At 44.5% G+C, this 72,089-nt stretch overlaps 2 protein-coding genes across 2 annotated transcripts in view; both read left to right on the plus strand.

Annotated features, from left to right (window-relative positions):
* The window catches only part of ak7a (adenylate kinase 7a), a 9,068-nt gene extending 3,937 nt beyond the window's left edge, over positions 1-5,131 (plus strand). Inside the window, exons 5-18 of the mRNA XM_029630896.2 lie at positions 135-245; positions 330-413; positions 510-598; positions 728-818; positions 945-1,022; positions 1,488-1,637; positions 1,920-2,048; positions 2,294-2,399; positions 2,550-2,678; positions 2,809-2,865; positions 2,948-3,145; positions 3,332-3,552; positions 4,220-4,378; positions 4,761-5,131. Of these exons, the coding sequence (XP_029486756.1) occupies positions 135-245; positions 330-413; positions 510-598; positions 728-818; positions 945-1,022; positions 1,488-1,637; positions 1,920-2,048; positions 2,294-2,399; positions 2,550-2,678; positions 2,809-2,865; positions 2,948-3,145; positions 3,332-3,552; positions 4,220-4,378; positions 4,761-4,796 (1,638 nt within the window). The 3' untranslated portion in view covers positions 4,797-5,131. The remainder of the gene's footprint in view (positions 1-134; positions 246-329; positions 414-509; positions 599-727; positions 819-944; positions 1,023-1,487; positions 1,638-1,919; positions 2,049-2,293; positions 2,400-2,549; positions 2,679-2,808; positions 2,866-2,947; positions 3,146-3,331; positions 3,553-4,219; positions 4,379-4,760) is intronic.
* Positions 5,132-9,062: 3,931 nt separating this feature from the next.
* Positions 9,063-35,180, plus strand: LOC115107519 (poly(A) polymerase type 3-like). The gene is made up of 20 exons (XM_029630898.2): positions 9,063-9,270; positions 10,575-10,745; positions 11,903-11,969; positions 14,186-14,267; positions 14,623-14,732; positions 20,765-20,818; positions 20,950-21,061; positions 21,423-21,512; positions 23,947-24,085; positions 25,464-25,536; positions 26,074-26,194; positions 26,558-26,642; positions 29,709-29,762; positions 29,951-30,070; positions 30,148-30,257; positions 30,413-30,534; positions 30,698-30,952; positions 32,305-32,511; positions 32,716-32,787; positions 32,982-35,180. The coding sequence occupies exons 1-20, from the start codon at positions 9,263-9,265 to the stop codon at positions 33,075-33,077; spliced, it is 2,148 nt and encodes a 715-aa protein (XP_029486758.1). The 5' UTR covers positions 9,063-9,262; the 3' UTR covers positions 33,078-35,180.
* Positions 35,181-72,089: the final 36,909 nt, after the last annotated feature.

A 72,089-nucleotide genomic window follows, 5' to 3' on the forward strand; every position in this document is an offset into this window, starting at 1 on the left:
ATGTCATAAGGTGAAAGCACCAATTTGTAAGTCGCTCTGGATAAGAGCGTCTGCTAAATGACTTAAATGTAAATGTAAAATATATGTGTCAATACACTTTTCTGAATATTACTCGTATATTTTCTGTCCTTTAGAACGACCCAGAGATTCCTCTGACAGAGGACGACTACAGGAGGAAAAGACATCATCCTAACTTCAAGGAGCACGCCAATGCAGAGAAAACGGTGCTCAAACTGGGCAAAACCGTAAGTATAATGGGTAGGGTTCGGCAATTGTCAACAACAATGTCAACAACAACAAAAACAACAAGTCTTTTGTTTACCATACAGAAAAAGTCCAAGCTGTCCAGTTATGTTGTGGCGGCAGGTGTTCAGTATGGAATGGGAGAAAACCTCCTCCACTACTTCTTCAAGGTACATCTGAACTATATAACGTGAGACATTATTGTTCTATCAAGACATCGATGGATGTTCTCTGTCTCACTCTTTCCTCTGGCTTGACTCCTCAAGACGTCTTGGCTGGGGGAGTTTGCAAAAGTTCCTGTTTTTGGGCCTGGCACAAATGTTATCCCTACCATTCATGTCAACGACCTTGCAGGGTTTGTATTTTTCAATGAGTCCATTCCATTGTATTGATGTTCAATTATTGCTTATTTAAGGGCATCTGCTAGAGTTTGGATGAAAAAAAAAAGACTAATTTTATGATATTGTCTACTTTGGTCTACAAGGGTAATTCAGAATGTAATCGACCACAAGCCAAAGATACATTATTTCCTCGCTGTGGATGATTCCAATAATACGTTTGAGGATATTGTGAAGGTAAATAGCCAGACAGACATCTTGTTGATCATTTCAAGTTGGTAAAATTGTTGCATTTCTTTCTTTTTTAAATAGATTTGTAGATCTACAAAATGGTTGGTGTATTTTTCTGTATCCCCCTGCTAGATAATAAGCTTTGTGCTCGGTCCAGGGAAGATCAAGAAAGTCCCTAAGGAGGAGGCCTACCTCACCAAAGTTCTGACGGTCTGTCTGTTTTCATCCCTCATCTCAGGTTTAGGAAAGCTAATTCAGAAATGTCTGTTGTCAGTTGGAGCATATCTTAACTAGCCTGGTCCCAGATCTGTTTGTGTGGTCTTGTTTGACCATGGGAATCTTAACTAGCCTGGTCCCAGATCTGTTTGTGTGGTCTTGTTTGACCATGGGAATCTTAACTAGCCTGGTCCCAGATCTGTTTGTGTGGTCTTGTTTGACCATGGGAATCTTAACTAGCCTGGTCCCAGATCTGTTTGTGTGGTCTTGTTTGACCATGGGAATCTTAACTAGCCTGGTCCCAGATCTGTTTGTGTGGTCTTGTTTGACCATGGGAATCTTAACTAGCCTGGTCCCAGATCTGTTTGTGTGGTCTTGTTTGACCATGGGAAATTGACAGAACAGCAGTAGATCCGGGTCTGGTCGATGTTGGAGCATCAATTTCACCTTGTTTTCCAGAACGCTGATGTGGATTACCTGAGTGTCAACCTGCGGATAGAGCCAGTCTTTCTGAAGGAAACCTTCAACCTTCACTGGGTGTCGGAGGCTGGCATCATTGATAACATCAACCGGGTGGTGGAGGAATACAAACTGTTGAGATTACTACTGGTGAGGGACCAAACCAACTACTGTATGTTTACCTCTTCTGTTCTTAGCTAGGGACTGAATATATTTTCCCAGCACCAATTTAGAATGTGAACATGTGTATTGTCTCTTATTGGAAGGAAAGCTTCGTTACACAGCAATACATAGAATGAGCACCGTGTTTAGGCTTATAGATAGATATATATTATAGATAGTGTCATTATATTATTTTATATGATATTATATACTCATTTTCAAGCCAGAAATTGTTAAAATATGTATCATGCTCTTTGGTTTCCCCATCAGCCCATCAGAATCTGTCTCCTGGGTCCTCCAGCAGTAGGAAAGAGCAGCGTGGCAGAGAAACTGTGTCAACATTACAAACTGCACCACATCAACCTCAAAGAGGTCATTGATGAGAAGATGCAACATCTGGTCAGTAAAAGCAAAGCGATGACACTTGTAAAGCGCTTCATATTTATTCTCTCTTGTAAAATAGGAAATGCGTCCCCTTGTGGTAGATCAAAAGAAATGCACCCCTTGTTATTTTCTGACATTACAGGTCTCTGTACTATACATGTACACTCTACAGTATCAATAGGTGTGTGAACCATTTTGTAAAACAACATCTTACAATATATGAATCCAGGTATTCATTTGAGTTGTCCATTATATGTCAGGAGGAGGCTGTGAATGGCACTGAGCAGGAGGGAGAGAGTGAGGAGGCGCTCAGTAACGCTCAGGACCAACTGGACTCTCTGAAGGACAGCATGGAGCAAAATGGAGGTACAATAATATTCCACAACACAGCCATGAGTTGTTCCTGAAAGCATGTTTGTCAATTTAATTTAGACTCCGCCCCTCATCTCTATAAATTGTTTGATTTTATATTATGAAGATGCAGTGGTTTCATGAACGTCATCATAATTCTTGCAGGTCGCCTGAGCGACGGGCTTGTGTACCGTATCATGCGTGATAAGCTGAACTCAACGCCTTGCAGGAACCATGGCTTCGTCCTGGACGGCTTCCCCAAGTCCTACGATCAGGCCAAGGAGATCTTCTATGGTAAACATAAATCAAATGAACGTTATTTACAATTAAAGCGTTGATGATATCGTAAAATACTTTTCAAATAAATGATGGAAAAGATAACCTTGTCATCCTGCTTGTTCTCTTAAACACGGATGTTTTCCAGATGAACTGGATGATCCCAGGTCCAAAATGCCTGCCTTCAACAAGAAGATCATTCCTGGTAAGTGATTGTTAATATAACTGAATTGCACAGTATTGCATGTCTATCACTGATCCCCCCCCCTCGTCTGTCTCTTCTGCAGAGTTCATTTTCTCCCTGGAGGCATCGGATGACTTTTTAAAGGAGCGGGTGCAGAACCTGCCTGAGAGTGTGGCAGAGAAAATGCACTACTCTAAAGACGAGTACCTTACCCGGCTGAAGAAGTTTAGAAAGGCCAACGTGGAAGATGCAACGGTTCTGAACTACTTTGACGAGCTGGAGATTCACCCAGAGCACATTGGCAAGGACGAAATACTGTAGATATTGATTTACCAAAAGAGAATCATGTGATAGATAGAATCATTTTGAAACCCTAATATTCAACTGTAACTATCAGAACCAGTAATTGTAGTAAATAGTGATTTGATTTGAACTCAACACATTGAGAGGAAGTCTGTCAGTCTTTCATAGTCTGTCTGTCTGTCAGAGGTGAACAATGCCGTCGATCCTGAATACGGTGCTGTGATGGACAAAATCACCAGGCTGGTGGGGCGTCCCAGGAACTACGGCCCCACCCCTGAGGAGAGAGAGGAGATGGAGAGGAAGTCCGTAGAGGAGACAGCACAGCGCCTGGTACTGGAGACAGCAGAGTGGAATAGGAGGGAGGCTGAGACCGCTGTCAAGATGGCCACACAGCTCGAGGAGTGGGTAAGAGATGGGCTGCATCAGAAGTAGGATACTAGAATGGGAATAGGGTGGCATGTCAGGAAACATCTCTCTCACATTACTCATTGAGATTTGATTCCATTTTGGAATCCTTATAAACTCATCTCCACATTGCTTACCCCTATCCAGTCCTCTCAGATCTATAAACTCATCTCCACATTGCTTACCCCTATCCAGTCCTCTCAGATCTATAAACTCATCTCCACATTGCTTACCCCTATCCAGTCCTCTCAGATCTATAAACTCATCTCCACATTGCTTACCCCTATTTAGTCCTCTCAGATCTATAAACTCATCTCCACATTGCTTACCCCTATCCAGTCCTCTCAGATCTATAAACTCATCTCCACATTGCTTACCCCTATCCAGTCCTCTCAGATCTATAAACTCATCTCCACATTGCTTACCCCTATCCAGTCCTCTCAGATCTATAAACTCATCTCCACATTGCTTACCCCTATCCAGTCCTCTCAGATCTATAAACTCATCTCCACATTGCTTACCCCTATCTAGTCCTCTCAGATCTATAAACTCTTAAAATCCCTCTTTGTCTACCATGGAAGAGTGGGCCACCAGCAACGACGTAAACCCTGGAGCTGTAGTTTCTGTTTAGCTGAGCTGTACATACGTTGTGTGTGGGTATCTCTAGAACCGTCACGTGACTGAGGTGAAGAGGCAGGAGCACGAGCTGCTGGAGGCTCGCTCCGCCCCCCTGAGGAACTACCTGATGAATTACGTAATGCCTTCTCTCACTGAGGGCATGATGGAGTGCTGCAAGGCCAAGCCAGACGACCCGGTAGACTTCCTGGTAATGTTTTTATTTGATTTAAAAAATAAAATAAACTTTATTAATCCCACAAAGAGAAAGATTTGTCACCGGCAAGAGATATACAGAAAAAATATACTGTTCACACGCATACATCAGAGACCAGTAGACGGAGGACTGATGGCTGGTGAAATAAGCTAAACAAATGTCTTCCATAGAAGCAAATATATTCAATAGAGTAGTAGCCTACTTCTCCTCTTCAATTATATAGGTTGCACTTCAACAATAAACGGATGTGAATTGTTGTCAGGTACCGAAGTAGCTCGGCCTACAGTAAAGAAATGTTACGTTTCCAACCCAATTGTCCTTTTTTTACTTTTCTTTTTTCTTCTAAATACTACATTTCTGTGTTTATCTATTTCAGGCTGAATATCTCCTCCGGAATAATTCACAAGATTAGTGTGATGTGGATAAGACATTCCAAACGTCTATGAGACCTTGTCGACTGGTATTATAAATGTTTTGTCATGACAGTGTTCTGTGTTGATCAAGTCTACCTTGTTTATTTTTCCCCACAAGAAATACAAAAACATATAATGCTCTGTTTGGAGGAATTATTGTAAAGATCATTTTATGAATATAATGATCTTTAACAAAAAAAAAGTGAAATGTATATTCTGATTAAATTGTGTGTTAATGCCTCTTCTACACCCACCCTAGCATGAATTGTAATCCAATTACAAACCCACAGCTGATTGGCACAGCGGCTGAATATTAAAAACAAGCGTGAAAACAGAGCTAGTGATTTTCTGAACAAGAAGTTCAACTGATTAAAACTAAAAAGCTGACATTTTAAGGCCAGGCATCACAGGCTGACATTTTTGCGTCTTAGTAATTTTGAGATTTGTTTGTATTTTGGTCTATTAATATTAGTATTTTTACGCAAAAACGTTCAAAAACGTGATGAAAATATATATTTTCTTTAGCTGATCATATTCTACCTTAATTTGAATGAATTTTAACCACTTTAAAATGGAATTATATCAATAATTTCAAAGCTCACTACATTGATTTCCCCATCATTTAAAATCCCATTTCATAGAGAATGTTACAAACTGGACTATATTTAGTAACTTACTTTGAAGAGGTGGTGATTGGGTCTAACTAAGTAGGCATTTAGGAGTCTAATTTCAGTGTACTTGTCAGACATTTACCACCACATTTTTTCTCAGCATCAGAAGCATCTGTATTCACCGATGTGTGTGTGGTTATGATAAGATATATTCTCCAGACTTGCCCTGAGGGAATTGTTGATATGTTGTAAATGTTTTATTCTAGATAACATTTTCTTTGGAAAAGGAAAAAAAAATGAATGTCATTAGTATTTTAATCTGCTCTACTAATGTCTGGTGCTGGAGTGAAACCATCCAGCACCCAGAAAAAGGGATATGTGCGATATGCAAATATGCACATATAATGAGACATCACCTAATTTGCATATTTGTACAAAATATTGATTGAAAAATATATAAAAAAAAATGTGTGTCTACGTTCAACTGGTAAAAGTTGATTGTGACATAATTAATAATAAGGCTGTAACGTAACAAAATGTGGAAAAAGTCGAGGGATCTAAATACACAATGCTCTAGTCGATTTCCAGTCGACTGCAGTTGAAAGTTCATGACCTTTGATCACATGGTTGTTGTAAAGGTCATGCAGTCCACATGTAGTTGCAAGTCAGACAATTATTGTACCAATATTCAGCGGTGAAAGTCAAATTAATCTCTTCCTGGTACGGGACTTCCTATATACAGTACCAGTCCAAGGTTTGGACACACCTTCTCATTCAAGGGTTTTTCTTTATTTTTACTATTTTCTACATTGTACAATAATAGTGATGGCATCAAAACTATGAAATAACACATATGGAATCATGTAGTAACCAAAAAAGTGTTAAACAAATCTAAATATATTTGAGATTCTTCAAAGTAGCCACCCTTTGCCTTGATGACATCTTTGCACACTCTTCCAAACAACTTAACCTGGAATACTTTTTCATCAGTCTTGAAGGAGTTCCCACATATGCTGAGCACTTGATAGCCAGGGACACACTCCAACACTTAGACATTAATTTACAAACAAAGTGTGTGTTTAGGGAGTCCACCAGATCAGAGGCAGTAGGGATGACCAGGGATGTTCTCTTGATAAGTGCGTGAATTGGACCATGTTCCTGTCCTGCTAAGCATTCAAAATGTAACTAATACTTTTGGGTGTCAGGTAAAATGTATGGAGCCAAAAGTATGTTATTTCCTTGGGGAATGTAGTGAAGTAAAAGCTGTCAAAATTATAAATAGTAAAGTAATTTACAGATACCTATCACGTTTCAGGTAAGACCCAAATGCAGACTGTGTTGAAGTAACAATGTTTATTACAGCAACAGGGGCAAGCAAACGACAGGCAGGGATCGATAATCCAGAGTAGTGGCAAGGGCACAGGACGGCATGCAGGGTCAGGTCAGGCAGAGGTCAGGAATCCAGAGTAGGGGCAAAGGCACAGGACGGCAGGCAGGCTCAGGGGCAGACAGAGGGGCTCAGTCAGGACAGGCAAAGGTCAAAACCAGGAGAGCGAGAAAAAGAGAGACTGTGGAAAAGCAGGAGCGGAGGCAAAACGCTGGATGGCTTGACAAAAAATACAAACTGGCAACAGACAAACAGAGAAGATAGGTATTAATACCCAGGGAATAATGGGGAAGATGGGCGACCCATTGAGGGGGGTGGAGACAAGCACAAGGAGAGGTGAAACAGATCAGGACGTGACAGATACCCCCCAAAACTACTTAAGTAGTACTTTAAAGTATTTTTACTTAAGTACTTTACACCACTGTGAGAAAGTTGATGCACAAATATCATACCCCCAAAACATGATAACATTCCTTCATTACAATAACGGGAGATTAGCATTTTTTGGGGCATATGATATTTATTGCCTCTAACTTTCACTCATAATTATTCACGATTCGTTCAGGATTCTCCGTAATCTTGGTCGCATCCACATTAATGTAGAAGTGTTTAGAAACATATTCTATTCTTATTTACAATAAAAGTGACTCCGAAATGACACAATACATTATTTAATACATTAAATCATCTGAAACAAACAGCAAAATGCATCCAACAAATTTGTAGAGTCACAAGCTTGATGTTGTCATTGAGTGCAATGAATATGGGACCAAATACTTAACTTTTTACTCCTTTTGGTCCCCTAAAATGGGGAGACTATGTTCAAAAAGTGCTGTAATTTCTAAACAGTTCACCTGATATGGATGAAAATACCCTCAAATTAAATCTGACAGTCTGCACTTTAATCTCATAGTCATTATATGATTTCAAATCCAAAGTGCTGGAGTAGTAGTACAGAGCCAAAACAAAACTGTAATTGTCCCAAAACTTTTGGAGCTCACAGCCTCCTAACAGTGGTGAATGGAAAGAGAGACCTGTTACACAAGACATTTGAAAACACCAAAAAGTGTAAAGACATTTGAAAACACCAAAAAGTGTAAAGACAGTTGCTGACTGTCATTAGGCAAGAATTTATGCGTCCACTTTCGGCCGTGCGTATCTCGGTGTCGGCCACTCAAATTTCAGTGTTCCCTTCGAACCACATCGCTGGGATGCCGTTCCCGACCTTGCCACCTTACTTTTGCACATAATGCATCACACTTTGAAAGGCAGTGACCAACATTGGTCAACATCTTGACTAAAGTGATGCGCCAGAAAGTGCCCACACACTCCTCAACCAGTTTCCTGGTCATGAAGAAGACAGAATGGAGGAGAGAGGACGGTGGCCCAATGGAACGGTTGTCGGTGGAAGAAGGTGAGGACCAAAGTGCAGCGTTGTGAGCGTTCATATCTTTTAATTAAGTAATAGAACACTGAACAAAACAATAAACAACCAATGAACAGTCCCGTAAGGTGACTGACAAAAAACACTAAACAGGAAAATAACTACCCACAAGTCAAGTGGGGAAAACAGGCTACCTAAGTGTGATTCTCAATCAGAGACAACGATTGACAGCTGCCTCTGATTGAGAACCATACCAGGCCAAACACATAGAAAACCAAAACTACAACAACACATAGAATGCCCACCCCAACTCACGCCCTGACCAACCTAAACAAGAAACATAACAAAGGAACTAAGGTCAAGACGTGACACCCAATCCCAAATCGACCCTGAATTCACTTGTAGAAATCTGAGGTGATTGGACAGGTCTATGTAATAGGGTGAAACTTCCACCCAGCCTATCAGAGGGCAAGTAGGTAATATGTAGGTAAACTATTACCATATTACAATATTAACTATTACCAAGTAGGTAAACTATTACCATATTGATTGCACCTGTCACATCCACAAGTGTGTAGGGTCTAGGGCACAGACTATCAACTACACTGAACAAAAATATAAATGGAACATTAAACCATTTCAAAGATTTTACTGAGTTACAGTTCTTATAAGGAAATCAGTGAATTATAAATAAATTGAATTACAGGCGGTAGAAGTAAATAATCATATTCGAATATTTAAAAAATAAAATGTAATTAAAATAAATAAATAAATAAAGAATGGGTCGGACATTTAAAGGACTACAGTTCCCATGTGCTAAAAGTAAAATTGTGCTTTACGTCATGACGGTCACGCAACACGCCCACCCTGTCAAGGTTGCGGTTTTTTGCGGTGACAGCAAAGCGGCACACGCCATGTTCAGTGGAAACAAAAGGGCCAAGTTTCCACTGATTGGTTGCCGGGTAAAGAAATAACATCGCTGGTTAGTTAGCTAAATTTGATGAAAAATGATAAAACGAGTATGAGAAGGGTTTCTTTTTTGGGGGCGGGGGGCTGATTGGAAAATTGCTGGAAGTTGTTACAATGCCCTTGTAAGTATCTCCCTTGGACACTGTACTGAGTGTGTTTGGAAAGGGGATTGATTGGGCCTACCGATGCGAGGTTGCCAGTCCATGTTTGCAACAAAAATAAAGAAAAAGAGAAAGAAGGAAGAGCTAGCAGGTTGTGTAGTGGGAAATGGCTTTGAAACAAGATGGAGCACATTTGTTTTTAGACTATTGGCTAAGCTAATGTTACTTAGGTCTGACATTATAAGCTAGACATTTTAAAGGGTCTTGAAAAGTTTCAAACGGTATCAAGCTAGTTAGCTACATAGCTACATGCAGTTTATTAATGTTAACGTTTAGTCAGTTAGCTACATGTTGTAGTTTAGTCATGTTAACGTTTAGCTAGTTAGCATAGCAACGCTAGCTACAGTTAGTTATTTTTAACTAACACGCCGCAATTCGGCACAGCAGTACATTTGCTATTTTGTGGTCACATGTACCACCTAACTAGTTACCAAATCACAATTGACTGCTAACTACCTGTTTTTACTAGTGTCCATGTTGTTGAAGTGTAAATGAATATCCGCAGAAGTAGTTAACTTAGTTAAATAGTCATCCGTGTACGTGACAGAACATTTGCAATATTGCATGTTGTCTGTAAGATGTAACGTTACTAGTTTTATAATCATTTTCTCAAACTAAACATGATCATATTTTTCTGGTAGACTACTTAAGTCACATCGTTTTTTTGTTGTTGCCGTCTCTGACACAAAGCTATAGCAGAGGACAAATCACGTTTTGGGAGTCTTGAGTACCTACTTTTTTGTTGTTCATTGTAATGGGACACAATAAGACATGCAAAACATCATCTTTCGCCTTTACAATGTCATGTTAACATGAAACTGTACGATAGGTTACCAAGTTGATGACATTTTCCTTATTGGTGCTTTACACCCAAACACTATCAAAAGACGTTTGAATATAAACGTATGCGGAATGAGAAGAATACACGTACATGTTTTTACCCAGAGGCCAACATTTTAGACGTATACCTTCTACCACATCCAAATAAACCACAGCAAGCAACGTAGTTATGTAAATCAGCATAGAAATAAGCTAAAAGCACACAGTACGAGCAGCAGTTGTAGCTCACTATGTGCTTTTTGATAACCTGTACAAAAAGGGTTCCATGGTATCAGGTGTATATTTTAAAAAATTGATATTCAAATCCTTTATTTTTCTTAAATGTGTTTCTTTGCACAACACCAAGAGAAATTCCTAGTAACATTTTGTTGCATGGCTATAAAGTCTTCTTATTCTGATCACAACCACATCTGTCCTGTTTTCAGTCCGTCTACAAACCAGGTGTTGTTGGGTCGGGAAACACCCAAGCACTATGGGATCACTTCTCCTATCAGCCTGGCCCAAGCCAAGGAGGCTGACCTGGTCCTCACACACAGGCTGACTGAGGCCCTGAAACCATACGGGGTGTTTGAAGAGGAGCTGGAACTACAGCGCAGGTAAGCTGGTTGTCACTAGTAGGCTAAATTGTCATGTTAGAATGGGCACAAGTTTCATCAAGGCCTATTAGGGGTGGTGGTAGGATGAGGCGTATTAGGAGAAGTAGTGGTGGTGGTAGGATGAGGCGTATTAGGAGAAGTAGGGGTGGTGGTAGGATGAGGCCTATTAGGAGAAGTAGGGGTGGTGGTAGGATGAGGCCTATTAGGAGAAGTTGTGGTGGTAGGATGAGGCCTATTAGAAGTAGTGGTTGTGGTGGTAGGTTGAGGCCTATAAGGGGTGGTGGTAGGTTGAGGCCTATAAGGGGTGGTGGTAGGTTGAGGCCTATAAGGGGTGGTGGTAGGTTGAGGCCTATAAGGGGTGGTGGTAGGTTGAGGCCTATAAGGGGTGGTGGTAGGTTGAGGCCTATAAGGGCTGGTGGTAGGTTGAGGCCTATAAGGGCTGGTGGTAGGTTGAGGCCTATAAGGGCTGGTGGTAGGTTGAGGCCTATAAGGGCTGGTGGTAGGTTGAGGCCTATAAGGGCTGGTGGTAGGTTGAGGCCTATAAGGGCTGGTGGTAGGTTGAGGCCTATAAGGGCTGGTGGTAGGTTGAGGCCTATAAGGGCTGGTGGTAGGTTGAGGCCTATAAGGGCTGGTGGTAGGTTGAGGCCTATAAGGGCTGGTGGTAGGTTGAGGCCTATAAGGGCTGGTGGTAGGTTGAGGCCTATAAGGGCTGGTGGTAGGTTGAGGCCTATTAGGAGTAGTGGTGGTAATAGGATGAGGCCTATTAGGGGGGGTGGTGGTGGTAGGATGAGGCCTATTAGGGGGGGTGGTGGTGGTAGGATGAGGCCTATTAGGAGAAGTAGTGGTAGGATGAGGATAATAACTGGATCCGATATCTTGACAGTACATCAGCCAATTATTCTTGGCTGGTGGGGCGGCAGGTAGCCTAGTGGTTGGTGTTGGACTAGTAAGCGAAAGGTTGCAAGATCGAATCCCCGAGTTGACAAGGTTAAATAAATAAAAATAAGGAACTTCTTAGGTTGGTGTTTTGGTCAGTACTAGGTAGACTGTATTTGTGGTTATAAAGTGCCATACTAGTTTAGTTATGATTTAAAAAAATATATATATATTGTCAAAATACCACAGACTTCCTCTAAATCATGCCTTGTTTTCCATAGAATACATGTGTTGGGAAAACTGAACACACTGGTGAAGGAATGGATCCGTGACGTCAGTGAGACAAAGGTATGATTTTACTTCCTCCTCCTGACGGTTCTCTCTGCTCACCAGCAGGGGTCTGGTGATCAATGGATGTGTCCCAAATGTTCACTTTCTAGTGTACTACTTTTGACCAGGGTTTTGCACTATGAATGGAAATGGGTGCCATTTGGGACATGGATGATATTACAACAACAAGGCAGTGTTGCCTACCATAATGCAGTGTTGCCTACCATAATGCAGTGTTGCCTACCATAATGCAGTGTTGCCATACCATAATGCAGTGTTGCCCACCATAATGCAGTGTTGCCTACCATAATGCAGTGTTGCCTACCATAATGCAGTGTTGCCATACCATAATGCAGTGTTGCCATACCATAATGCAGTGTTGCCTACCATAATGCAGTGTTGCCCACCATAATGCAGTGTTGCCCACCATAATGCAGTGTTGCCATACCATAATGCAGTGTTGCCATACCATAATGCAGTGTTGCCATACCATAATGCAGTGTTGCCTACCATAATGCAGTGTTGCCCTTGCCCACCATAATGCAGTGTTGCCATACCATAATGCAGTGTTGCCCACCATAATGCAGTGTTGCCATACCATAATGCAGTGTTGCCATACCATAATGCAGTGTTGCCCACCATAATGCAGTGTTGCCATACCATAATGCAGTGTTGCCTACCATAATGCAGTGTTGCCATACCATAATGCAGTGTTGCCATACCATAATGCAGTGTTGCCATACCATAATGCAGTGTTGCCATACCATAATGCAGTGTTGCCATACCATAATGCAGTGTTGCCATACCATAATGCAGTGTTGCCATACCATAATGCAGTGTTGCCATACCATAATGCAGTGTTGCCTACCATAATGCAGTGTTGCCATACCATAATGCAGTGTTGCCTACCATAATGCAGTGTTGCCATACCATAATGCAGTGTTGCCTACCATAATGCAGTGTTGCCATACCATAATGCAGTGTTGCCATACCATAATGCAGTGTTGCCTACCATAATGCAGTGTTGCCTACCATAATGCAGTGTTGCATACCATAATGCAGTGTTGCCATACCATAATGCAGTGTTGCCTACCATAATGCAGTGTTGCCTACCATAATGCAGTGTTGCCATACCATAATGCAGTGTTGCCATACCATAATGCAGTGTTGCCATACCATAATGCAGTGTTGCCTACCATAATGCAGTGTTGCCATACCATAATGCAGTGTTGCCATACCATAATGCAGTGTTGCCATACCATAATGCAGTGTTGCCATACCATAATGCAGTGTTGCCTACCATAATGCAGTGTTGCCATACCATAATGCAGTGTTGCCTACCATAATGCAGTGTTGCCATACCATAATGCAGTGTTGCCTACCATAATGCAGTGTTGCCATACCATAATGCAGTGTTGCCATACCATAATGCAGTGTTGCCTACCATAATGCAGTGTTGCCTACCATAATGCAGTGTTGCATACCATAATGCAGTGTTGCCATACCATAATGCAGTGTTGCCTACCATAATGCAGTGTTGCCATACCATAATGCAGTGTTGCCATACCATAATGCAGTGTTGCCATACCATAATGCAGTGTTGCCTACCATAATGCAGTGTTGCCATACCATAATGCAGTGTTGCCATACCATAATGCAGTGTTGCCATACAATAATGCAGTGTTGCCATACCATAATGCAGTGTTGCCTACCATAATGCAGTGTTGCCATACCATAATGCAGTGTTGCCAGCATAATGCAGTGTTGCCATACCATAATGCAGTGTTGCCTACCATAATGCAGTGTTGCCATACCATAATGCAGTGTTGCCTACCATAATGCAGTGTTGCCTACCATAATGCAGTGTTGCCATACCATAATGCAGTGTTGCCATACCATAATGCAGTGTTGCCTACCATAATGCAGTGTTGCCATACCATAATGCAGTGTTGCCTACCATAATGCAGTGTTGCCATACCATAATGCAGTGTTGCCTACCATAATGCAGTGTTGCCTACCATAATGCAGTGTTGCCATACCATAATGCAGTGTTGCCATACCATAATGCAGTGTTGCCATACCATAATGCAGTGTTGCCATACCATAATGCAGTGTTGCCATACCATAATGCAGTGTTGCCATACCATAATGCAGTGTTGCCATACCATAATGCAGTGTTGCCTACCATAATGCAGCACGTTATAATGATATATATATATTTTTGATCCTCCTAGAATCTGCCTGCCTCAGTGATTGAAACGGTTGGAGGGAAGATCTTCACATTTGGGTCCTACAGGTTAGGAGTCCACACTAAAGGTAATTATGTCATCTTTAGGAGGGATCCAGGTTGTTGAGTTGTGGTTAACACATTTGGGAACCTACTGGTCAGGAGTTCACACTGAAGGTAGGCGGCACTAATGTACGGTCAACCTTTCCATTTTGATGTTGTCCTCTAATCTTAGGAGGACTTGTACAATAGCAACATTTTCGCCGGTTTGGTTTTTAAAGTTCCTTTGACATTCTCTTTGAAAAGCACTGTATAATATACTATAGAATATGCTATATAATATACTTATTAAACACAGCCTGAGCGCACTGCATAGGTAAAACATTTTCACACAACTCTTTATCACAGTGAACTTTAAATTGTTGTGTCCCTGTCCTTGTGTAGGTGCTGACATTGATGCCCTGTGTGTGGCTCCTCGGCATGTGGAGAGAACAGACTTCTTCTCCTCGTTCCTGGACAAGCTGAAGGAGCAGGAGGAGGTCAAAGATTTGAGGGTGGGTATCTGGACTATCTCAATTACATTGCCTTCATTCCTTGCGTCTTCTTTCCTCTTCTCAAACCCCATTTTGTACATCGACTAACCTGTACCCCCGCACATTGACTCTGTACCGGTACCCCCTGTATAAAGCCTCCACATTGACTCTGTACCAGTATCCCCCTGCATAAAGCCTCCACATTGACTCTGTACCAGTACCCCCTGTATATAGCCTCCACATTGACTCTGTACCAGTATCCCCCTGTATATAGCCTCCACATTGACTCTGTACCGGTACCCCCTGTATATAGCCTCCACATTGACTCTGTACCAGTATCCCCCTGTATAAAGCCTCCACATTGACTCTGTACCAGTATCCCCCTGTATATAGCCTCCACATTGACTCTGTACCGGTACCCCCTGTATATACCCCCGCACATTGACTCTGTACCAGTGCCCCCTGTATATACCCCTGCACATTGACTCGGTACCTGTACCCCCTGTAATATAGCCTCCACACTGACTCAGTACCGGTACCCCCTGTATATAGCCTCCACATTGACTTTGTACCAGTACCCCCTGTATATAGCCTCCACATTGACTCTGTACCAGTACCCCCTGTATATAGCCTCCACATTGACTCTGTACCAGTATCCCACTGTATAAAGCCTCCACATTGACTCTGTACCGGTACCCCCTGTATATAGCCTCCACATTGACACTCTACCAGTACCCCCTGTATATAGCCTCCACATTGACTCTGTACCAGTACCCCCTGTATATAGCCTCCACATTGACTCTGTACCGGTACCCCCTGTATATAGCCTCCACATTGACTCTGTACCGGTACCCCCTGTATATAGCCTCCACATTGACTCTGTACTGGTACCCCCTGTATATAGCCTCCACATTGACTCTGTACTGGTACCCCCTGTATATAGCCTCCACATTGACTCTGTACCGGTACCCCCTGTATATAGCCTCCACATTGACTCTGTACCAGTACCCCTGTATATAGCCTCCACATTGACTCTGTACCGGTACCCCATGTATATAGCCTCCACATTGACTCTGTACCGGTACCCCTGTATATAGCCTCCACATTGACTCTGTACCGGTACCCCCTGTATATAGCCTCCACATTGACTCTGTACCGGTACCCCCTGTATATAGCCTCCACATTGACTCTGTACCGGTACCCCCTGTATATAGCCTCCACATTGACTCTGTACCGGTACCCCCTGTATATAGCCTCCACATTGACTCTGTACCGGTACCCCCTGTATATAGCCTCCACATTGACTCTGTACTGGTACCCCTGTATATAGCCTCCACATTGACTCTGTACCGGTACCCCCTGTATATAGCCTCCACATTGACTCTGTACCGGTACCCCCTGTATATAGCCTCCACATTGACTCTGTACCGGTACCCCCTGTATATAGCCTCCACATTGACTCTGTACCAGTATCCCCCTGTATATAGCCTCCACATTGACTCTGTACCGGTACCCCCTGTATATAGCCTCCACATTGACTCTGTACCAGTATCCCCCTGCATAAAGCCTCCACATTGACTCTGTACCAGTACCCCCTGTATATAGCCTCCACATTGACTCTGTACCAGTATCCCCCTGTATATAGCCTCCACATTGACTCTGTACCGGTACCCCCTGTATATAGCCTCCACATTGACTCTGTACCAGTATCCCCCTGTATAAAGCCTCCACATTGACTCTGTACCAGTATCCCCCTGTATATAGCCTCCACATTGACTCTGTACCGGTACCCCCTGTATATACCCCCGCACATTGACTCTGTACCGGTGCCCCCTGTATATACCCCTGCACATTGACTCTGTACCTGTACCCCCTGTATATAGCCTCCACACTGACTCAGTACCGGTACCCCCTGTATATAGCCTCCACATTGACTTTGTACCAGTACCCCCTGTATATAGCCTCCACATTGACTCTGTACCAGTACCCCCTGTATATAGCCTCCACATTGACTCTGTACCAGTATCCCACTGTATAAAGCCTCCACATTGACTCTGTACCGGTACCCCCTGTATATAGCCTCCACATTGACACTCTACCAGTACCCCCTGTATATAGCCTCCACATTGACTCTGTACCGGTACCCCCTGTATATAGCCTCCACATTGACTCTGTACCGGTACCCCCTGTATATAGCCTCCACATTGACTCTGTACCGGTACCCCCTGTATATAGCCTCCACATTGACTCTGTACTGGTACCCCTGTATATAGCCTCCACATTGACTCTGTACTGGTACCCCCTGTATATAGCCTCCACATTGACTCTGTACCGGTACCCCCTGTATATAGCCTCCACATTGACTCTGTACCGGTACCCCCTGTATATAGCCTCCACATTGACTCTGTACCGGTACCCCATGTATATAGCCTCCACATTGACTCTGTGCCGGTACCCCCTGTATATAGCCTCCACATTGACTCTGTACCGGTACCCCCTGTATATAGCCTCCACATTGACTCTGTACCGGTACCCCCTGTATATAGCCTCCACATTGACTCTGTACCGGTACCCCCTGTATATAGCCTCCACATTGACTCTGTACCGGTACCCCCTGTATATAGCCTCCACATTGACTCTGTACCGGTACCCCTGTATATAGCCTCCACATTGACTCTGTACCGGTACCCCTGTATATAGCCTCCACATTGACTCTGTACCGGTACCCCTGTATATAGCCTCCACATTGACTCTGTACCGGTACCCCCTGTATATAGCCTCCACATTGACTCTGTACCGGTACCCCCTGTATATAGCCTCCACATTGACTCTGTACTGGTACCCCCTGTATATAGCCTCCACATTGACTCTGTACTGGTACCCCTGTATATAGCCTCCACATTGACTCTGTACTGGTACCCCCTGTATATAGCCTCCACATTGACTCTGTACCGGTACCCCCTGTATATAGCCTCCACATTGACTCTGTACCGGTACCCCCTGTATATAGCCTCCACATTGACTCTGTACCGGTACCCCCTGTATATAGCCTCCACATTGACTCTGTACCGGTACCCCCTGTATATAGCCTCCACATTGACTCTGTACCGGTACCCCCTGTATATAGCCTCCACATTGACTCTGTACTGGTACCCCCCTGTATATAGCCTCCACATTGACTCTGTACCGGTACCCCCTGTATATAGCCTCCACATTGACTCTGTACCGGTACCCCCTGTATATAGCCACCACATTGACTCTGTACCGGTACCCCCTGTATATAGCCTCCACATTGACTCTGTACCGGTACCCCCTGTATATAGCCTCCACATTGACTCTGTACTGGTACCCCCTGTATATAGCCTCCACATTGACTCTGTACCGGTACCCCCTGTATATAGCCTCCACATTGACTCTGTACCGGTACCCCCTGTATATAGCCTCCACATTGACTCTGTACCGGTACCCCCTGTATATAGCCTCCACATTGACTCTGTACCGGTACCCCTGTATATAGCCTCCACATTGACTCTGTACCGGTACCCCCTGTATATAGCCTCCACATTGACTCTGTACCGGTACCCCCTGTATATAGCCTCCACATTGACTCTGTACCGGTACCCCCTGTATATACCCTCCACATTGACTCTGTACTGGTACCCCCTGTATATAGCCTCCACATTGACTCTGTACCGGTACCCCCTGTATATAGCCTCCACATTGACTCTGTACCGGTACCCCCTGTATATAGCCTCCACATTGACTCTGTACCGGTACCCCTGTATATAGCCTCCACATTGACTCTGTACCGTAATACCCTGTATATAGCCTCCACATTGACTCTGTACCGGTACCCCTGTATATAGCCTCCACATTGACTCTGTACCGGTACCCCCTGTATATAGCCTCCACATTGACTCTGTACTGGTACCCCCTGTATATAGCCTCCACATTGACTCTGTACCGGTACCCCCTGTATATAGCCTCCACATTGACTCTGTACCGTAATACCCTGTATATAGCCTCCACATTGACTCTGTACCGTAATACCCTGTATATAGCCTCCACATTGACTCTGTACCGGTACCCCCTGTATATAGCCTCCACATTGACTCTGTACTGGTACCCCTGTATATAGCCTCCACATTGACTCTGTACTGGTACCCCCTGTATATAGCCTCCACATTGACTCTGTACCGGTACCCCCTGTATATAGCCTCCACATTGACTCTGTACCGGTACCCCCTGTATATAGCCACCACATTGACTCTGTACCGGTACCCCCTGTATATAGCCTCCACATTGACTCTGTACCGGTACCCCCTGTATATAGCCTCCACATTGACTCTGTACTGGTACCCCCTGTATATAGCCTCCACATTGACTCTGTACCGGTACCCCCTGTATATAGCCTCCACATTGACTCTGTACCGGTACCCCCTGTATATAGCCTCCACATTGACTCTGTACCGGTACCCCCTGTATATAGCCTCCACATTGACTCTGTACCGGTACCCCCTGTATATAGCCTCCACATTGACTCTGTACCGGTACCCCCTGTATATAGCCTCCACATTGACTCTGTACCGGTACCCCCTGTATATAGCCTCCACATTGACTCTGTACTGGTACCCCTGTATATAGCCTCCACATTGACTCTGTACCGGTACCCCTGTATATAGCCTCCACATTGACTCTGTACCGGTACCCCCTGTATATAGCCTCCACATTGACTCTGTACCGGTACCCCCTGTATATAGCCTCCACATTGACTCTGTACCGTAATACCCTGTATATAGCCTCCACATTGACTCTGTACCGGTACCCCTGTATATAGCCTCCACATTGACTCTGTACCGGTACCCCTGTATATAGCCTCCACATTGACTCTGTACTGGTACCCCCTGTATATAGCCTCCACATTGACTCTGTACCGGTACCCCCTGTATATAGCCTCCACATTGACTCTGTACCGGTACCCCCTGTATATAGCCTCCACATTGACTCTGTACCGGTACCCCCTGTATATAGCCTCCACATTGACTCTGTACCGGTAGCCCCTGTATATAGCCTCCACATTGACTCTGTACTGGTACCCCCTGTATATAGCCTCCACATTGACTCTGTACCGGTACCCCCTGTATATAGCCTCCACATTGACTCTGTACCGGTACCCCCTGTATATAGCCTCCACATTGACTCTGTACTGGTACCCCCTGTATATAGCCTCCACATTGACTCTGTACTGGTACCCCCTGTATATAGCCTCCACATTGACTCTGTACCGGTACCCCCTGTATATAGCCTCCACATTGACTCTGTACCGGTACCCCCTGTATACAGCCTCCACATTGACTCTGTACTGGTACCCCCTGTATATAGCCTCCACATTGACTCTGTACTGGTACCCCCTGTATATAGCCTCCACATTGACTCTGTACTGGTACCCCCTGTATATAGCCTCCACATTGACTCTGTACCGGTACCCCCTGTATATAGCCTCCACATTGACTCTGTACCGGTACCCCCTGTATATAGCCTCCACATTGACTCTGTACTGGTACCCCCTGTATATAGCCTCCACATTGACTCTGTACCGGTACCCCCTGTATATAGCCTCCACATTGACTCTGTACTGGTACCCCCTGTATATAGCCTCCACATTGACTCTGTACTGGTACCCCCTGTATATAGCCTCCACATTGACTCTGTACTGGTACCCCCTGTATATAGCCCCGCTATTTTATTGTTACTGTTTATTTTTGTATTTTCTTAACTCTATTTCTTGAACTGCATTGTTGGTTAAGGGCTTGTAAGTAAACATTTTACAGTAAGGTCTACACCGGTTCTATTTGGCGCATGTGACAAATACCATTTGATGAGAAGGTAAGAGGCCTCACCCCTCTGACCTTCGTATCCAATGGGTTTTGAGAAGGAGGTGAGAGGAATTAAGGGAATGTATTTGCGGTTCTGGTGTTGGTAGACTAGGAGGGGAAGATGTGTTCCCAAAAGTTGAGGTGCAGACTGTTCATCAACTTCTTTTTTCCCCCTAGGCTGTTGAGGAGGCATTTGTCCCCGTGATAAAGCTGTCTTTCGACAGCATTGAGGTATGACATTTGAAAGTATTTATTGTTTAGGATTTCATTATAGGCCTAAATGTGAAGTTGGTTCAGGTCATTCAATGTGAATTGAGATTTGCGGCTTTTTTAAATGTCCAATGAGTTTTGTGTATTTCTAGATCGATATCCTGTTTGCTCGGTTAGCGTTGCAAACCATCCCAGAGAATCTGGACCTCCGAGATGACGGGCTGCTGAAGAACCTTGACATCCGCTGCATTAGGAGTCTCAATGGTAACACAGCTCTTTATATCTCCTGAGCTCCGGTCCTGATGTGGTTCAGTTGGTAAAAAGGATGCCGCTGTTGTCAACGGTGTTGTGGGTTCAATATTATCGCTGGGGTCACATGGTAAAATGAATGTCGCTTTGGATAAAATAATCTGCTGCGTGGTTTCTCCACTTCACTGATGTTGATATCGGATCCATGTTAAAAACATAAGGTCTAACAATTGGGTGTTGGCTCACCTCTGACCCTACCTACACTTAGTTGAAAGCATCTACTGTGTTGTAGAATTTCAAGTAATCTGCATTGTCTATGTTATCCCCCTCTGTCTATTGTGAGTGATAATGACTTGGACGTTTTTGTTGTTGTCAGGTTGTAGAGTTACAGATGAAATCCTCCATCTTGTGCCCAACATTGAGAACTTCAGACTGACACTGAGGACCATCAAGCTGTGGGCTAAACGTGAGTTGGATCTGTGTAGTGTTGCGTAGCGTCAAGCATAGGAGTACAATCATTTGCCTTGGTGGAAACAACTGTCGAGTCAGGAATCTCCTGTAAGCGTGTGTATGTGTCTGTACTTGTGTGTTTTGAGTCGGGAATCTCCTGTAAGCGTGTGTATGTGTCTGTACTTGTGTGTTTTGAGTCGGTCCCTGTACTATATCAGTTTGTACGTCTTGCTGTGTAACACTGTTGTGGCCAGGCAGGTGGGATTATCTCTTTCTCACCTTGTCCTCTTTTCACACAAACTATCAACTAATGGCATGTCAACACGCTGGGCCCACACTGACAGCCTTCAGGTCCTATTCCCTAAACAGGATTAGCCTCTAAAATAAACGGAGTCATGGCTTTTCTTTTTTTTTACACAGGACAGACCACACCCCTCGTGGCCAAGGTGAATTTGTTTGGCTTGCATACGCTGCCTGGCAACCAACTGTCCAATCATGTTTTGTCTTGTTGGAATAACTGCCGTGGAGTCACTCACTGGCTTGTATAATAGGCCAGGTGCATAACTAAGCCCAATCCAAAACATCCCCAGCCCCCCCAACCCTTTGGTGATCTTTAGAAACTAGATAGATGTAATCTATATGGCATAAGCATTTCCAAGTTTATTGGGAGGCAAGGCAGAACCATCAAGGAATTGCCTTTTTGAATGACAAAATCAGAAAAATTACACTGGTGCCTTGTGGTCATTGACGTAATGCCCTTATTAGGTCTGTGTTTCTCTCACCTGTACCAAATGGCTCAATTACCATCACATGTGAATATACTTTACCAGAAAATGTATCTACGACTCGCTTGCCTCTATCCTGCTGACTGGCATGTAGGGCAACAACAACATAACGAAATTTATGCCATCTACAGTGATGGACACCTCCTCCCCCAGGTCATAACATCTACAGTGCTATACACCTCCTCCCCCAGCTCATAACATCTACAGTGCTATACACTTCCTCCCTCAGCTCATAACATCTACAGTGCTATACACCTCCTCCCCCAGGTCATAACATCTACAGTGCTGTACACCTCCTCCCCCAGGTCATATCTACAGTGCTATACACTTCCTCCCTCAGCTCATAACATCTACAGTGCTATACACCTCCTCCCCCCAGGTCATAACATCTACAGTGCTATACACCTCCTCCCCCCAGGTCATAACATCTACAGTGGTATACACCTCCTCCCCAGGTCATAACATCTACAGTGCTATACACCTCCTCCCCCAGGTCATAACATCTACAGTGCTATACACCTCCTCCCCCAGGTCATAACATCTACAGTGGTATACACCTCCTCCCCCAGGTCATAACATCTACAGTGCTATACACCTCCTCCCCCAGGTCATAACATCTACAGTGCTATACACCTCCTCCCCCAGGTCATAACATCTACAGTGCTATACACCTCCTCCCCCAGGTCATAACATCTACAGTGCTATACACTTCCTCCCCCAGGTCATAACATCTACAGTGGTATACACCTCCTCCCCCAGGTCATATCTACAGTGGTATACACCTCCTCCCCCAGGTCATAACATCTACAGTGCTATACACCTCCTCCCCCAGGTCATAACATCTACAGTGGTATACACCTCCTCCCCAGGTCATATCTACAGTGGTATACACCTCCTCCCCCAGGTCATAACATCTACAGTGCTATACACCTCCTCCCCCAGCTCATAAATTCTACAGTGCTATACACCTCCTCCCCCAGGTCATAACATCTACAGTGCTATACACCTCCTCCCCCAGGTCATAACATCTACAGTGCTATACACTTCCTCCCCAGGTCATAACATCTACAGTGCTATACACTTCCTCCCCCAGGTCATAACATCTACAGTGCTATACACCTCCTCCCCCAGGTCATAACATCTACAGTGCTATACACTTCCTCCCCCAGGTCATAACATCTACAGTGCTATACACCTCCTCCCCCAGGTCATAACATCTACAGTGCTATACACCTCCTCCCCCAGGTCATAACATCTACAGTGCTATACACCTCCTCCCCCAGGTCATAACATCTACAGTGCTATACACCTCCTCCCCCGGGTCATAACATCTACAGTGCTATACACTTCCTCCCCCGGGTCATAACATCTACAGTGGTATACACCTCCTCCCCCAGGTCATAACATCTACAGTGCTATACACCTCCTCCCCCAGGTCATAACATCTACAGTGCTATACACCTCCACCCCCGGGTCATAACATCTACAGTGCTATACACTTCCTTCCCCAGGTCATAACATCTACAGTGCTATACACTTCCTCCCCCAGGTCATAACATCTACAGTGCTATACACCTCCTCCCCCCAGGTCATAACATCTACAGTGCTATACACCTCCTCCCCCCAGGTCATAACATCTACAGTGCTATACACCTCCTCCCCCAGGTCATAACATCTACAGTAATATCCTGGGCTTCCTGGGTGGTGTCTCCTGGGCCATGCTGGTAGCCAGGACCTGCCAGCTCTACCCCAACGCCGTGGCCTCCACCCTCGTACACAAGTTCTTCCTCGTCTTCTCCAAATGGTAAGCAGTCGCTCTCCATTCGGATGTGCTCTGTGACCTGTTTCTCATGGCCGTTGAGTTGTTCTGTCTTTTTTAAGGAGATTTCTTTGTTTCTCTTTAGTCTGAAGTAGAGGTCGACCGATTAATCGGAATGGCCGATTTCCAAGTTTTCATAACAATCGGAAATCAGTATTTTTGGGCGCCGATTTGACGATTTTATTTATTTACATTTTATTTTTTAATATATTTAAAATATATATATATTTGCAACCTTACAGTTAACTAGTCTAACGCAACAACGACCTGCCTCTCTCTCGTTGCACTCCACAAGGAGACTGCCTGTTACGCGAATGCAGTAAGCCAAGGTAAGTTGCTAGCTAGCATTAAACTGATCTTATAAAAAATAATCATAATCACTAGTTAACTACACATGGTGTGATGATATTACTAGATATTATCTAGCGTGTCCTGCGTTGCATATAATCTGACTGAGCATACAAGTATCTTACTGAGCGGTGGTAGGCAGAAGCAGGCGCGTAAACATTCATTCAAACAGCGCTTTCGTGCGTTTTGCCAGCAGCTCGTCCTGTACGTCAAGCATTGCGCTCTTTATGACTTCAAGCTTATCAACTCCCGAGATGAGGCTCGTGTAACCGAAGTGAAATGGCTAGCTAGTTAGCGTGCGCTAATTGTCGTTGTGTTGCTGGTTCGAGCCCAGGGAGGAGCGAGGAGAGGGGCGGAAGCTATACTGTTACATTGGCAATACTAAAGAGCCTATAAGAACATCCAATAGTCAAAGGTTAATGAAATACAAATGGTATAGAGGGAAATAGTCCTATCATTCCTATAATAACTACAACCTAAAACTTCTTACCTGGGAATATTGAAGACTCATGTTAAAAGGAACCACCAGCTTTCATATGTTCTCATGTTCTGAGCAAGGAACTTAAACATTAGCTTTCTTACATGGCTCATATTGCACTTTTACTTTCTTCTCCAACACTTTGTTTTTGCATTATTTAAACCAAATTGAACATGTTTCATTATTTATTTGAGGCTAAATTGATTTTATTGATGTATTATATTAAGTTAAAATAAGTGTTCATTCAGTATTGTTGTAATTATCATTATTTACAAAAAAAAAAATGTATCGACCGATTAATCGGTATCGGCGTTGAAAAATCATAATCGGTCGACCTCTAGTCTGAAGTGTGTATGAACCGTGAACACATTTTTCTCACTCCTTGGTGCTTGTGGCAGCTCTATTACTGCTGTTTTCCTTAGGAACACAAGATGATGTGTGTTTAAAGGGGTGACTGACTGGTGTAGTGGGGTTGCCTGACCTACTGGTATTACCTGGTCTGTATCATCACACTAAACTGGAGTTGTGTTAATGCAGGGAATGGCCCAACCCTGTTCTCCTGAAGCAGCCAGAGGACTGCAACATGAACCTGCCAGTCTGGGACCCCAGGGTAATGCTGATCATAATGTTGAACCTGCCAGTCTGGGACCCCAGGGTAATGCTGATCATAATGTTGAACCTGCCAGTCTGGGACCCCAGGGTAATGTTGATCATAATGTTGAACCTGCCAGTCTGGGACCCCGGGGTGTCGTAGTCAAACTGTTACTAGTCCGGTCCTGAGCAACACTGACTACGTCAAGGACGGTCATGAACTTAACTACCTCAAGCATTTTACCTGCAGAGCTGCCAAGTTAAGGGAAATCCAATAAAAGCAGGTGGTTAATTAACCCTGTTCCTCCAGGACGTATCCCATGGTGTTAACCGTGTAAAGTCTAGAGCCATGGGGTTTTTCCCTGTAACATCTGTCAGTCCCACTTCTTTCATCCGTTCCAGTACAAACACATTTGATTCACCTGCATTTAGATGCTTCATAACACTATTATCAAGATAGTTACACACATTCTCAGAGTTCTATTGTACCAAGTGACCCCTTCTGCATGTAGTGGAGGGTTTTGATTGGCTCTGAGTGTCCTAACTGCTGTTCCAGGTGACCCCCAGTGACCGGTACCACCTGATGCCCATCATCACACCAGCCTACCCTCAGCAGAACTCTACCTACAACGTCTCTGCCTCTACGCGTGCCGTCATGGTGGACGAGTTCAAACAGGGTCCGTAAAGCCGTCTCAAATTCTAACTTTACACACAAACTGTTGCATCCACTCTTAGGTCCAGTCTCTCTGAAACTGGATGCTCTTAATACAAAACCCTTCAGGCCAGAGTCCTAATTTCAGAGACTTGAGCAAGAGACATACCCCCAACATTCACATAAATGATCCATTCGTGTCAAAAAGGGAGGTTGCATCAAATGTAAGTTGTTTATGCGTATGTCAAGTAAATTCAGCCTCCTTCGGGTGTCTTTTCTCAAGGGGTTCCCTAACGGCTGTCTTCATTGTAGCCTTGTTGCCTCATCTGTAGTTTTTCCTTTTGGTTCTCCTTCCGTTTTGGTTAACACGTTTTCCTTCCCTCTACAGGTCTGGCCATCACAGATGAAATTTTGCAGAGTAAAGCAGAGTGGTCCAAACTATTTGAAGCACCAAACTTCTTTCAGAAATACAAGTATGTATTAAGCAGCTTATCCTGTGGGACACGCATGGTGAGACAAACCAACTATTTCAATAAAGATTTCGATTTTCAAAATACACCAACCACCTCACTCGCACCTTTTTCAGTAAATGTGAAGTTCTCTTGTTCCTCTCTGTATATGTAATCCACTCATTCAGTTTGATTTATTTGTGTTATTAAATAAACACTTCAGGCTTAGACAAGACTCAAAAGATGCTTTCTTCTGCCCTAAGCACCCTCTGATTCTCAAAACGATGATCGTAAAGACAAATACAATGTTAATGTTATGCAGAGCCTGAAGTCCAGTATAATCACTGCTATTACCTATAGACTGTGCTCTCCAATGTAAGCACAACTCAATATTTGATGTTTGTATATTTTACTAAAGGTAGGTACTTCAGCTGTAAGGTTCTTATTATACTGTACATCTACTTCCCAAATAAAATGCTTTAGTTAAACATTTGCACTATGTATTTCTTGTTAGTCTTCATTTTGTAGACATGTTTTTTTGTTAAGTTTTGATCATGACAAATCCGTAAGTTGTAGCAGCACAACATTAGCAGGAAGCCATGTGAAGAATACAAGATTTAAGTAATTGGATCTTTGTTTCATTCTATACATGTGGGTACCACATCCTCTTTCACTTATCAGTTCTGCTCAATCTGGAGAAATGTACTTGAATGTTGAAATCTGAAGTGGGGGGGGGGGGGGGGGGGAAGTAAAGATGAAAAGATGATTTTGTTAATTGGTTTATCAGTAATATGCAAAGAGAATGAAGCTAGCCTTGTACAGTGGCAACAATTATGTTACTGAAGAGGCCGTGTCCTTGGCGGAGGAGACATTCCTCCTCTTGCAGCCCCAATCAACATGTAGACCTATTTACAGAAGGCTGATGTTTTTGTTGCCCAGTCCCCTCCTTTAAGTGTTGTAGATTGACTTGTTCCAATCCCCTTTCTTTTACCAAAATCTTCTATTCCTGAGGCTCTCTATTTGAAATCAAATCCCCTCAAGTCTTTTGGGAAATCAGTTTGATCCAGCAACCCTTTCTTTGACAGAGAAGTGTCAGAACATGTTGATGTGTAATTGCCTTAAGCACACCCTGGCTTAAGCACCTCTTCTCATCCTTTGAGTTGCTGACAGAGGAAAGGACAAAATGCACCAGCACATTCTGGACAGTCATTTGACAGCACTGGAGAGCCTGAAAACATGGATACAATTAAAAGTGATTTAAAAAATAAATCCAGCCTGTGGATTGGACTGCAGAGTTAGAGGAGACAGTATATATCCAGCCTGTGGATTGGACTGGCGCATTAGAGGAGACAGATTGTTCTCCAGGTTCGACTGTTTCCACATCAGGCTTGATGAACATATTTCATAACCAGACCATCCTGCTGGTCTGGCTCGCACCCTGCTGATTACTACACCCGGTTTCTCTGTACTCTTGTTTGAATAAATCAATCATTTGTCCTGGGCTCAGACCTTTTATTTTCAACGTGGCCTGAAAATGAAATATCTTTTCCATTCATCTGCTTGGTAATGTAATCCTATTTTATAATATTCTAACCTCGTGGGAACTGATCGGAACGAGCTCCTGTGATTGGACTAACAGTGAGGTAGTGTGGTTTTCAACCGGTGCAAGGCAGAGTATACAGTAGCAAATGACTATGCTTGGTGCTACTGTGATAACTGCATGGAGATTGTACATGTAGGCAGACAAGACATGTAAGTGAATATGTTTGTGCAGTTAGTGTAATAATAGTGACTTTCAGTATACTTGAATATCGTGGAAGATATATTTTACACTAAATTAGGTTCGTTCTCAAGTTGACGTGAAGAGGGTTTGGTGAATGAATTATCTTGGTAGTGCGATTGGGGTTTTCTCTGGCTAGTTGGATTTGTTATGGAGCGTTTGTAGCTGTTACTGTGACATGTTTGTGTAAAAGACATGTTCAGTTTAGGACAATGTAGTTTCTAGCCATTTAAAACACAGATCGTTGGTAAATTATTTGTAGTTTTTTTTTTTGCTGTTTTAGTTTGATAAAGTGTGTTTTTAGAAATGAACATATTTCCATGACCTGCTGTAGGGTGGTGGCGAGGACTGGGTGATCTGGTCGGGCCCCTCTGTGCCTGGGCCTCTCCTAGCCTGGGTTTGTTGCCTGGTTGCTGTCTTTAGCGGTTCCTAGCCTGGGTTCGTTGCCTGGCTGCTGTCTTTAGGGGTTCCTAGCCTGGGGCTCTCCTAGTCTGGGTTCGTTGCCTGGCTGCTGTCTTTAGGGGTTCTTAGCCTGGGGCTCTCCTAGCCTGGGTTTGTTGCCTGGTTGCTGTCTTTAGCGGTTCCTAGCCTGGGTTCGTTGCCTGGCTGATGTATTTAGGGGTTCCTAGCCTGGGGCTCTCCTAGTCTGGGTTCGTTGCCTGGCTGCTGTCTTTAGGGGTTCCTAGCCTGGGGCTGTCCTAGCCTGGGTTCGTTGCCTAGCTGCTGTCTTTAGGGGTTCCTAGCCTGGGTTCGTTGCCTGGCTGCTGTCTTTAGGGGTTCCTAGCCTGAGTTTGTTGCCTGGTTGCTGTCTTTAAGGGTTCCTAGCCTGGGTTCGTTGCCTGGCTGCTGTCTTTAGGGGTTCCTAGCCTGGGGCTCTCCTAGCCTGGGGCTCTCCTAGCCTGGGTTTGTTGTCTGGTTGCTGTCTTTAGGGGTTTCCTAGCCTGGGTTCGTTGCCTGGCTGCTGTCTTTAGGGGTTCCTAGCCTGGGGCTCTCCTAGCCTGGGTTTGTTGCCTGGCTGCTGTCTTTAGGGGTTCCTAGCCTGGGTTCGTTGCCTAGCTGCTGTCTTTAGGGGTTCCTAGCCTGGGTTCGTTGCCTGGCTGCTGTCTTTAGGGGTTCCTAGCCTGGGTTCGTTTCCTGGCTGCTGTCTTTAGGGGTTCCTAGCCTGGGTTCGTTGCCTGGATGCTGTCTTTAGGGGTTCCTAGCCTGGGTTCGTTGCCTGGCTGCTGTCTTTAGGGGTTCCTAGCCTGGGTTCGTTTCCTGGCTGCTGTCTTTAGGGTGTAATGGTAATGTTCTGTCTCTTATGTTCCAAGGCATTATATTGTGTTGCTAGCAAGCGCCCCCACCGAGAAGCAGCACCTGGAGTGGTGAGTACTGACTGTGTGGGGGAGGGGGCTGGAAAAACCTTTGGGTGAGATTATGACTGACTGAATGAATGAGGGTGGAGACATGATGTATTACATGTGAATCAATTTCAATGTTACTCTTTTAAAGCCTTTACACCTACTGTTAGGGAATACATTAGGAAAAGTGCTGTTTTTCTCTGTCCTGCCAGGGTTGGTCTGGTTGAGTCTAAGATCAGGATCTTAGTAGGAAACCTGGAGAAGAATGAGTTCATAACGTTGGCCCATGTCAACCCCCAGTCATTCCCTGGACCCAAGGAAAGCAGGGAGAAGTGAGTTTATTATACTCTTATGCAAGGTTGTAGTACGCTCTTAATGGACTATTTCTCACCTGTCTTGTGTTTTCCAGAGAGGAGGTCAGCACCATGTGGGTGATAGGGGTTATCTTTAAGAAGATGGAGGCATCAGAGAACCTCAACGTTGACCTGACCATTGACATCCAGTCCTTTACTGACACGGGTATAAAATCACCTTACTCAATTCAACTCGGGAATGTAGAATTTGAAAACGATATTTGTCATGTTTTCTGCACTTGTATCTAGTTCTATTATTTGACCCAAACTAGCATGCTAATGTTATATTAAAAAGTTATATTTTCTAAATGATTCCTGCAGTGTACCGGCAGGCGATGAACAGCAAGATGTTTGAGGCGGACATGAAGATCCAGGCCATGCATGTGAAGAGGAGACAACTTCACCAGCTACTGCCTGACCTGGTCATGCCCAAACGCAGGAAGGTACGACATGCCATTCATTATTTAGTCTGCTCCTTGTTAACAATAGAGGTGTAACACTCATTTATAGAGTTTTATATTCTACTTTTCACACAGTCTCTTAGCTGACTGCTTGCTTGCTTGCGGTATTGAGTTGTAACCAGTGTCGTTTTGTTCTGTCCTCCAGCACTCGACAGAGGGGCTTCGTCAGATGAATGACAGCAGTCTGGACCTATCGTTAGACAGTGACAACAGTATGTCTGTGCCATCCCCCACGGCCATGCCAGCCACTGTACCCACGTCAACCCCAGTGAAGTGTGGCCCACTAGGTCCCCCTCCAAGTCCCCTTGCGGCTGCAGCCGGCCAGCCTGAGGCCCCAGCTGTGAAGAGACCTGGCTCCCCTATGCAGGAAGAGAGGAAGCGGTTCAAATCAGATGCTGAGGTATTCCATCTTCATTGTGTAGCCAGGAGTTTACAGATAATACTGTAACATGTGTATTCCTTATATGTTTTATTCCAGCTTTTTACTGTCATTTTGAGACGCCCCTCTTCTGTCTACAGATTTGTCTCTTATTTCTGGCATAGTAGTGGGCAGTGTTGGGATAAAAAAAGAAAGTAACACTATATATTATCTTGCATTACTTTCATTAAAGAAATCTGTTTGTTTGACTGTCGGGAGAAGCAAGGACGAGCCACCAAAGATAGTCTACTTACTAGGCGGCAGGTGGCCTAGTGGTTAGAGCAGGTAGCCTAGTGGTTAGAGCAGGTGGCCTAGTGGTTAGAGCAGGTGGCCTAGTGGTTAGAGCAGGTGGCCTAGTGGTTAGAGCAGGTGGCCTAGTGGTTAGAGCAGGTGGCCTAGTGGTTAGAGCAGGTGGCCTAGTGGTTAGAGCAGGTGGCCTAGCGGTTAGAGCAGGTGGCCTAGCGGTTAGAGCAGGTGGCCTAGCGGTTAGAGCAGGTGGCCTAGCGGTTAGAGCAGGTGGCCTAGCGGTTAGAGCAGGTGGCCTAGCGGTTAGAGCAGGTGGCCTAGCGGTTAGAGCAGGTGGCCTAGCGGTTAGAGCAGGTGGCCTAGCGGTTAGAGCAGGTGGCGGCCTAGCGGTTAGAGCAGGTGGCGGCCTAGCGGTTAGAGCAGGTGGCCTAGCGGTTAGAGCGTTGGGCCAGTAACCGAAAGGTTGCTAGATCGAATCCCTGAGCTGACAAAGGAAAACAAATGTCATTCTTCCCCTTAACAAGGCAGTTAACCCACTGTTCCTAGGCTGTCATTGTAAATAAGAATTTGTTATAAACTGACTTGCCTAGTTAAATAAAGGTTAAATTTAAAAAAAATACTAACTCCGGTTTGAGCACTACTTCCTCCTCCTCTGTGGCACTGCTTTCCTGTGCTGCTGAATTAGCCATGTACACTGCAAGACAAACAAATGTACAGACCCATAGAGATGTATAGAGGATACACTTCCCACTAGACGGGGTAGCCCTCTGTGGGCTTTGCCCTCTGTGACAATGGAAAAAAATCAAAGGTGCACCCCCTATACGTTTCTATTGGACAGTAGCAATCATGGTGTTTCCCAGAACAGTTTTTCTACGCTCGCGTGAGAACTAAATGAGGAAATGAGATATGATCGTGAAAGTAACCACATAAAGTAACTAATAAAGTTACCCAATTGAAAAAGTAAACCATTACTTAACTCCGTTACTCATATAGAGTCATCTGAATACTTATCGCGTTACCCTCCAGCACTGAGTCCATTTATTGATCTACTAAATATGCTTAACGGATAAACTTCTCTTCCTTTGTAGGATTCAGCTGTTGAGAAAAAGCCTTCAGGAGACACAGTCCCCACAAGCCTGACCCCCTCTCCTCCGCCCACCATGGGCCCCCCAGCGGCCCCCCGCACCTCTCGCCAGGAGATGCTGGAGGAGGAGGACCCCTCCCCAGTCCCAGAGACTAGGACAACAGAGAATGGGGCAGCTGCCGGAGAGGAGTGCACCACTGTGGAGGCACAGGCACGTAACAAGCTTATCCATAGTGTCACATCATCATGTATAAATATATTCATTGTTGTAATCTATCTTTTCAGAATATGTTTGGCTACATCTTGATGATATTATAAGAAGCATATATGTTTTAATTAATGCTAGATTAGAAGAGTCAGGTGAACATGGTTAGATAGTTGTGATAAACTGTTCTGTGGGCCTTGCTGTTCCCAGGTCAATGAGGACAGTATGTCCGAGGAGATGCCTGCTTCTGAAGGGGAAGGCAAGATGGAGGCAGATATTAAGGTATCAATGCACTCTATTTTTCTGTCTGCCTCTCTGCCTGTCTTCTCTCTTTCTCTCTCTCTGCCTCTCACTTTCATAATTCATGTCTGAAAAGTGTACAGATCATTTTCTATACGGTCTATATTTCCACTTTGGTCTGTCTGTTGTTAGTTTTGCAGCCAAACTACAACTTGATTATCTTACTCTTCCCTCAGCGAATGGTCAGTGCGGATCTGTCTGATGTGCCCCTCCTGCCAGCCAACCCAATTCCAGTGGTGAAGAACTCTATAAAGCTTCGCCTCAGCAGGTAGGAGAGAGGACAGACAGACGCATCTACTCGCCTCCCAGGCCCCCGGCCCCTATACCCTGAACTCTACTGTGGGTGTCCTAAGACATTCTCAGTCCTCTGCCACGGAATGCCCACAGTGCTGCAGATAAAGACACAGACCGACAACACAGGCGACTAGACAGACCGTCATCTCTTTTCAACCAGGGACATTGTCAGTTGACACGAAGGACGTAGCTGCAACTGTCTCCACAAGAGGGCGATGTTGCTCTTCTGCTGAATTCTCCTAGGTGGCTTCCAACCTATACCTTACTGGTTAAAGGGTAGAAGTTGTCCCATAGACACAGATCTAGGATCAGCACACCTCCCCTGAGTCTTAGTAAAACACAAAACGGACCCTAGATCAACATGTCGGCATCTTCATCCTACTCCTTCCAGAGCTGCTGGTTACCAGGAATAAACAACGTGACATAAAGATGTCATCTTTCCTGTGCATGCAGACGTGTGTGCTGTGCGTGGACGTGGATGCTCATTGGTTCGTTCTCTTCTTCTCTCCTCATTGTGTTGTCCAGAGAACAGATGATGACGGAACAAGGTTCTGTTGACTAATGATTTTGGGATTTCTTTGTCCCAGTGGTTTACTGTGTGTGTGTTTGTGTGAGTGAAGTACCTTGGTATGATGTCAAAACGTACTTTGAGTAATAAAGAAGAGCAGAACTGAAAATGAAGATCTCTTCCTGTTACCGTTGTGATATACCGAAGTGTGTAACAGGTGACAGGTTACGGCTGCGCCAAAGGTAGTACACTATAAAGGGAATTGGGTGCCATTTGGGACGCCCAAAGCTAATCACTGTCAGTCAACTGTTGGGATGTGAGGTGGCCTTTGGGGTTGTAAGGAGATGTATAGAAAATGGTATGAGGGTGTTTGGGATGCATCAAAAAGACATGGACACAGTCAGACACATGCAGCCAACGCTTGCTAAAGGAACTAGCTCAGGTTCGAGTACATACACAACACAACACAGAATAGCTTAGTCTCTTCAGGATAGTTTAGTGTTTTTATTACGGTAGTCGTATGTACAGGTTACACATGGAAAACATCGTCTGACGAAATGCTAACTGGTTCCTTCTGGACAATGCAACAATAATAAGACCTAATAAAATATAACAATAGGAACATGAAGTAGATGTCACAGTAGAATAGAATAAACCTTTTAGTATAATAACAAGAAGTCACAATATTTGGACGGGGTAGAATAGTCAATAGTGATACAGGTCTATCGTCTAGAGATGACAGGGAGTTAAGAGTTGAGTTCTACAGGAATGTTCAGATTATATCAGAGGAAAATATGGTTTTAGAGGGCTATGGCTGGCATGTTGAGTGGAGAAGTGGTCTGGTGTCTTGAGTAGACCATTTAGTTATATATATGCATAGACTTTGAATGAATAGAGCGGGTGTAGTACCTCTGACTATTCTATTCATTTGGATTCTATGTATACATGCATTGTACAGTAACTGTTAGTCTCATGTACCAAAAACATGAAAATGATGAAAAACAATGCTTTTTCTTTTGCGTGGAACATGTAAGACTTGAGCTTTCGCATTGTTGGACTATTTGAATAGAAATATAATTACTCAACTATCACGCAGAAGGTTAAGAGCACAAATATTCTTTGTTGGCTATTAATTTCTGATTTACTAGGTCATAACATAATTGGAATTTGCCAGAATAGTTGACGGGTTGAATACTCGATAGTATTGTTAGAGGACGACAGTTATTTTTGGTTTCACTGTTTTTTTTTTGTTGAAAAGTTTTAAAACGATGTGTACTGAATTTTCACTTACTCAATATTTTGTTGATGTCTTAACAAAATGTAGCTTTTGTCTCGGTTGTTTTGTGCTAATTGTGTGGGACTCGTATGTTAACGACGAATCTGAATTTAGACCGCTGTCAACCTAGGGTGCGTTAATCTACATGAATGGATCATTTCCTTCAATGACAAAACATTATTTCCCGTTCTTACAATGCTCTTTTTCAGTTCAAAATTGTTTCTTAGGTGTATTTGTAAGGATGAGGTATTGTACTTTTTTTCCCCCCCTCAAAAATAAAGCTCTACGTTGCAAAGATGTGTTGGTCTTGTGTTCTTGTTCAATGTACCCCACCACCAGAAACAAAAATAGTGATCGCTTCCAACACCGCGACATAACGCCACATCAGACTCTTACCCACCCAACACTGGAACATAACTCCACATCAGACTCTTACCCACCCAACACTGGAACATAACTCCACATCAGACTCTTACCCACCCAACACTGGGACATAACGCCACATCAGACTCTTACCCACCCCAACACTGGAACATAACTCCACATCAGACTCTTACCCACCCAACACTGGAACATAACTACCCACCCAACACCACATCAGACTCTTACCCACCCAACACTGGAACATAACTCCACATCAGACTCTTACCCACCCAACACTGGAACATAACTCCACATCAGACTCTTACCCACCCAACACTGGGACATAACGCCACATCAGACTCTTACCCACCCAACACTGGAACATAACTCCACATCAGACTCTTACCCACCCAACACTGGAACATAACTCCACATCAGACTCTTACCCACCCAACACTGGGACATAACGCCACATCAGACTCTTACCCACCCAACACTGGAACATAACTCCACATCAGACTCTTACCCACCCAACACTGGTACATAACGCCACATCAGACTCTTACCCACCCAACACTGGGACATAACGCCACATCAGACTCTTACCCACCCAACACTGGGACATAATGCCACATCAGACTCTTACCCACCCAACACTGGGACATAACGCCACATCAGACTCTTACCCACCCAACACCGCGACATAACGCCACATCAGACTCTTACCCACCCAACACTGGGACATAACGCCACATCAGACTCTTACCCACCCAACACCGCGACATAACGCCACATCAGACTCTTACCCACCCAACACTGGAACATAACTCCACATCAGACTCTTACCCACCCAACACTGGGACATAACGCCACGTCAGACTCTTACCCACCCAACACTGGGACATAACGCCACGTCAGACTCTTACCCACCCAACACTGGGACATAACGCCACATCAGACTCTTACCCACCCAACACTGGGACATAACGCCACGTCAGACTCTTACCCACCCAACACTGGGACATAACGCCACATCAGACTCTTACCCACCCAACACTGGGACATAACGCCACATCAGACTCTTACCCACCCAACACTGGGACATAACGCCACATCAGACTCTTACCCACACAACACTGGGACATAACTCCACATCAGACTCTTGTGGCGCTGTAGGAGTCTGTAGGAGACTCATGGTGCTGTCGGAGACTCATGGTGCTGTAGGAGTCTCATGGTGCTGTAAGAGACTCATGGTGCTGTAGGAGACTCATGATGCTGTAGGAGTCTCATGGGGCTGTAGGAGTCTCGTGGTGCTGTAGGAGACTCGTGGCGCTGCAGGAGACTCGTGGTGCTGCAGGAGACTCGTGGTGCTGTAGGAGTCTCGTGGTGCTGTAGGAGACTCGTGGTGCTGTAGGAGAATTGTGGTGCTGTAGGAGACTCATGGTGCTGTAGGAGACTCATTGGGCTGTGCTCTAGGAGTCATGGTGCTGTAGAAGACTCATGGTGCTGTAGGAGACTCATGGTGCTGTAGGAGACTCATTGGGCTGTGCTCTAGGAGTCATGGTGCTGTAGAAGACTCATGGTGCTGTAGATGACTCATGGTGCTGTAGGAGTCTCATGGTGCTGTAGGAGACTCATGGTGCTGTATGAGACTCATGGTGCTGCAAGAGTCTCATGGGGCTGTGCTCTAGGAGTCTCATGGTGCTGTAGGAGACTCATGGTGCTGTAGGAGTCTCATTGGGCTGTGCTCTAGCAGTCATGGTGCTGTAGAAGACTCATGGTGCTGTAGGAGTCTCATGGTGCTGTAGGAGTCTCATGGTGCTGTAGGAGACTCATGGTGCTATAGGAGACTCATGGTGCTGTAGGAGTCTCATTGGGCTGTGCTCTAGCAGTCATGGTGCTGTAGAAGACTCATGGTGCTGTAGGAGTCGCATGGTGCTGTAGGAGTCTCATGGTGCTGTAGGAGACTCATGGTGCTATAGGAGACTCATGGTGCTGTAGGAGTCTCATGGTGCTGTAGGAGATTCATGGTGCTGTAGGAGATGGTTCAAATTACTTTGGCAGTGCTTACATCAATGTTTCATCACATTTTTGAATAATTGCTGCTAGTTTTCATTACTATTTAAAATGTGGTTAAAACATTTCAGTGAATTCACAGAAGAAATCCTAAAAATCTGAGATGGGAAGAAAGTAAATTCTAAAGTAGAAAAAGTTTCAACTCCTAGTAGACGAGGAGACTTCTACCCAGAGAGTAGAATCAGACAATAGTTTCTAAAATATCACAAAGGAAATGTAAAAGACTGGAAACTGGCTACCCAGAGAGCAGGCTCATAACTCGGCCTAGTTAAAGGTGTCTGTAGTCTGTTGTTATTCCTGTCTGCATCCCGATTTGGTCCGAATTTCCCAAGACGTTATACGGATCTTACAAGAGTTTCCTGTTGCTTAGGAACAGTCTTCCTCCTGGCTCAGCAGGTGGTCTGTTTCCTTTTGAATATCATTATGACACACACACACACACACACACACACACACACACACACACACACACACACACACACACACACACACACACACACACACACACACACACACACACACACACACACACACACACACACACACACACACACACACACACACACACACACACCACCTCATTCACTCCCAGATCATCTGTATCACTCCTTTAATTTATTGCTTCAATATGGTACGGTGTTCATGTCTCTGCTTTACATAGGGCCTAACTTAGACTCTATAGGTCCTATGTCTTTACAGCCACCTGTATATGTGGCACACAGCTTCTCAGTCAGCAATCCCTTAGATAAAGAGGCAGAGGTACATAAGAAATACTAAACTTGGTAGTTTGTATGACTGTCTCTGCTGGCGTCGTGATCACATGTAGACTCAGTGGTGCTCCAGCTGGTCTGATTCAGATGGATCCTCATCATAACCCACTGTGTACGTTTCAACCACAGCAGTGACACTGCACCATAGAACGTGGGTGGGTATGTCCATTCTAGTGATTCTACTTCTATATGCGTGGATATCCGTCCATGCCGTTCTCCATAGAAACACTTTGAATTACTGTTGTATTTAATTATATGCTATTCTCATAAATCATCCTCTAGCTTAGGTCTTCATCCAGAGGTGTGTCTGCTCTGTGGGAGAGAAATGTGCCGGGCTATGGGTTACCCCGGTGTTGTGGCCCCTCTTAGCCCAGCAGAGTGTTCTCTGTGTGGGGTACAGGCCCAGGGCATTGCCCCATGTCCTCCTGCTGGGCCTCCATCTGCTGGAGGTTGTTAGACCACCAGATTGACGGGACAAGGAGGAAGTGACACGTGTACCATGAGAATGACAGAGTGGCTCTGTACCACCTACTGGCACAGGTCTATGTTGCCATGACCACACACTATGGTTACCAGGAGGGAATAGTCTGCAAATGCATACTGGGACTTGTATTTTAGTTCAGGACAGCTCATTTTGAAAGTACAGTACTGTCTTTAGGTAGTCTGGTTTATTGGCACGCCTGGATTCTATCAGTGAATGAATAGAACATTTTCCTTATTTTCAACGTTGACTTTTCAAAACATAGTTGGCATAGGGCCATAGTGATATTATGAGTTGACATAGGGCCACAGTGATATTATGAGTTGACATAGGGCCACAGTGATATTATGAGTTGACATAGGGCCACAGTGATATTATGAGTTGACATAGGGCCATAGTGATATTATGAGTTGACATAGGGCCATAGTGATATTATGAGTTGACATAGGGCCATAGTGATATTATGAGTTGACATAGGGCCATAGTGATATTATGAGTTGACATAGGGCCATAGGGATATTATGAGTTAACATAGGGCCATAGTGATATTATGAGTTGACATAGGGCCATAGTGATATTATGAGTTGACAGGGCCATAGTGATATTATGAGTTGACATAGGGCCATAGTGATATTATGAGTTGACATAGGGCCATAGTGATATTATGAATTGACTTAGTTTTTTAAATATATGTATATTTTTTATTTTACTAGGCAAGTCAGTTAAGAACAAATTCTTATTTTCAATGACGGCCTAGGAACAGTGGGTTAACTGCCTGTTCAGGGGCAGAACGACAGATTTGTACCTTGTCAGCTCGGGGATTTGAACTTGCAACCTTTCGGTTACTAGTCCAACGCTCTAACCACTAGGCTACCCTGCCAGTTTAGAGTGACCTTAATAACCTCTCCTCTAAGTGGTACCCAGGAGAGTGCTATGTACAGTGGGGCAAAAAAGTATTTAGTCAGCCACCAATTGTGCAAGTTCTCCCACTTAAAAATATGAGAGGCCTGTAATTTTCATCATAGGTACACTTCAACTATGACAGACAAAATGAGGAAAAAAATCCAGAAAATCACATGCAAATTATAGTGGACAATAAGTATTCGGTCACCTACAAACAAGCAAGATTTCTGGCTCTCACAGACCTTCTTCTTTAAGAGGCTCCTCTGTCCTCCACTCGTTACCTGTATTAATGGCACCCGTTTGAACTTGTTATGAGTATAAAAGACACCTGTCCACTAGCCAGTACATGTCCAGGCCCGTCTGAAGTTTGCTAGAGAGCATTTGGATGATCCAGAAGAAGATTGGGAGAATGTCATATGGTCAGATGAAAGCAAAATATAACTTTTTGGTAAAAACTCAACTCGTCGTGTTTGGAGGACAAAGAATGCTGAGTTGCATCCAAAGAACACCATACCTACTGTGAAGCATGGGGGTGGAAACATCATGTTTTGGGGCTGTTTTTCTGCAAAGGGACCAGGACAACTGATCCGTGTAAAGGAAAGAATGAATGGGGCCTTGTATCGTGAGATTTTGAGTGAAAACCTCCTTCCATCAGCAAGGGCATTGAAGATGAAACGTGGCTGTGTCTTTCAGCATGCCAATGATCCCAAACACACCGCCCGGGCAACGAAGGAGTGGCTTCGTAAGAAGCATTTCAAGGTCCTGGAGTGGCCTAGCTTGTCTCCAGATCTCAACCCCATAGAAAATCTTTGGAGGGAGTTGAAAGTCCGTGTTGCCCAGCAACAGCCCCAAAACATCACTGCTCTAGAGGAGATCTGCATGGAGGAATGGGCCAAAATACCAGCAACAGTGTGTGAAAACCTTGTGAAGACTTACAGAAAACGTTTGACCTCTGTCATTGCCAACAAAGGGTATATAACAAAGTATTGAGATAAACTTTTGTTATTGACCAAATACTTATTTTCCACCATAATTTGCAAATAAATTCATAAAAAATCCTACAATGTGATTTTCTGGATATTTTTTTTCTCATTTTGTCTGTCATAGTTGAAGTGTAACTATGATGAAAATTACAGGCCTCATCTTTTTAAGTGGGAGAACTTGCACAATTGGTGGCTGACTAAATACTTTTTTGCCCCAATGTATATCTACACAGACAAACACACAGACACACAGACATACAGACCTGACTTTCCTTTGCCTTGGATGCCTTCTCCTGCTACCCCGCCTTCTCCTCTTACCCTGCCTTCTCCTCCCACCCTGCCTTCTCCTCCCATCCTGCCTTCTCCTCTTACCCTGCCTTCTCCTCCCACCCTGCCTTCTCCTCCCATCCTGCCTTCTCCTCCTACCCTGCCTTCTCCTCCCACCCTGCCTTCTCCTCCCACCCTGCCTTCTCCTCCCACCCTGCCTTCTCCTCCTACCCTGCCTTCTCCTCCTACCCTGCCTTCTCCTCCCACCCTGCCTTCTACTCCCACCCTGCCTTCTCCTCCCACCCTGCCTTCTCCTCCCACCCTCCCTTCTCCTCCCACCCTGCCTTCTCCTCCCACCCTGCCTTCTCCTCCCACCCTGCCTTCTCCTCCCACCCTGCCTTCTCCTCCTACCCTGCCTTCTCCTCCCACCCTGCCTTCTCCTCCCACCCTGCCTTCTCCTCCCACCCTGCCTTCTCCTCCTACCCTGCCTTCTCCTCCCACCCTGCCTTCTCCTCCCACCCTGCCTTCTCCTCCCACCCTGCCTTCTCCTCCTACCCTGCCTTCTCCTCCCACCCTGCCTTCTCCTCCCACCCTGCCTTCTCCTCCTACCCTGCCTTCTCCTCCTACCCTGCCTTCTCCTCCCACCCTGCCTTCTCCTCCTACCCTGCCTTCTCCTCCCACCCTGCCTTCTCCTCCTACCCTGCCTTCTCCTCCTACCCTGCCTTCTCCTCCCACCCTGCCTTCTCCTCCTACCCTGCCTTCTCCTCCCACCCTGCCTTCTCCTCCCACCCTGCCTTCTCCTCCTACCCTGCCTTCTCCTCCCCTGCTTCCTCCTCTTCCCCTCTGAGTTGCTGTCTGTGAAGTCTGTTAAATGATCTGGTTTCCCTCCCAGTTAATCCTTTCCTTTTAGATGCCCTGCTCTTTACCATGTTATACCAGCTATTGATGCTATCCTCTTTACCATGCTATACCTGTTATACCTGCTATTGATGCTATCCTCTTTACCATGCTATACCTGTTATACCAGCTATTGATGCTATCCTCTTTACCATGCTATACCTGTTATACCAGCTATTGATGCTATCCTCTTTACCATGCTATACCTGTTATACCTGTTATTGATGCTATCCTCTTTACCATGCTATACCTGTTATACCTGTTATTGATGCTATCCTCTTTACCATGCTATATCTGCTATTGATGCTATCCTCTTTACCATGCTATACCTGTTATACCTGTTATTGATGCTATCCTCTTTACCATGCTATATCTGCTATTGATGCTATCCTCTTTACCATGCTATACCTGTTATACCAGCTATTGATGCTATCCTCTTTACCATGCTATATCTGCTATTGATGCTATCCTCTTTACCATGCTATACCTGTTATACCAGCTATTGATGCTATCCTCTTTACCATGATGTACATGTTATACCTGTTATTGATGCTATCCTCTTTACCATGTTATACCAGCTATTGATGCTATCCTCTTTACCATGCTATACCTGTTATACCTGCTATTGATGCTATCCTCTTTACCATGCTATACCTGTTATACCTGTTATTGATGCTATCCTCTTTACCATGCTATACCTGTTATACCTGCTATTGATGCTATCCTCTTTACCATGCTATACCTGTTATACCTGCTATTGATGCTATCCTCTTTATCATGTTATACCTGCTATACCTGTTATTGATGCTATCCTCATTACCATGTTATACCTGCTATACCTGTTATTGATGATATCCTCTTTACCATGCTATACCTGCTATTGTTGCTATCCTCCTTACCCTGCTATATCTGCCTGACTGTCATTGTCCAAATTGAAAATAAATCTCTAGTGACTGTTTTCAAGCGTCTCCACTTGGCAAACAGGTGGTTAATGCGGGAACAGCTTTCACAAACTGAGAGGTGAGGTGAAAACAATGAAACGATGGATGCTACTGTACTGTATACATTCAAAAGAAAAGTACTTCCAGGGAAACACCATAATGTCTGTTGGGAGACAGGAAGAGAAACACCATAATGTCAGACTGTTGGGAGACAGGAAGGGAAACACCATAATGTCAGACTGTTGGGAGACAGGAAGAGAAACACATTAATGTCAGACTGTTGGGAGACAGGAAGAGAAACACCATAATGTCTGTTGGGAGACAGGAAGAGAAACACCATAATGTCAGACTGTTGGGAGACAGGAAGAGAAACACCATAATGTCTGTTGGGAGACAGGAAGAGAAACACCATAATGTCAGACTGTTGGGAGACAGGAAGAGAAACACCATAATGTCTGTTGGGAGACAGGAAGAGAAACACCATAATGTCAGACTGTTGGGAGACAGGAAGAGAAACACCATAATGTCTGTTTGGAGACAGGAAGAGAAACACCATAATGTCAGACTGTTGGGAGACAGGAAGAGAAACACCATAATGTCTGTTGGGAGACAGGAAGAGAAACACCATAATGTGTCTGTTGGGAGACAGGAAGAGAAACACCATAATGTCAGACTGTTGGGAGACAGGAAGGAAACACCTGACTGTTGGGAGACAGGAAGAGAAACACCATAATGTCAGACTGTTTGGAGACAGGAAGAGAAACACCATAATGTCAGACTGTTGGGAGACAGGAAGAGAAACACCATAATGTCAGACTGTTGGGAGACAGGAAGAGAAACACCATAATGTCTGTTGGGAGACAGGAAGAGAAACACCATAATGTCAGACTGTTGGGAGACAGGAAGAGAAACACCATAATGTCTGTTGGGAGACAGGAAGAGAAACACCATAATGTCTGTTGGGAGACAGGAAGAGAAACACCATAATGTCTGTTGGGAGACAGGAAGAGAAACACCATAATGTCAGACTGTTGGGAGACAGGAAGAGAAACACCATAATGTCTGTTGTTGGGAGACAGGAAGAGAAACACCATAATGTCTGTTGGGAGACAGGAAGAGAAACACCATAATGTTCATGACTGTTGGGAGACAGGAAGAGAAACACCATAATGTCTGTCTGTTTGGGAGACAGGAAGAGAAACACCATAATGTCTGTTGGGAGACAGGAAGAGAAACACCATAATGTCTGTTGGGAGACAGGAAGGAAAACACCATAATGACTGTTGGGAGACAGGAAGAGAAACACCATAATGTCTGTTGGGAGACAGGAAGAGAAACACCATAATGTCTGTTGGGAGACAGGAAGAGAAACACCATAATGTCTGTTGGGAGACAGGAAGAGAAACACCATAATGTCAGACTGTTGGGAGACAGGAAGAGAAACACCATAATGTCTGTTGGGAGACAGGAAGAGAAACACCATAATGTCTGTTGGGAGACAGGAAGAGAAACACCATAATGTCTGTTGGGAGACAGGAAGAGAAACACCATAATGTCTGTTGGGAGACAGGAAGAGAAACACCATAATGTCTGTTGGGAGACAGGAAGAGAAACACCATAATGTCTGTTGGGAGACAGGAAGAGAGACATAATGTCAGACTGTTGGGAGAAGGAAGAAACACCATAATGTCTGTTGGGAGACAGGAAGAGAAACACCATAATGTCTGTTGGGAGACAGGAAGAGAAACACCATAATGTCTGTTGGGAGACAGGAAGAGAAAACATAACTGTTGGGAGACAGGAAGAGAAACACCATAATGACTGTTGGGAGACAGGAAGAGAAACACCATAATGTCTGTTGGGAGACAGGAAGAGAAACACCATAATGTCAGACTGTTGGGAGACAGGAAGAGAAACACCATAATGTCAGACTGTTGGGAGACAGGAAGAGAAACACCATAATGTCAGACTGTTGGGAGACAGGAAGAGAAACACCATAATGTCTGTTGGGAGACAGGAAGAGAAACACCATAATGTCAGACTGTTGGGAGACAGGAAGAGAAACACCATAATGTCTGTTGGGAGACAGGAAGAGAAACACCATAATGTTGGGAGACAGGAAGAGAAACACATAATGTCTGGGAGACAGGAAGAGAAACACCATAATGTCTGTTTGGAGACAGGAAGAGAAACACCATAATGTCAGACTGTTGGGAGACAGGAAGAGAAACACCATAATGTCTGTTGGGAGACAGGAAGAGAAACACCATAATGTCAGACTGTTGGGAGACAGGAAGAGAAACACCATAATGTCAGACTGTTGGGAGACAGGAAGGGAAACACCATAATGTCAGACTGTTGGGAGACAGGAAGAGAAACACCATAATGTCAGACTGTTTGGAGACAGGAAGGGAAACACCATAATGTCAGACTGTTGGGAGACAGGAAGAGAAACACCATAATGTTGGGAGACAGGAAGAAACACCATAACTGTTGGGAGACAGGAAGAGAAACACCATAAATGTAAGGCTGTCTGTTGGGAGACAGGAAGAGAAACACCATAATGTCTGACTTTGGGAGACAGGAAGAGAAACACCATAATGTTGGGAGACAGGAAGAGAAACACCTGACTGTTGGGAGACAGGAAGAGAAACACCATAATGTCTGTTGGGAGACAGGAAGAGAAACACCATAATGTCAGACTGTTGGGAGACAGGAAGAGAAACACCATAATGTCAGACTGTTGGGAGACAGGAAGAGAAACACCATAATGTCTGTTGGGAGACAGGAAGAGAAACACCATAATGTCTGTTGGGAGACAGGAAGAGAAACACCATAATGTCTGTTGGGAGACAGGAAGAGAAACACCATAATGTCTGTTGGGAGACAGGAAGAGAAACACCATAATGTCTGTTGGGAGACAGGAAGAGAAACACCATAATGTCTGTTGGGAGACAGGAAGAGAAACACCATAATGTCTGTTCTGTTGGGAGACAGGAAGAGAAACACCATAATGTCTGTTGGGAGACAGGGAGAAACACCATAATGTCTGTTGGGAGACAGGAAAAAACACCATAATGTCTGTTGGGAGACAGGAAGAGAAACACCATAATGACTGTTGGGAGACAGGAAGAGAAACACCATAATGTCTGTTGGGAGACAGGAAGAGAAACACCATAATGACTGTTGGGAGACAGGAAGAGAAACACCATAATGTGGGAGACAGAAACACCATAATGTCTGTTGGGAGACAGGAAGAGAAACACCATAATGTCTGTTGGGAGACAGGAAGAGAAACACCATAATGTCAGACTGTTGGGAGACAGGAAGAGAAACACCATAATGTCAGACTGTTGGGAGACAGGAAGAGAAACACCATAATGTCTGTTGGGAGACAGGAAGAGAAACACCATAATGTCTGTTGGGAGACAGGAAGAGAAACACCATAATGTCTGTTGGGAGACAGGAAGAGAAACACCATAATGTCAGACTGTTGGGAGACAGGAAGAGAAACACCATAATGTCTGTTGGGAGACAGGAAGAGAAACACCATAATGTCTGTTGGGAGACAGGAAGAGAAACACCATAATGACTGTTGGGAGACAGGAAGAGAAACACCATAATGTCAGACTGTTGGGAGACAGGAAGAGAAACACCATAATGTCTGACTGTTGGGAGACAGGAAGAGAAACACCATAATGTCTGTTTGGAGACAGGAAGAGAAACACCATAATGTCAGACTGTTGGGAGACAGGAAGAGAAACACCATAATGTCTGTTCATAATGTCTGTTGGGAGACAGGAAGAGAAACACCATACTGTTGGGAGACAGGAAGAGAAACACCATAATGTCTGTTGGGAGACAGGAAGAGAAACACCATAATGTCTGTTGGGAGACAGGAAGAGAAACACCATAATGTCTGTTGGGAGACAGGAAGAGAAACACCATAATGTGGGAGACAGGAAGAGAAACACCATAATGTCTGTTGGGAGACAGGAAGAGAAACACCATAATGTCTGTTCTGTTGGGAGACAGGAAGAGAAACACCATAATGTCAGACTGTGGAGACAGGAAGAGAAACACCATAATGTCAGACTGTTGGGAGACAGGAAGAGAAACACCATAATGTCTGTTGGGAGACAGGAAGAGAAGCACCATAATGTCTGTTGGGAGACAGGAAGAGAAACACCATAATGTCATAAGACTGTTGGGAGACAGGAAGAGAAACACCATAATGTCTGTTGGGAGACAGGAAGAGAAACACCATAATGTCTGTTGGGAGACAGGAAGAGAAACACCATAATGACTGTTGGGAGACAGGAAGAGAAACACCATAATGTCAGACTGTTGGGAGACAGGAAGAGAAACACCATAATGTCTGACTGTTGGGAGACAGGAAGAGAAACACCATAATGTCTGTTGGGAGACAGGAAGAGAAACACCATAATGTCTGTTGGGAGACAGGAAGATTAACACCATACTGTCTGTTGGGAGACAGGAAGAGAAACACCATACTGTCTGTTGGGAGACAGGAAGAGAAACACCATAATGTCTGTTGGGAGACAGGAAGGAAAACACCATAATGACTGTTGGGAGACAGGAAGAGAAACACCATAATGTCTGTTTGGAGACAGGAAGAGAAACACCATAATGTCTGTTGGGAGACAGGAAGAGAAACACCATAATGTCAGACTGTTGGGAGACAGGAAGAGAAACACCATAATGTCAGACTGTTGGGAGACAGGAAGAGAAACACCATAATGTCTGTTGGGAGACAGGAAGAGAAACACCATAATGTCTGTTGGGAGACAGGAAGAGAAACACCATAATGTCTGTTGGGAGACAGGAAGAGAAACACCATAATGTCAGACTGTTGGGAGACAGGAAGAGAAACACCATAATGTCTGTTGGGAGACAGGAAGAGAAACACCATAATGTCTGTTGGGAGACAGGAAGAGAAACACCATAATGACTGTTGGGAGACAGGAAGAGAAACACCATAATGTCAGACTGTTGGGAGACAGGAAGAGAAACACCATAATGTCTGTTGGGAGACAGGAAGAGAAACACCCATAATGTCTGTTTGACTGTTGGGAGACAGGAAGAGAAACACCATAATGTCAGACTGTTGGGAGACAGGAAGAGAAACACCATAATGTCTGTTGGGAGACAGGAAGAGAAACACCATAATGTCTGTTGGGAGACAGGAAGAGAAACACCATAATGTCTGTTGGGAGACAGGAAGAGAAACACCACTGTTGGGAGACAGGAAGAGAAACACCATAATGTCTGTTGGGAGACAGGAAGAGAAACACCATAATGTCTGTTGGGAGACAGGAAGAGAAACACCATAATGTCTGTTGGGAGACAGGAAGAGAAACACCATAATGTCTGTTGGGAGACAGGAAGAGAAACACCATAATACTGTTGAAACACCATAATGTCTGTTGGGAGACAGGAAGAGAAACACCATAATGTCTGTTGGGAGACAGGAAGAGAAACACCATAATGTCTGTTGGGAGACAGGAAGAGAAACACCATAATGTCTGTTGGGAGACAGGAAGAGAAACACCATAATGTCAGACTGTTGGGAGACAGGAAGAGAAACACCATAATGTCAGACTGTTGGGAGACAGGAAGAGAAACACCATAATGTCTGTTGGGAAGAGACAGGAAGGAAGAGAAACACCATAATGTCTGTTGGGAGACAGGAAGAGAAACACCATAATGTCATGACTGTTGGGAGACAGGAAGAGAAACACCATAATGTCTGTTGGGAGACAGGAAGAGAAAACACATAATAATGTGACTGTTGGGAGACAGGAAGAGAAACACCATAATGTCTGTTGGGAGACAGGAAGAGAAACACCATAATGTCAGACTGTTGGGAGACAGGAAGAGAAACACCATAATGTCTGTTGGGAGACAGGAAGAGAAACACCATAATGACTGTTGGGAGACAGGAAGAGAAACACCATAATGTCTGTTGGGAAAACACCATAATGACTGTTGGGAGACAGGAAGAGAAACACCATAATGTCTGTTGGGAGGGAGACTGTTGGGAGACAGGAAGGAAACACCATAATGTCTGTTGGGAGACAGGAAGAGAAACACCATAATGTCTGTTGGGAGACAGGAAGAGAAACACCATAATGTCTGTTGGGAGACAGGAAGAGAAACACCATAATGTCTGTTGGGAGACAGGAAGAAACACCATAATGTCTGTTGGGAGACAGGGAAGAGAAACACCATAATGTCTGTTGGGAGACAGGAAGAGAAACACCATAATGTCAGACTGTTGGGAGACAGGAAGAGAAACACCATAATGTCTGTTGTTGGGAGACAGGAAGAGAAACACCATAATGTCTGTTGGGAGACAGGAAGAGAAACACCATAATGTCTGTTGGGAGACAGGAAGAGAAACACCATAATGTCAGACTGTTGGGAGACAGGAAGAGAAACACCATAATGTCTGTGGGGGAGACAGGAAGAGAAACACCATAATGTCTGTTGGGAGACAGGAAGAGAAACACCATAATGTCTGTTGGGAGACAGGAAGAGAAACACCATAATGTCTGTTGGGAGACAGGAAGAGAAACACCATAATGTCTGTTGGGAGACAGGAAGAGAAACACCATAATGACTGTTGGGAGACAGGAAGAGAAACACCATAATGTCAGATGTCTGTTGGGAGACAGGAAGAGAAACACCATAATGTCTGTTGGGAGACAGGAAGAGAAACAAATGTCTGTTGGGAGACAGGAAGAGAAACACCATAATGTCTGTTGGGAGACAGGAAGAGAAACACCATAATGACTGTTGGGAGACAGGAAGAGAAACACCATAATGTCTGACTGTTGGGAGACAGGAAGAGAAACACCATAATGTCTGTTGGGAGACAGGAAGAGAAACACCATAATGTCAGACTGTTGGGAGACAGGAAGAGAAACACCTGTTGGGAGACAGGAAGAGAAACACCATAATGTCTGACTGTTGGGAGACAGGAAGAGAAACACCATAATGTCTGTTGGGAGACAGGAAGAGAAACACCATAATGTCTGTTGGGAGACAGGAAGAGAAACACCATAATGTCTGTTGGGAGACAGGAAGAGAAACACCATAATGTCTGTTGGGAGACAGGAAGAGAAACACCATACTGTCTGTTGGGAGACAGGAAGAGAAACACCATAATGTCTGTTGGGAGACAGGAAGAGAAACACCATAATGACTGTTGGGAGACAGGAAGAGAAACACCATAATGTCAGACTGTTGGGAGAAGGAGAAACACCATAATGTCTGTTGGGAGACAGGAAGAGAAACACCATAATGTCTGTTGGGAGACAGGAAGAGAAACACCATAATGACTGTTGGGAGACAGGAAGAGAAACACCATAATGTCAGACTGTTCAGGAAGAAGAAACACATAATGTCTGTTGGGAGACAGGAAGAGAAACACCATAATGTCTGTTGGGAGACAGGAAGAGAAACACCATAATGTCAGACTGTTGGGAGACAGGAAGAGAAACACCATAATGTCTGTTGGGAGACAGGAAGAGAAACACCATAATGTCTGTTGGGAGACAGGAAGAAAACACCATGACTGTTGGGAGACAGGAAGAGAAACACCATAATGTCTGTTGGGAGACAGGAAGAGAAACACCATAATGTCTGTTGGGAGACAGGAAGAGAAACACCATAATGTCTGTTCATAATGACTGTTGGGAGACAGGAAGAGAAACACCATAATGTCTGTTGGGAGACAGGAAGAGAAACACCATACTGTCTGTTGGGAGACAGGAAGAGAAACACCATAATGTCTGTTGGGAGACAGGAAGAGAAACACCATAATGTCTGTTGGGAGACAGGAAGAGAAACACCATAATGTCAGACTGTTGGGAGACAGGAAGAGAAACACCATAATGTCAGACTGTTGGGAGACAGGAAGAGAAACACCATAATGTCTGTTGGGAGACAGGAAGAGAAACACCATAATGTCTGTTTTGAGACAGGAAGAGAAACACCATAATGTCTGTTGGGAGACAGGAAGAGAAACACCATAATGTCAGACTGTTGGGAGACAGGAAGAGAAACACCATAATGTCTGTTTGGAGACAGGAAGAGAAACACCATAATGTCTGTTGGGAGACAGGAAGAGAAACACCATAATGTCTGTTGGGAGACAGGAAGAGAAACACCATAATGTCAGACTGTTGGGAGACAGGAAGAGAAACACCATAATGTCTGACTGTTGGGAGACAGGAAGAGAAACACAATAATGTCTGTTGGGAGACAGGAAGAGAAACACCATAATGTCTGTTGGGAGACAGGAAGGAAAACACCATAATGACTGTTGGGAGACAGGAAGAGAAACACCATAATGTCTGTTGGGAGACAGGAAGAGAAACACCATAATGTCTGTTGGGAGACAGGAAGAGAAACACCATAATGTCTGTTGGAAGACAGGAAGAGAAACACCATACTGTCTGTTGGGAGACAGGAAGAGAAACACCATAATGTCTGTTGGGAGACAGGAAGAGAAACACCATACTGTCTGTTGGGAGACAGGAAGAGAAACACCATAATGACTGTTGGGAGACAGGAAGAGAAACACCATAATGTCTGTTGGGAGACAGGAAGAGAAACACCATAATGTCTGTTGGGAGACAGGAAGAGAAACACCATAATGTCTGTTGGGAGACAGGAAGAGAAACACCATAATGTCAGACTGTTGGGAGACAGGAAGAGAAACACCATAATGTCAGACTGTTGGGAGACAGGAAGAGAAACACCATAATGTCTGTTGGGAGACAGGAAGAGAAACACCATAATGTCTGTTGGGAGACAGGAAGAGAAACACCATAATGTCTGTTGGGAGACAGGAAGAGAAACACCATAAACTGTTCATAATGTCTGTTGGGAGACAGGAAGAGAAACACCATAATGTCTGTTGGGAGACAGGAAGAGAAACACCATAATGTCTGTTGGGAGACAGGAAGAGAAACACCATAATGACTGTTGGGAGACAGGAAGAGAAACACCCTGTTGGGAGACAGGAAGAGAAACACCATAATGTCTGTTGGGAGACAGGAAGAGAAACACCATAATGACTGTTGGGAGACAGGAAGAGAAACACCATAATGTCTGTTGGGAGACAGGAAGAGAAACACCATAATGTCTGTTGGGAGACAGGAAGAGAAACACCATAATGTCTGTTGGGAGACAGGAAGGAAAACATCATAATGTCTGTTGGAAGACAGGAAGAGAAACACCATACTGTCTGTTGGGAGACAGGAAGAGAAACACCATAATGTCTGTTGGGAGACAGGAAGAGAAACACCATAATGTCTGTTGGGAGACAGGAAGAGAAACACCATAATGTCAGACTGTTGGGAGACAGGAAGAGAAACACCATAATGTCAGACTGTTGGGAGACAGGAAGAGAAACACCATAATGTGGGAGACAGGAAGAGAAACACCATAATGTCTGTTGGGAGACAGGAAGAGAAACACCATAATGTCTGTTGGGAGACAGGAAGAGAAACACCATAATGTCTGTTGGGAGACAGGAAGAGAAACACCATAATGTCTGTTGGGAGACAGGAAGAGAAACACCATAATGTCTGTTGGGAGACAGGAAGAGAAACACCATAATGTCTGTTGGGAGACAGGAAGAGAAACACCATAATGTCAGACTGTTGGGAGACAGGAAGAGAAACACCATAATGTCTGTTGGGAGACAGGAAGAGAAACACCATAATGTCTGTTGGGAGACAGGAAGGAAAACACCATAATGACCATAATGATTGTTGGGAGACAGGAAGAGAAACACCATAATGTCTGTTGGGAGACAGGAAGAGAAACACCATAATGACTGTTGGGAGACAGGAAGAGAAACACCATAATGTCAGACTGTTGGGAGACAGGAAGAGAAACACCATAATGTCTGTTGGGAGACAGGAAGAGAAACACCATAATGTCTGTTGGGAGACAGGAAGGAAAACACCATAATGACTGTTGGGAGACAGGAAGAGAAACACCATAATGTCTGTGGGAGACAGGAAGAGAAACACCATAATGTCTGTTGGGAGACAGGAAGAGAAACACCATAATGTCTGTTGGGAGACAGGAAGAGAAACACCATAATGTCTGTTGGGAGACAGGAAGAGAAACACCATAATGTCTGTTGGGAGACAGGAAGAGAAACACCATAATGTCTGTTGGGAGACAGGAAGAGAAACACCATAATGTCTGTTGGGAGACAGGAAGAGAAACACCATAATGTCTGTTGGGAAACACCATAATGTCTGTTGGGAGACAGGAAGAGAAACACCATAATGTCTGTTGGGAGACAGGAAGGAAAACATCATAATGTCTGTTGGAAGACAGGAAGAGAAACACCATACTGTCTGTTGGGAGACAGGAAGAGAAACACCATAATGTCTGTTGGGAGACAGGAAGGAAAACACCATAATGACTGTTGGGAGACAGGAAGAGAAACACCATAATGTCTGTTGGGAGACAGGAAGAGAAACACCATAATGACTGTTGGGAGACAGGAAGGAAAACACCATAATGACTGTTGGGAGACAGGAAGAGAAACACCATAATGTCTGTTGGGAGACAGGAAGAGAAACACCATAATGTCTGTTGGGAGACAGGAAGAGAAACACCATAATGTCAGACTGTTGGGAGACAGGAAGAGAAACACCATAATGTCAGACTGTTGGGAGACAGGAAGAGAAACACCATAATGTCTGTTGGGAGACAGGAAGAGAAACACCATAATGTCTGTTGGGAGACAGGAAGAGAAACACCTAATGTCTGTGAGACAGGAAGAGAAACACCATAATGTCTGTTGGGAGACAGGAAGAGAAACACCATAATGTCAGACTGTTGGGAGACAGGAAGAGAAACACCATAATGTCTGTTTGGGAGACAGGAAGAGAAACACCATAATGTCTGTTGGGAGACAGGAAGAGAAACACCATAATGTCTGTTGGGAGACAGGAAGAGAAACACCATAATGTCAGACTGTTGGGAGACAGGAAGAGAAACACCATAATGTCTGTTGGGAGACAGGAAGAGAAACACCATAATGTCTGTTGGGAGACAGGAAGAGAAACACCATAATGTCTGTTGGGAGACAGGAAGAAACACCATAATGTCTGTTGGGAGACAGGAAGAGAAACACCATAATGTCTGTTGGGAGACAGGAAGAGAAACACCATAATGTCTGTTGGGAGACAGGAAGAGAAACACCATAAACTGTTGGGAGACAGGAAGAGAAACACCATAATGTCAGTCTGTTGGGAGACAGGAAGAGAAACACCATAATGTCAGACTGTTGGGAGACAGGAAGAGAAACACCATAAGTCTGTTGGGAACAGGAAGAGAAACACCATAATGTCTGTTGGGAGACAGGAAGAGAAACACCATAATGTCTGTTGGGAGACAGGAAGAGAAACACCATAATGTCTGTTGGGAGACAGGAAGAGAAACACCATAATGTCTGTTGGGAGACAGGAAGAGAAACACCATAATGTCTGTTGGGAGACAGGAAGAGAAACACCATAATGTCTGTTGGGAGACAGGAAGAGAAACACCACCATCATAATGTCTGTTGGAAGACAGGAAGAGACTGTCTGTTGGGAGACAGGAAGAGAAACACCATAATGTCTGTTGGGAGACAGGAAGAGAAACACCATAATGTCTGTTGGGAGACAGGAAGAGAAACACCATAATGTCAGACTGTTGGGAGACAGGAAGAGAAACACCATAATGTCAGACTGTTGGGAGACAGGAAGAGAAACACCATAATGTCTGTTGGGAGACAGGAAGAGAAACACCATAATGTCTGTTGGGAGACAGGAAGAGAAACACCATAATGTCTGTTGGGAGACAGGAAGAGAAACACCATAATGTCTGTTGGGAGACAGGAAGAGAAACACCATAATGTCTGTTGGGAGACAGGAAGAGAAACACCATAATGTCTGTTGGGAGACAGGAAGAGAAACACCATAATGACTGTTGGGAGACAGGAAGAGAAACACCATAATGTCAGACTGTTGGGAGACAGGAAGAGAAACACCATAATGTCTGACTGTTGGGAGACAGGAAGAGAAACACAATAATGTCTGTTGGGAGACAGGAAGAGAAACACCATAATGTCTGTTGGGAGACAGGAAGGAAAACATCATAATGTCTGTTGGAAGACAGGAAGAGAAACACCATACTGTCTGTTGGGAGACAGGAAGAGAAACACCATAATGTCTGTTGGGAGACAGGAAGAGAAACACCATAATGTCTGTTGGGAGACAGGAAGAGAAACACCATAATGTCTGTTGGGAGACAGGAAGGAAAACCATAATGTCTGTTGGGAGACAGGAAGAGAAACACCATAATGTCTGTTGGGAGACAGGAAGAGAAACACCATAATGTCTGTTGGGAGACAGGAAGAGAAACACCATAATGTCTGTTGGGAGACAGGAAGAGAAACACCATAATGTCTGTTAATGTCTGTTGGGAGACAGGAAGAGAAACACCATAATGTCTGTTGGGAGACAGGAAGAGAAACACCATAATGTCTGTTGGGAGACAGGAAGAGAAACACCATAATGTCAGACTGTTGGGAGACAGGAAGAGAAACACCATAATGTCTGTTGGGAGACAGGAAGAGAAACACCATAATGTCTGTTGGGAGACAGAAGAGAAACACCATAATGTCTGTTGGGAGACAGGAAGAGAAACACCATAATGTCAGACTGTTGGGAGACAGGAAGAGAAACACCATAATGTCTGTTGGGAGACAGGAAGAGAAACACCATAATGTCTGTTGGGAGACAGGAAGAAGAAACACCATAATGTCTGTTGGGAGACAGGAAGAGAAACACCATAATGTCTGTTGGGAGACAGGAAGAGAAACACCATAATGTCTGTTGGGAGACAGGAAGAGAAACACCATAATGTCTGTTGGGAGACAGGAAGAGAAACACCATAATGTCTGTTGGGAGACAGGAAGAGAAACACCATAATGTCTGTTGGGAGACAGGAAGAGAAACACCATAATGTCTGTTGGGAGACAGGAAGAGAAACACCATAATGTCTGTTGGGAGACAGGAAGAGAAACACCATAATGTCTGTTGGGAGACAGGAAGAGAAACACCATAATGTCTGTTGGGAGACAGGAAGAGAAACACCATAATGTCAGACTGTTGGGAGACAGGAAGAGAAACACCATAATGTCAGACTGTTGGGAGACAGGAAGAGAAACACCATAATGTCTGTTGGGAGACAGGAAGAGAAACACCATAATGTCTGGGAGACAGGAAGAGAAACACCATAATGACTGTTGGGAGACAGGAAGAGAAACACCATAATGTCAGACTGTTGGGAGACAGGAAGAGAAACACCATAATGTCTGTTTGGAGACAGGAAGAGAAACACCATAATGTCTGTTGGGAGACAGGAAGAGAAACACCATAATGTCTGTTGGGAGACAGGAAGAGAAACACCATAATGTCAGACTGTTGGGAGACAGGAAGAGAAACACCATAATGTCTGACTGTTGGGAGACAGGAAGAGAAACACCATAATGTCTGTTGGGAGACAGGAAGAGAAACACCATAATGTCTGTTGGGAGACAGGAAGAGAAACACCATACTGTCTGTTGGGAGACAGGAAGAGAAACACCATAATGTCTGTTGGGAGACAGGAAGAGAAAACACCATAATGTCTGTTGGGAGACAGGAAGAGAAACACCATAATGTCTGTTGGGAGACAGGAAGAGAAACACCATAATGTCTGTTGGGAGACAGGAAGAGAAACACCATAATGTCTGTTGGGAGACAGGAAGAGAAACACCATAATGTCAGGAAGACTGTTGGGAGACAGGAAGAGAAACACCATAATGTCTGTTGGGAGACAGGAAGAGAAACACCATAATGTCTGTTGGGAGACAGGAAGAGAAACACCATAATGACTGTTGGGAGACAGGAAGAGAAACACCATAATGTCTGTTGGGAGACAGGAAGAGAAACACCATAATGTCTGTTGGGAGACAGGAAGAGAAACACCATAATGTCTGTTGGGAGACAGGAAGAGAAACACCATAATGTCTGTTGGGAGACAGGAAGAGAAACACCATAATGTCTGTTGGGAGACAGGAAGAGAAACACCATAATGTCTGTTGGGAGACAGGAAGAGAAACACCATAATGACTGTTGGGAGACAGGAAGAGAAACACCATACTGTCTGTTGGGAGACAGGAAGAGAAACACCATAATGTCTGTTGGGAGACAGGAAGAGAAACACCATAATGTCTGTTGGGAGACAGGAAGAGAAACACCATAATGTCTGTTGGGAGACAGGAAGGAAAACACCATAATGACTGTTGGGAGACAGGAAGAGAAACACCATAATGTCTGTTGGGAGACAGGAAGAGAAACACCATAATGTCTGTTGGGAGACAGGAAGAGAAACACCATAATGTCTGTTGGGAGACAGGAAGAGAAACACCATAATGTCAGACTGTTGGGAGACAGGAAGAGAAACACCATAATGTCAGACTGTTGGGAGACAGGAAGAGAAACACCATAATGTCTGTTGGGAGACAGGAAGAGAAACACCATAATGTCTGTTGGGAGACAGGAAGAGAAACACCATAATGTCAGACTGTTGGGAGACAGGAAGAGAAACACCATAATGTCAGACTGTTGGGAGACAGGAAGAGAAACACCATAATGTCTGTTGGGAGACAGGAAGAGAAACACCATAATGTCTGTTTGGAGACAGGAAGAGAAACACCATAATGTCTGTTGGGAGACAGGAAGAGAAACACCATAATGTCAGACTGTTGGGAGACAGGAAGAGAAACACCATAATGTCTGTTTGGAGACAGGAAGAGAAACACCATAATGTCTGTTGGGAGACAGGAAGAGAAACACCATAATGACTGTTGGGAGACAGGAAGAGAAACACCATAATGTCAGACTGTTGGGAGACAGGAAGAGAAACACCATAATGTCAGACTGTTGGGAGACAGGAAGAGAAACACCATAATGTCTGTTGGGAGACAGGAAGAGAAACACCATAATGTCTGTTGGGAGACAGGAAGAGAAACACCATAATGTCTGTTGGGAGACAGGAAGAGAAACACCATAATGTCTGTTGGGAGACAGGAAGAGAAACACCATAATGTTCAGGAAGACTGTTGGGAGACAGGAAGAGAAACACCATAATGTCTGTTGGGAGACAGGAAGAGAAACACCATAATGTCTGTTGGGAGACAGGAAGAGAAACACCATAATGTCTGTTGGGAGAAACACCATACATGTCTGTTGGGAGAAGAGAAACACCATAATGTCTGACTGTTGGGAGACAGGAAGAGAAACACCATAATGTCTGTTGGGAGACAGGAAGAGACAGGAAGAAACACCATAATGTCTGAAGAGGAAGAGAAACACCATAATGTCTGTTGGGAGACAGGAAGAGAAACACCATAATGTCTGTTGGGAGACAGGAAGAGAAACACCATAATGTCTGTTGGGAGACAGGAAGAGAAACACCATAATGTCTGTTGGGAGACAGGAAGAGAAACACCATAATGTCTGTTGGGAGACAGGAAGAGAAACACCATAATGTCTGTTGGGAGACAGGAAGAGAAACACCATAATGTCTGTTGGGAGACAGGAAGAGAAACACCATAATGTCTGTTGGGAGACAGGAAGAGAAACACCATAATGACTGTTGGGAGACAGGAAGAGAAACACCATAATGTCTGTTGGGAGACAGGAAGAGAAACACCATAATGTCTGTTGGGAGACAGGAAGAGAAACACCATAATGTCTGTTGGGAGACAGGAAGAGAAACACCATAATGTCTGTTGGGAGACAGGAAGAGAAACACCATAATGTCAGACTGTTGGGAGACAGGAAGAGAAACACCATAATGTCAGACTGTTGGGAGACAGGAAGAGAAACACCATAATGTCTGTTGGGAGACAGGAAGAGAAACACCATAATGTCTGTTGGGAGACAGGAAGAGAAACACCATAATGTCTGTTGGGAGACAGGAAGAGAAACACCATAATGTCTGTTGGGAGACAGGAAGAGAAACACCATAATGTCTGTTGGGAGACAGGAAGAGAAACACCATAATGTCTGTTGGGAGACAGGAAGAGAAACACCATAATGTCAGACTGTTGGGAGACAGGAAGAGAAACACCATAATGTCTGACTGTTGGGAGACAGGAAGAGAAACACCATAATGTCTGTTGGGAGACAGGAAGAGAAACACCATAATGTCTGTTGGGAGACAGGAAGAGAAACACCATACTGTCTGTTGGGAGACAGGAAGAGAAACACCATAATCTGTTGGGATGAAGAGAAACACCATAATGTCTGTTGGGAGACAGGAAGAGAAACACCATAATGTCTGTTGGGAGACAGGAAGAGAAACACCATAATGTCTGTCTGTTGGGAGACAGGAAGAGAAACACCATAATGTCTGTTGGGAGACAGGAAGAGAATGTCTGTTGGGAGAAGGAAGAGAAACACCATAATGACTGTTGGGAGACAGGAAGAGAAACACCATAATGTCTGTTGGGAGACAGGAAGAGAAACACCATAATGTCTGTTGGGAGACAGGAAGAGAAACACCATAATGTCTGTTGGGAGACAGGAAGAGAAACACCATAATGTCAGACTGTTGGGAGACAGGAAGAGAAACACCATAATGTCTGACTGTTGGGAGACAGGAAGAGAAACACCATAATGTCTGTTGGGAGACAGGAAGAGAAACACCATAATGTCTGTTGGGAGACAGGAAGAGAAACACCATAATGTCAGACTGTTGGGAGACAGGAAGAGAAACACCATAATGTCAGACTGTTGGGAGACAGGAAGAGAAACACCATAATGTCTGTTGGGAGACAGGAAGAGAAACACCATAATGTCTGTTGGGAGACAGGAAGAGAAACACCATAATGTCTGTTGGGAGACAGGAAGAGAAACACCATAATGTCAGACTGTTGGGAGACAGGAAGAGAAACACCATAATGTCTGTTGGGAGACAGGAAGAGAAACACCATAATGTCTGTTGGGAGACAGGAAGAGAAACACCATAATGTCTGTTGGGAGACAGGAAGAGAAACACCATAATGTCTGTTGGGAGACAGGAAGAGAAACACCATAATGTCTGTTGGGAGACAGGAAGGAAAACATCATAATGTCTGTTGGAAGACAGGAAGAGAAACACCATAATGTCTGTTGGGAGACAGGAAGAGAAACACCATAATGTCTGTTGGGAGACAGGAAGAGAAACACCATAATGTCTGTTGGGAGACAGGAAGAGAAACACCATAATGTCTGTTGGGAGACAGGAAGAAAACACCATAATGTCTGTTGGGAGACAGGAAGAGAAACACCATAATGTCTGTTGGGAGACAGGAAGAGAAACACCATAATGTCTGTTGGGAGACAGGAAGAGAAACACCATAATGTCTGTTGGGAGACAGGAAGAGAAACACCATAATGTCAGACTGTTGGGAGACAGGAAGAGAAACACCATAATGTCAGACTGTTGGGAGACAGGAAGAGAAACACCATAATGTCTGTTGGGAGACAGGAAGAGAAACACCATAATGTCTGTTGGGAGACAGGAAGAGAAACACCATAATGTCTGTTGGGAGACAGGAAGAGAAACACCATAATGTCAGACTGTTGGGAGACAGGAAGAGAAACACCATAATGTCTGTTTGGAGACAGGAAGAGAAACACCATAATGTCTGTTGGGAGACAGGAAGAGAAACACCATAATGTCTGTTGGGAGACAGGAAGAGAAACACCATAATGTCTGACTGTTGGGAGACAGGAAGAGAAACACCATAATGTCTGTTCATAATGACTGTTGGGAGACAGGAAGAGAAACACCATAATGTCAGACTGTTGGGAGACAGGAAGAGAAACACCATAATGTCTGTTGGGAGACAGGAAGAGAAACACCATAATGTCTGTTGGGAGACAGGAAGAGAAACACCATAATGTCTGTTGGGAGACAGGAAGAGAAACACCATAATGTCTGTTGGGAGACAGGAAGAGAAACACCATAATGTCTGTTGGGAGACAGGAAGAGAAACACCATAATGTCTGTTGGGAGACAGGAAGAGAAACACCATAATGTCTGTTGGGAGACAGGAAGAGAAACACCATATGTCTGTTGGGAGACAGGAAGAGAAACACCATGTCTGTTGGGAGACAGGAAGAGAAACACCATAATGTCTGTCTGTTGGGAGACAGGAAGAGAAACACCATAATGTCTGTTGGGAGACAGGAAGAGAAACACCATAATGTCTGTTGGGAGACAGGAAGAGAAACACCATAATGACTGTTGGGAGACAGGAAGAGAAACACCATAATGTCAGACTGTTGGGAGACAGGAAGAGAAACACCACTGTTGGGAGACAGGAAGAGAAACACCATAATGTCTGTTGGGAGACAGGAAGAGAAACACCATAATGTCTGTTGGGAGACAGGAAGAGAAACACCATAATGTCTGTTGGGAGACAGGAAGAGAAACACCATAATGTCAGACTGTTGGGAGACAGGAAGAGAAACACCATAATGTCTGTTGGGAGACAGGAAGAGAAACACCATAATGTCTGTTGGGAGACAGGAAGAGAAACACCATAATGACTGTTGGGAGACAGGAAGAGAAACACCATAATGTCAGACTGTTGGGAGACAGGAAGAGAAACACCATAATGTCAGGAAGAGACTGTTGGGAGACAGGAAGAGAAACACCATAATGTCTGTTGGGAGACAGGAAGAGAAACACCATAATGTCTGTTGGGAGACAGGAAGTCTGTTGGGAGACAGGAAGAGAAACACCATAATGTCTGTTGGGAGACAGGAAGAGAAACACCATAATGTCTGTTGGGAGACAGGAAGAGAAACACCATAATGTCTGTTGGGAGACAGGAAGAGAAACACCATAATGTCTGTTGGGAGACAGGAAGAGAAACACCATAATGTCTGTTGGGAGACAGGAAGAGAAACACCATAATGTCAGACTGTTGGGAGACAGGAAGAGAAACACCATAATGTCTGTTGGGAGGGAGACATAAGGAGACAGGAAACAAACACCATAATGACTGTTGGGAGACAGGAAGAGAAACACCATAATGTCAGACTGTTGGGAGACAGGAAGAGAAACACCATAATGTCTGTTGGGAGACAGGAAGAGAAACACCATAATGTCTGTTGGGAGACAGGAAGAGAAACACCATAATGTCAGACTGTTGGGAGACAGGAAGAGAAACACCATAATGTCTGTTGGGAGACAGGAAGAGAAACACCATAATGTCTGTTGGGAGACAGGAAGAGAAACACCATAATGTCTGTTGGGAGACAGGAAGAGAAACACCATAATGTCTGTTGGGAGACAGGAAGAGAAACACCATAATGTCTGTTGGGAGACAGGAAGAGAAACACCATACTGTCTGTTGGGAGACAGGAAGAGAAACACCATAATGTCTGTTGGGAGACAGGAAGAGAAACACCATAATGACTGTTGGGAGACAGGAAGAGAAACACCATAATGTCTGTTGGGAGACAGGAAGAGAAACACCATAATGTCTGTTGGGAGACAGGAAGAGAAACACCATAATGTCTGTTGGGAGACAGGAAGAGAAACACCATAATGTCTGTTGGGAGACAGGAAGAGAAACACCATAATGTCTGTTGGGAGACAGGAAGAGAAACACCATAATGTCTGTTGGGAGACAGGAAGAGAAACACCATAATGTCTGTTGGGAGACAGGAAGAGAAACACCATAATGTCTGTTGGGAGACAGGAAGAGAAACACCATAATGTCTGTTGGGAGACAGGAAGAGAAACACCATAATGTCTGTTGGGAGACAGGAAGAGAAACACCATAATGTCTGTTGGGAGACAGGAAGAGAAACACCATAATGTCTGTTGGGAGACAGGAAGAGAAACACCATAATGTCTGTTGGGAGACAGGAAGAGAAACACCATAATGTCTGTTGGGAGACTGAAAACACCATAATGTCTGTTGGGAGACAGGAAGAGAAACACCATAATGTCTGTTGGGAGACAGGAAGAGAAACACCATAATGTCTGTTGGGAGACAGGAAGAGAAACACCATAATGTCTGTTGGGAGACAGGAAGAGAAACACCATAATGTCTGTTGGGAGACAGGAAGAGAAACACCATAATGTCAGACTGTTGGGAGACAGGAAGAGAAACACCATAATGTCAGACTGTTGGGAGACAGGAAGAGAAACACCATAATGTCTGTTGGGAGACAGGAAGAGAAACACCATAATGTCTGGGAGACAGGAAGAGAAACACCATAATGTCTGTTGGGAGACAGGAAGAGAAACACCATAATGTCAGACTGTTGGGAGACAGGAAGAGAAACACCATAATGTTTGGAGACAGGAAGAGAAACACCATAATGTCTGTTGGGAGACAGGAAGAGAAACACCATAATGTCTGTTGGGAGACAGGAAGAGAAACACCATAATGTCAGACTGTTGGGAGACAGGAAGAGAAACACCATAATGTCTGTTGGGAGACAGGAAGAGAAACACCATAAACTGTTGGGAGACAGACTGTTGGGAGACAGGAAGAGAAACACCATAATGTCAGACTGTTGGGAGACAGGAAGAGAAACACCATAATGTCTGTTGGGAGACAGGAAGAGAAACACCATAATGTCTGTTGGAGACAGGAAGACTGTTGGGAGAAGGAAGAGAAACACCATAATGTCTGTTGGGAGACAGGAAGAGAAACACCATAATGTCTGTTGGGAGACAGGAAGAGAAACACCATAATGTCTGTTGGGAGACAGGAAGAGAAACACCATAATGTCTGTTGGGAGACAGGAAGAGAAACACCATAATGTCTGTTGGGAGACAGGAAGAGAAACACCATAATGTCTGTTGGGAGACAGGAAGAGAAACACCATACTGTCTGTTGGGAGACAGGAAGAGAAACACCATAATGTCTGTTGGGAGACAGGAAGAGAAACACCATAATGTCTGTTGGGAGACAGGAAGGAAAACATCATAATGTCTGTTGGAAGACAGGAAGAGAAACACCATACTGTCTGTTGGGAGACAGGAAGAGAAACACCATAATGACTGTTGGGAGACAGGAAGGAAAACACCATAATGACTGTTGGGAGACAGGAAGAGAAACACCATAATGTCTGTTGGGAGACAGGAAGAGAAACACCATAATGTCTGTTGGGAGACAGGAAGAGAAACACCATAATGTCAGACTGTTGGGAGACAGGAAGAGAAACACCATAATGTCAGACTGTTGGGAGACAGGAAGAGAAACACCATAATGTCAGACTGTTGGGAGACAGGAAGAGAAACACCATAATGTCTGTTGGGAGACAGGAAGAGAAACACCATAATGTCTGTTGGGAGACAGGAAGAGAAACACCATAATGTCTGTTGGGAGACAGGAAGAGAAACACCATAATGTCAGACTGTTGGGAGACAGGAAGAGAAACACCATAATGTCAGACTGTTGGGAGACAGGAAGAGAAACACCATAATGTCTGTTGGGAGACAGGAAGAGAAACACCATAATGTCTGTTTGGAGACAGGAAGATAAACACCATAATGTCTGTTGGGAGACAGGAAGAGAAACACCATAATGTCAGACTGTTGGGAGACAGGAAGAGAAACACCATAATGTCTGTTTGGAGACAGGAAGAGAAACACCATAATGTCTGTTGGGAGACAGGAAGAGAAACACCATAATGACTGTTGGGAGACAGGAAGAGAAACACCATAATGTCAGACTGTTGGGAGACAGGAAGAGAAACACCATAATGTCTGTTCATAATGACTGTTGGGAGACAGGAAGAGAAACACCATAATGTCAGACTGTTGGGAGACAGGAAGAGAAACACCATAATGTCTGTTGGGAGACAGGAAGAGAAACACCATAATGTCTGTTGGGAGACAGGAAGGAAAACACCATAATGACTGTTGGGAGACAGGAAGAGAAACACCATAATGTCTGTTGGGAGACAGGAAGAGAAACACCATAATGTCAGACTGTTGGGAGACAGGAAGAGAAACACCATAATGTCTGTTTGGAGACAGGAAGAGAAACACCATAATGTCTGTTGGGAGACAGGAAGAGAAACACCATGATGACTGTTGGGAGACAGGAAGAGAAACACCATAATGTCTGTTGGGAGACAGGAAGAGAAACACCATGATGACTGTTGGGAGACAGGAAGAGAAACACAATAATGTCTGTTGGGAGACAGGAAGAGAAACACCATAATGTCTGACTGTTGGGAGACAGGAAGAGAAACACAATAATGTCTGTTGGGAGACAGGAAGAGAAACACCATAATGTCTGTTGGGAGACAGGAAGGAAAACACCATAATGACTGTTGGGAGACAGGAAGAGAAACACCATAATGTCTGTTGGGAGACAGGAAGAGAAACACCATAATGTCTGTTGGGAGACAGGAAGGAAAACACCATAATGACTGTTGGGAGACAGGAAGAGAAACACCATAATGTCTGTTGGGAGACAGGAAGAGAAACACCATACTGTCTGTTGGAAGACAGGAAGAGAAACACCATACTGTCTGTTGGGAGACAGGAAGAGAAACACCATAATGTCTGTTGGGAGACAGGAAGGAAAACACCATAATGACTGTTGGGAGACAGGAAGAGAAACACCATAATGTCTGTTGGGAGACAGGAAGAGAAACACCATACTGTCTGTTGGGAGACAGGAAGAGAAACACCATAATGACTGTTGGGAGACAGGAAGGAAAACACCATAATGACTGTTGGGAGACAGGAAGAGAAACACCATAATGTCTGTTGGGAGACAGGAAGAGAAACACCATAATGTCTGTTGGGAGACAGGAAGAGAAACACCATAATGTCAGACTGTTGGGAGACAGGAAGAGAAACACCATAATGTCAGACTGTTGGGAGACAGGAAGAGAAACACCATAATGTCTGTTGGGAGACAGGAAGAGAAACACCATAATGTCTGTTTTGAGACAGGAAGAGAAACACCATAATGTCTGTTGGGAGACAGGAAGAGAAACACCATAATGTCAGACTGTTGGGAGACAGGAAGAGAAACACCATAATGTCTGTTGGGAGACAGGAAGAGAAACACCATAATGTCTGTTGGGAGACAGGAAGAGAAACACCATGATGACTGTTGGGAGACAGGAAGAGAAACACCATAATGTCAGACTGTTGGGAGACAGGAAGAGAAACACCATAATGTCAGACTGTTGGGAGACAGGAAGAGAAACACAATAATGTCTGTTGGGAGACAGGAAGAGAAACACCATAATGTCTGTTGGGAGACAGGAAGGAAAACACCATAATGACTGTTGGGAGACAGGAAGAGAAACACCATAATGTCTGTTGGGAGACAGGAAGAGAAACACCATAATGTCTGTTGGGAGACAGGAAGGAAAACATCATAATGTCTGTGAAGACAGGAAGACAGGAAGAGAAACACCATAATGTCTGTTGGGAGACAGGAAGAGAAACACCATAAACTGTTGGGAGACAGGAAGAGAAACACCATAATGACTGTTGGGAGACAGGAAGAGAAACACCATAATGTCTGTTGGGAGACAGGAAGAGAAACACCATAATGTCTGTTGGGAGACAGGAAGAAAACACCATAATGACTGTTGGGAGACAGGAAAGAAACACCATAATGTCTGTTGGGAGACAGGAAGAGAAACACCATAATGTCTGTTGGGAGACAGGAAGAGAAACACCATAATGACTGTTGGGAGACAGGAAGAGAAACACCATAATGTCTGTTGGGAGACAGGAAGAGAAACACCATAATGTCTGTTGGGAGACAGGAAGAGAAACACCATAATGTCAGACTGTTGGGAGACAGGAAGAGAAACACCATAATGTCTGTTGGGAGACAGGAAGAGAAACACCATAATGTCTGTTGGGAGACAGGAAGAGAAACACCATAATGTCTGTTGGGAGACAGGAAGAGAAACACCATAATGTCAGACTGTTGGGAGACAGGAAGAGAAACACCATAATGTCTGTTTGGAGACAGGAAGAGAAACACCATAATGTCTGTTGGGAGACAGGAAGAGAAACACCATAATGACTGTTGGGAGACAGGAAGAGAAACACCATAATGTCAGACTGTTGGGAGACAGGAAGAGAAACACCATAATGTCTGTTGGGAGACAGGAAGAGAAACACCATAATGTCTGTTGGGAGACAGGAAGAGAAACACCATAATGTCAGACTGTTGGGAGACAGGAAGAGAAACACCATAATGTCTGTTTGGAGACAGGAAGAGAAACACCATAATGTCTGTTGGGAGACAGGAAGAGAAACACCATAATGTCTGTTGGGAGACAGGAAGAGAAACACCATAATGTCAGACTGTTGGGAGACAGGAAGAGAAACACCATAATGTCTGTTGGGAGACAGGAAGAGAAACACCATAATGACTGTTGGGAGACAGGAAGAGAAACACCATAATGTCAGACTGTTGGGAGACAGGAAGAGAAACACCATAATGTCTGTTGGGAGACAGGAAGAGAAACACCATAATGTCTGTTGGGAGACAGGAAGAGAAACACCATAATGTCTGTTGGGAGACAGGAAGAGAAACACCATACTGTCTGTTGGGAGACAGGAAGAGAAACACCATACTGTCTGTTGGGAGACAGGAAGAGAAACACCATAATGTCTGTTGGGAGACAGGAAGAGAAACACCATAATGTCTGTTGGGAGACAGGAAGGAAAACATCATAATGTCTGTTGGAAGACAGGAAGAGAAACACCATACTGTCTGTTGGGAGACAGGAAGAGAAACACCATAATGTCTGTTGGGAGACAGGAAGGAAAACACCATAATGACTGTTGGGAGACAGGAAGAGAAACACCATAATGTCTGTTGGGAGACAGGAAGAGAAACACCATAATGTCTGTTGGGAGACAGGAAGAGAAACACCATAATGACTGTTGGGAGACAGGAAGAGAAACACCATAATGTCTGTTGGGAGACAGGAAGAGAAACACCATAATGTCTGTTGGGAGACAGGAAGAGAAACACCATAATGTCAGACTGTTGGGAGACAGGAAGAGAAACACCATAATGTCAGACTGTTGGGAGACAGGAAGAGAAACACCATAATGTCTGTTGGGAGACAGGAAGAGAAACACAATAATGTCTGTTTTGAGACAGGAAGAGAAACACCATAATGTCTGTTGGGAGACAGGAAGAGAAACACCATAATGTCAGACTGTTGGGAGACAGGAAGAGAAACACCAAAATGTATGTTTGGAGACAGGAAGAGAAACACCATAATGTCTGTTGGGAGACAGGAAGAGAAACACCATGATGACTGTTGGGAGACAGGAAGAGAAACACCATAATGTCAGACTGTTGGGAGACAGGAAGAGAAACACCATAATGTCTGACTGTTGGGAGACAGGAAGATAAACACAATAATGTCTGTTGGGAGACAGGAAGAGAAACACCATAATGTCTGTTGGGAGACAGGAAGGAAAACACCATAATGACTGTTGGGAGACAGGAAGAGAAACACCATAATGTCTGTTGGGAGACAGGAAGAGAAACACCATAATGTCTGTTGGGAGACAGGAAGGAAAACACCATAATGACTGTTGGGAGACAGGAAGAGAAACACCATAATGTCAGACTGTTGGGAGACAGGAAGAGAAACACCATAATGTCTGTTGGGAGACAGGAAGAGAAACATCATAATGTCTGTTGGGAGACAGGAAGGAAAACATCATAATATCAGACTGTTGGGAGACAGGAAGAGAAACACCATAATGTCTGTTGGGAGACAGGAAGGGAAACACCATAATGTCTGTTGGGAGACAGGAAGGGAAACATCATAATGTCTGATGGGAGACAGGAAGGGAAACACCATAATGTCTGTTGGGAGACAGGAAGGGAAACATCATAATGTCAGACTGTTGGGAGACAGGAATGGAAACACCATAATGTCTGTTGGGAGACAGGAAGGGAAACACCATAATGTCTGTTGGGAGACAGGAAGAGAAACATCATAATGTCAGACTGTTGGGAGACAGGAAGAGAAACACCATAATGTCAGACTGTTTGGAGACAGGAAGGGAAACACCATAATGTCAGACTGTTGGGAGACAGGAAGAGAAACACCATAATGTCAGACTGTTGGGAGACAGGACGAGAAACACCATAATGTCTGACTGTTGGGAGACAGGAAGAGAAACACCATAATGTCAGACTGTTTGGAGACAGGAAGGGAAACACCATAATGTCAGACTGTTGGGAGACAGGAAGAGAAACACCATAATGTCAGACTGTTGGGAGACAGGAAGAGAAACACCATAATGTCAGACTGTTGGGAGACAGGAAGAGAAACACCATAATGTCAGACTGTTGGGAGACAGGAAGAGAAACACCATAATGTCAGACTGTTGGGAGACAGGAAGAGAAACACCATAATGACTGTTGGGAGACAGGAAGAGAAACACCATAATGTCAGACTGTTGGGAGACAGGAAGAGAAACACCATAATGTCTGTTGGGAGACAGGAAGAGAAACACCATAATGACTGTTGGGAGACAGGAAGAGAAACACCATAATGTCAGACTGTTGGGAGACAGGAAGAGAAACACCATAATGTCAGACTGTTTGGAGACAGGAAGGGAAACACCATAATGTCAGACTGTTGGGAGACAGGAAGAGAAACACCATAATGTCAGACTGTTGGGAGACAGGAAGAGAAACACCATAATGTCAGACTGTTGGGAGACAGGAAGAGAAACACCATAATGACTGTTGGGAGACAGGAAGAGAAACACCATAATGTCAGACTGTTGGGAGACAGGAAGAGAAACACCATAATGTCTGTTGGGAGACAGGAAGAGAAACACCATAATGACTGTTGGGAGACAGGAAGAGAAACACCATAATGTCAGACTGTTGGGAGACAGGAAGAGAAACACCATAATGTCAGACTGTTGGCAGACAGGAAGGCAGGAATATTAAAGAGTTGTCTCCTCAGGGAGACTAGAGAAGATTAACTGAGGTGTGTTATGGTGTTGTGATGCACTGAGTGATCTGACCCCGCCTGGTCTACTAGACTAGGCGTAACATAGTACTTTAAATGCAAATCCGGGACTCTCCAAGGCTGTTTACATACAATCGTCACGTCTGGAGGAAACCTGACACCATCCCTACGGTGAAGCATGGTTGTGGCAGCATCATGCTGTGGGGATGTTTTTCAGCGGCAGGGACTGGGAGACTAGTCAGGATCTAGGGAAAGATGACTGGAGAAAAGTACAGAGAGATCCTTGATGAAAACCTGCTCCAGAGTGCTCAGGACCTCAGACTGGGGCGAAGGTTGACGTTCCAACAGGACAATGACCCTAAGCACACAGCCAAGACAACGCAGGAGTGGCTTCGGCACAAGTCTCTGAATGTCCTTGAGTGGCCCAGCCAGAACCCGGACTTGAACCCGATCTACCATCTCTGGAGAGACCTGAAAATAGCTGTGCAGCGACTCTTCCCATTCAACCTGACAGAGGATCTGCAGAGGAGAATGGGAGAAACTCCCCAAATACAGGTGTGCCAAGCTGGTAGCGTCATACCCAAGAAGACTCTAGACTGCAATCGCTGCCGAAGGTGCTTCAACAAAGTACTTAGTAAAAGGTCTGAATACTTGTGTAAATGTGATATTTCCATTTTTGAAATATTTTTAATATATTTGCAAAAAATTCTAAAAACCTGTTTTTGCTTTGTCATTATGGGGTGTTGTGTGTAGATTAAAAAAATGTAATACATTTTAGAATAAGGCTGTTACGTAACAACATGTGTTAAAATGTCAAGGGATGTGAAAACATTCTGAATGCAGTGTAAAGCAGAAGGTTACAATCTGCAGTTGCTACATCCATTTTCTGGACCAGTCCTATAGAGGAGAGTGTGGTTTCATGGCAGACAGGTTGACCAAGTCATGTCTCGATGGAATACACTTCAAAAGTAGACTCTTTTTTTTCTTCTTTCATTTTAACTAACCTAACTCTTTTCCCAAACCTTAACCTAATTCTCATAACCTGCTACGTTAATTCTCCTAACTTGCTATGAAAAGTCCATTTTGACATAAAAGCTGTATCCTGTCTAGTCATAACTGGTTGAGGGTGTGTGGACAATTTGTTGTACTGTTTGAGTTAAGTGAAGGTATAGTTAGCAAAGGCTTAGCTTTAGAGGAGACAGTAGCAGTAGCAACATTCGCCGACTTCTCAGACAGAGGTGTGATGGTGAGGAGGATGTAGAGGAGGATGTAGAGGAGGATGTAGAGGAGGATGTAGAGGAGGATGTAGAGGAGGATGTAGAGGAGGATGTAGAGGAGGATGCGGAGGGCTGTTTTGTAGTATTGTTTTCAATTTGAAAAAAGAAACAAAAATATCTTCTTAGCAAAGAACAATTTCTCAAACAAGAATTTTGCTAGGACTGTCTGGGAGCGGTCTGAGTAGGGAGGGGAAAACTAGCTGTTATTGGCCGAGAGGTTTGGAACTCTTTGTTATTGGTCTATTGACTCATTTATCGCCTGGGGATGTCACCAAAAATACATCCCACCAAAACAGGCAGTCATTTCAGACAGTCTTTTCAAAGAGCTCTTACACTAAAGGGGCATTATCATAATTTTCACAATTTCACAGTATTATTCCAACATCATGTCAAGGTAAATTATGATATTTTATCAAAGTTGTGTGTTTATTTGTTAGCAGGACAATATATTGAGCTCCCACCTTGAGCTGTTGATTTGGCAAGCCCATATCAACCCCTGCTCTGCACCTAGCCCATATATATATATACATATAGCCCTGCATCTTATCCCTGTACTTACTTCCTCCCAGGCCCAGTCCCTATCCCTCAGCACCAATACCCCCAGCCCCAGTCCCTATCCCTCAGCACCAATACCCCCACCCCCAGCCCCAGTCCCTATCCCTCAGCACCAATACCCCCACCCCCAGGCCCAGTCCCTATCCCTCAGCACCAATACCCCCACCCCCAGCCCCAGTCCCTATCCCTCCGCACCAATACCCCCACCCCCAGGCCCAGTCCCTATCCCTCAGCACCAATACCCCCACCCCCAGGCCCAGTCCCTATCCCTCAGCACCAATACCCCCACCCCCAGCCCCAGTCCCTATCCCTCAGCACCAATACCCCCACCCCCAGTCCCTATCCCTCAGCACCAATACCCCCACCCCCACCCCCAGTCCCTATCCCTCAGCACCAATACCCCCACCCCAGTCCCTATCCCTCAGCACCAATACCCCCACCCCCAGCCCCTATCGCTCAGCACCAATACCCCCACCCCCAGCCCCTATCCCTCAGCACCAATACCCCCAGGCCCAGTCCCTATCCCTCAGCACCAATACCCCCACCCCCAGCCCCAGTCCCTATCCCTCAGCACCAATACCCCCAC

Source organism: Oncorhynchus nerka, linkage group LG24 (genome assembly GCF_034236695.1).
Source record: "Oncorhynchus nerka isolate Pitt River linkage group LG24, Oner_Uvic_2.0, whole genome shotgun sequence".
Taxonomy (NCBI): Eukaryota; Metazoa; Chordata; class Actinopteri; order Salmoniformes; family Salmonidae; genus Oncorhynchus; species Oncorhynchus nerka.

Excerpts from the sequence above, each read along its gene's own strand:
- LOC115107519 (XM_029630898.2), top strand. Across the intron at positions 10,746-11,902 it reads GAGCTGGAACTACAGCGCAG|AATACATGTGTTGGGAAAAC; the intron begins GTAAGCTGGTTG and ends TGTTTTCCATAG. Across the intron at positions 30,535-30,697 it reads TCATGCCCAAACGCAGGAAG|CACTCGACAGAGGGGCTTCG; the intron begins GTACGACATGCC and ends TCTGTCCTCCAG.